This window comes from Phodopus roborovskii, unplaced genomic scaffold, assembly GCF_943737965.1.
Source record: "Phodopus roborovskii unplaced genomic scaffold, PHOROB, whole genome shotgun sequence".
Taxonomy (NCBI): domain Eukaryota; kingdom Metazoa; phylum Chordata; class Mammalia; order Rodentia; family Cricetidae; genus Phodopus; species Phodopus roborovskii.
In genome coordinates, this window is record NW_026126588.1 from 819,529 (window position 1) to 882,631 (window position 63,103).

The window sequence follows — 63,103 nt, forward strand, 5'->3', positions numbered from 1 at the left end:
CTAACATTTGCTGAGCAATCACCCCCATGTTCATCCTTGTGAGTAAACTTGTCTAATCTGGACACACAGGGAGGCTGCCACAACCACAGACTCCAGCAGTAACCCAGCAGCTTGCAGAGACTAGAAATGTGTTCCTTTCTCGCAAGCTCTGGGGAAGACCTCTTGGTGGGCAGGCAGCTCTGCTCAGGCAGACTTGGGGATTCTGGCTCTTTCCATATGACATCTCTCCCATTCCCTAATATGGAGTTATCTTTGGCACTGTAGAAACTGAGTACATTTGCTTTTTGTCCCTATGACAAATCATATAACATAAATGACTTAAAGGGAGGGAGGTTGGCTCACAATTTCAGTTCATCGTCCTTGGCTCTGCTGACTATGAGCCAATGGAGATGCAGAATACTGAGGCAGTGGGAGCTAGTAGGAGCCTGTGGGCACCTGTGGAAGCCTGTGGGAGCCTGTGGGAGCCTGTGGGAGCCCATGGAAGCCTGTGGGAGCCCGTGGGAGCCTGTGGGAGCCCATGGAAGCCTGTGGGAGCCCGTGGGAGCCCATGGAAGCCTGTGGGAGCCCGTGGGAGCCCATGGAAGCCTGTGGGAGCCCGTGGGAGCCCATGGAAGCCTGTGGGAGCCCGTGGGAGCCCATGGAAGCCTGTGGGAGCCCGTGGGAGCCTGTGGGAGCCCATGGAAGCCTGTGGGAGCCCGTGGGAGCCCATGGAAGCCTGTGGGAGCCCATGGAAGCCTGTGGGAGCCCATGGGAGCCCATGGAAGCCTGTGGGAGCCCGTGGGAGCCCATGGAAGCCTGTGGGAGCCTTGGGCACCTATGGGAGTCTGTGGGGGCCCATGGCAGCCTGTGGCATAAACCAGTTGTGTGATGGTAAACAAGCAAAGAAAGACTAAGAGTTGATGTTGGGGTGTCTTCTCTACTGGGTGACTCATCTTGGTTTCAACTTGACACTCTTAGAAAGAGGGACCATCAATAGAAGAATTGCCTCCATCAAATTGGTCTGTGGGCATGTCTGTGGGGCAGTTTCTTGGATTAATGGGATGTCCAAGTTGAAGGTGAGCCTAGGAGCCAGCCAGATAGCAGAGTCCATACACGGTTTCTGCTTCAGTTTCTGATTGAGTCCCTGCCCTGACGTACCTTAACAATGGACTGTGACCTGAAGTGTAAGCTGATAAACCCTTTCTTCCTCTAAGTTGTTCTTGGACACAGTGCTTTTCATAGCAAGAGAAAACAAGCCTCATTGCTGTGAGAAAATAATTGACAAAAGCAACACAAAGAAAGGCTTTCCATGGCTTATAGTATGAGGGTATAGTCCAACATGGCCGGGACATGTGGCAGCAATACTGTGAGGTAGCAGTTCTCATTGCATCTACACAGGGAAGGAGTGGAGGTGGCTTGTTACATTGTATCCATACAGAGACGGTGGAAGCATCTGTTACATTGTATCCATGCAGAGACTTTTGTAGAGGCATCTGGTTACATTGTATCCATACAGAGACTTTGTGGGGCATCTGGTTACATTGTATCCACACAGGGAAGGTATGGGGTCATCTGGTTACATTGTATCCATACACAGCCATTGTGGGGGCATCTGGTTGCATTGTATCCTTGTGGAGGCATCTGGTTACATTGTATCCACACAGGGAAATGTTGGAAGTAGCTGACCACATTCTATCACAGTCGAAGAACAGAGCATTCAGCTCCCTCTCTTCTTTTTGTCTGGTCTGGCGCATGGACTGTGGATGTCACCCACACTGAAAGGGGTCTCCCCTGTTCAATGGACCCAATCTAGAAACTCCCTCCCAGATACTTCCAGAGGTTTGTCTCCAAGATGATTCAAGATTCTGTCAAGTTGACAATTAACCAACACAAGTACCCAGGACAATAAACAGCCCAATAGGACTTCGTAGCTTAACCTTCTTCCAACTAGATTCCGTACCCCAAAGTTTCTAGAACCTTCCAAAATTTTATCAACTGGGAACCAACTTTTCAACAGTGAACGGTTTGTGTTGGAACCATGACACTGAGCCATCACTGTGCCTCTCTGCAGCCAGTGAGAAGAAAGGCAGTCAGGGCAGGGGAGGGAGCCATTGTGAGCACTGTGAGCAGTGGGCATGGAAGCCTCCTGTATCCCTCCATCCCACCTCCATCCTCCACTCTCATTCTCACCTAACTGCGGTGAAATGGGGGGGGGTAAAGTGGGCCATTGTGTTGTTGTTGTTTTTTTTTTTCCAGGGAGGTTCTCATGTAGCCCAGGCTGGCCTCAAATTCTCAGTGTAGCAGCAGATGATCTTGAATTTCTAATCTTTGAGTCTCTACCTCCTAAGTGCTAAGATTGCAAGCAAGCAAGCACCAACACTGTTTTATGTGGTGCTGAGGATAGAATGAAGGGCCTCCTACATGTTGGACAAGCACTCTACCAACAGAGATATATCTCCCTACTTCTGGGGCAGGTCTCTTTACTGGTCCAGCTGTCCTCCAATGCCAAGTCCTGCTGCTGGGCTTGAATCATAGGTGAGTACCACCATGCCCTACCCAGTGCGATGATTTTACACTGAAAGAAGAAACACATTCTGGTACATCTTAAGATGCTCTTCAGGTTAAGTCTTTTTCCCTGGGTAGTAACTATCTGATCTAATCAATGAACTTCAGCCAAGGCAGTAGAGCCAAACCTCTTTCAGATAAAATATGAGTGGTGTGCGTTTAACAGAAAGCTAATAGAGATGTGAGATTTAGCACAGATATTTGACTCTTACAAGGAAGGGTAGGGGCTGGAGCAGACCTATTCTAGTGGGATCCTAGTCCAGGTTATAGAAGAGATGAGACTGGATTTGAACCAGTTCCTTCACTTATGAAAATCACTGACCCATTGAGTCTCAGAGCTGGGGAGGTGGCTCCATGGGTAAAATGTTTACAGTACAAGCTTATAAATCTCAGTCAGCATCCCCAGCTGACTTATGTAAAAGCCATGTGCCCCAAGCCCTGGGGTTGGGAGTGGGGAACAGCCTGCAGGTAGATCCCCAGGGCTTGCTGGATAACCAGCCTAGACTGAACAATGAACTTCTTCCAGTGAATGTCTATCTCTAAAACTACAGTGAGTAAAAGAGCAGACATTCAGCACCAACCTTTCACCTTCATATGTGTGGATACATACACACACAATATACAACACAGACACACACACACACACCACATACAAGATTGAAAATAATTCTGACCCTCAACCTTTGGCTTTCTCAAGGAAGGAGCCTCAAGAGACAATGTATCTGGCTGTGAGGGGCTGTCACATGTTTGGGCTGGTTTTGGTCATAGAGTTCTGCCACACATCCACCATTGAAGTAGCCCATTTGGGAGGTAGCAGCTTGCCTTTGTACAAGATCTGGGCTTTGGATAAGCAGGTTTCTAAAGTGGGCTACAAGGAATTTGCAAAGTGTGTGTGTGTGTGTGTGTGTGTGTGTGTGTGTGTACCAGAACCCAAGATACATCCACTCATTGATTCCCCATTGATTTCTTTCTGATCAAGCTAACAAGCGCTCACTAAAAGCTTTCCTGGAGATTTATAGCCATTCGGATCATTCTGGGAGCCTCTGAGCAGCCACATGCCTGCATTCTTCAAGTGTTGCTAACACACAACACCTAGGGAGTAAGGGGAGGCGGGAGCAGCCGAGCAGGAGGGGCTGTGGGGAGTGGGTTAGAGAGGGAGGACTGCCCCTGGTTCCAGGTCCCGGAAAGGGTGTCCGCTGCTAAATCCAACCAACGCACTGCGTAAACTGCTGAAATATATAATCTGTCATCGGAGCGGATACTTGTCACAGTTGCCCGCTTCTGTGTGCTTATGAAGTGCCAGGTGCCACGTTCAGTATGTCACTAACACACACTCGTTTAACCCATACCTCCCCGAGGACAGTGCTGCTATGGTTGGCAGAGAAGCAGAGTCAGATCCTACAGACAGATATGCAGCTGGGTGAGAGCGCTCGAGGCCACACCGCTGGGAAGAGGAAGAATCAGAATGAAAGCCCAAGCTTGTCTGCTTCCTGACGCCATCTCCAGCTGCCACGTGAACTGCCACAGACCTCAGTCCCCTCACTTACAAAGTGGGGCATTGCATCGTGTGTTGCTTGCCTTGTAGGGTTGTTCTATTGAGAGATGGTGACCAGGATACACCATGAGGGCTGGGGAGACAGCTGGGCTTGTCAAACCTCACCTTGCAAGAGTGAGGAGTGGAGGTTAACCCCCTGAATCCATGCTTTTAAAAGCCACATATGATAGATTCTACGTGCTCGTTATCCCAGCCCTGGGGAGGGGGAGGAGGGTGGGTCCCCAGAGCTCTCTGGTCAGCAGAATTGTCTTCTTGGTAAGTTCTAGGCCAGCAAGAGACCCTGTCTCTACAAGCAATAGATAGATAGATACATACATACATACATACATACATGGATAGATGGCACCTGAGAAATGACCCTTGAAGTGCCCTACACATGTGTATGAACCCATACATGCAGGCATGTGCAAGCATACACATACACATTTACACAGACAAAAAGTAACATGAATATTTTTATTCATTCATCCTATTTTATGTGTATGCTTGTCTTTCCTACACGTATATCTGTGTCATGTGTGTGTTTGCTGCCTGTGTAGGTCAGAAAAGAGCATCAGGTCCCCTGGAGCTGTGGGATTACAGGCGGCTGTGAGGCACAGCATAGCTTCCAGGGATTGAGCCAGGGTCCTCTGGAAGAACCACCAGGGTTCTTGACCGCTGAGCCATCTTCCTAGCCCTGGACTGTGGAAGCTTCAGCATTGCTCACAGGTGCCTCGGGGTGAAGAGTAACAAAACCTTCCTTCAATACACTTAACAACGGCATGTTGTATTTGAAAACCTCTGAAGATAATGGGTTCTGTGTCCTCATCACAAGAAATCTGCACACAACTTAAGGTGTGTTAATTACCTCTATTTAGCCACTTCACAATGTATACATATCTTCAACACAGCAGGCTGAAAAAGGAAACAAATAAATAGTTAGCCTCCTCCATGTGCACGCAACTTGAGAGGAAGGATATTCTTGACTCGCCTGGCAGAGAGCAGTTCCCTGATAGAGTTCACAGCTGTTTTCACCCCAGTAGAACATCTGGGAATGAACGATGTCATCATCACACTGCCAGAATCCTCAAAGCATCCATGGAAAGAAGGTCAAGAGACAAGCCACACAGAGAGGGTCACCATGGAAGTGGATGCTCCTGTCACCATCAGATCCTCAGACAACAGCAACCTCCAGTTGCAAAGTGACTCTGAATCCTGACCTTAAAGATGGTGAGGGGGGTAATGTCAGTCACTAACTTGGAGGCCAACTGTGATGGTCACTGTGAGGAAGAGGAAAGATGCATCCAATGTGGCTGGATCCTGAACCGTGAGGTGGAGAGAGGAAGCTAGGCGGCGGCAGCCATCCATGTCTGCTTCCTGACTGTGGATGCCACATGACCAGCTGCCTCAAGCTCCTGGGCTGTGTCTTGCCCACCCTGTACTGAGGGCTAAAAACAACCCTTTCTACCTTCAGTTGCTTTTGTTGAGCACTGGATCACAGCAGCAAGAAAAGACAGGAAGACAATAGCTAGGACAGAGCCTAGGCTATTCCGTGGCTTAAGTGTAAAATTACAGGGCATGAATGCACAGCTCTTGGTTCCATGCCAGAGAAGCTAATTCTAGAGAATGGAAGCAAAGAGAGAGTGTTCTGGAAGTATATCAGGGTTCATTAAGCATGTGGGGTCCAGGCTTAGGATCCCCACCAGCCTGACATTACTGCCACCACCATCACCACCATCACCACCAACAACAACATCATTGCCTTCACCACCACCATCACCACCATCACCACCACCATCACCACCATCACCACCACGATCACCACCATCATTACCACTACCACCTCCTCCATCACCCTGCAGGCTCAGAAACAGCCAGCTAAGCATACCTGCATGGTTATATTTTTAGTTTTGTCTTTAATTGTGTCTCTATGTGGATCTGTGTGTGAGTGTGTGCACATGTGAGCACAATGCCTGTGGCATCAGAGTCCCCTGGAGCTGGGGTCACAGCTGATTGTGAGCCACCTAGTATGGGAACCAAACTCGGGTCCTATGCAAGAGCAGTATGCTCTCTTAACCACCGAGTCACCTCTGCAGCCCCGTCCCCACTGTTCTTAAGAGCTACCAACCACACCCCCAGTCAGCCTAGCTCAGGCCTTCCGGACAGCTGTAACATAATGTCACCAATTAAGTAGCTTCAACAGCAATCACAGACACCCGGGGTCCTGTCAAGTTGAAAATCTCTTTCAGCATCGCATAATTTAAGGGAAATAGGACTTATTTTGACTTCTGGTTTCAGAGGCCTTGGTTCCATTTCTTCTGGGTCTGTGCATGGTGAGGCACAGCATCACAGCAGGGTTGAGTGGTAGAGAAATATGGCTCGCCTCATGGAGGACAGAAGGCAGAGAGAGACACATTTGTACAGGGCATGTCCCAGTGACCTACTCCCTCCAACTAGCCCCAAACTCCTCATGTTCACCATTTCCTGATTATGTCATCAAATTACAAGTCCATGAGTAGAGTCATGCATCAATGCGGTCAGAGCCCTCATGATACAATCAATTCCCAGGAGCCCCAGCTCCAAGCACTACTTTGTAGAGGAAACAATGCTTCCACACGGCACATTTTTGTAGAACACTTCATATCCAAACTACACCAGATAGATGGTCTCTTCAGCCAGAGTGACCACAGCCTGGCTTTGGGACCCAAACACAGCAGGCAACAAGACAGATCTCTCTTGCACACTTCCATTTTTATGTTTTAAGACCAGGTCTCACTATGTAGGCTAAGCTGGTCTTGAACTCACAGAAGTCTGAATGCCTCTGCCTCCTGAGGGATAGGATTAAAGGTGTGCATCTCCACACCTGGATGTATGCTTTTGCGTACCCAAGATTCCCAGCAACGGAGGTGACACCTTGGATCTTTGTCTGCTCCACGCCACTGAGGAACTCTTTTACAACCCCATCTTCACCTTCTTGAGCATTTCTCAAACATCACCCTCCGCTCTCTGATGCTGACTTTCCTTAGTCGGCTTAGATGCTTAGAAACCGAGCCCTCTCTCAACTGCAGCCTGATGACTACTATCAAGCATATTCCTGTCCTTGGGCTAATTAATATCTCTATAACACAATGGCATTAACCGTCTAAGATTGATATTAGCTTTTTCCCCCCAGAAACTATAGCATCTCTACTGACGAGAAACTAGTGTAGACAATATTAAAACCAGTATGAGAAAAGTCATCACCTACAGATAAGAAAATAAATGAAAGCCCACCATGATCCTAATCACAAAGTAAGCACTCGGATAGACACTGAGCAAATGGATAAGCATGTGTGTAAGGTTTGCTAAGAGATAAAGAAATGCGCTGGAGAGAGGGCTCAGTGGTTACAAGCACTGGGCGCTCTTCTAGAGGACCTGCCTAGATTCTGCTCCTAGGACCCATTTGGTGCCTACAACCTTCTGTAAGTCCAAGTCTGTGGAATCTGATACCATCTTCTGGCCTCCTCAGACATAGACGCACATGGTGCAAATATACACAATGCAGACAACACAGCTGTATGCATCAATTGATTTAAAATGTAAAAGGCCACATAACTTAGTAAAAAGCATCTTAGATCTCACCCTGTGGTTCCAGTACCAAGGAGACTGAGACAAGATAATTGCTTCAAGTTTAAGACCAGCCTGGGCTACAGTGTGAAATCCCCTAAAAAATGTTGATTCTGGTTTTTTTTTTTTTTTTTTTTTTTTTTTTTTTTGTATTTTCTGCTTTGTTTTTTGGTCTAGGAAACAGAGAATCAACACAGGATTATCATATGTTTTAAAGATTTATTTTGGCATCCATTTGTATATGGCTGTGTCTGTGTTGAGTTTGTCACATGAGTTCAGTGCCCATAGAGGATAAAAGAGACCCTCAGGTTCCCCTGGAGCTGGAGTTACAGGCAGTTGTGAACCGTCTGATGTGAGTGCTGGGAATCAAACTTGGATCCTCTGAAAGAGCAGCAAGAGCTCTTAACTGCTGAGCCATCTCCCAGCCAGGATGACCGTATTCTTTCTTGGTCAGTAGAAACAGTTTAATTCCATTTTTTCTGTTCACTCTTCCATGGTATCACAGACACTTTAAGACCCTACCTGCCAGAAGGAGAGAGGATGATGCAGGACAAAGGGTGACCTGAGCATGGAAAGACTCCATGCACATTGGACAGGGGCTTTCACTGCACACTATGTAATCCATCTCTGCTTAGTTAAAGTAGAAACCATAGGCTGTGGATCTTCCACAGCTCAAAACCACAGGAAGATCTGAAAGTAAGTCAAACTATGAGCTCTTCCAAGTAAGTGTTTCATGTCCTATCCCCCAACACACACACACACACACACAGAGAGAGAGAGAGAGAGAGAGAGAGAGAGAGAGAGAGAAATAGAGAGACAGAGAGAGACAGAGATAGAGAGAGAAAGAGAGAGAATTTATCTGTGAATCAGTTGTCAGAATGTCTAAGATGTATAGTCTATGTTCTCAGCCTCTGAAACACAAGAAGTTACAAGGTATGTGGTGTTGGAAGAGGGAATAAGTTCAATTCAGCAACATTGGTGAACTCTGTATGTGTGTCTGTATGAAAGCTAGAGGAAAACTTTGGCTGTCATTCCTACGATGTTGTCTACCTTTGTTTGTATAGACAAAGTTCTCTCGATGGCTTAGAGCTTGTCAAACAGCCAGGCTGGTGGGCCAGCAAAGCCCAGGTTCCTTCTTTATCCCCTTCCCTGATGCATGAACCCCCCAAGCATTCACCACTATATCCAGCTTTTTAAAATATGGGTTCTGAGGATCAAACGCATGTCATCAGATTTGCAAGGCAAGCACTTCACCAACTATTCTATTTATCTAGTTTCCCAGTACATTTATTAGGTATGTACTAGACTCCTCCATTTTATTCTTGAGTTAATGCAAGAAGCATGCAAGGAAAGAGCATTTCCCTCTGACTCCCACCATCCCTTAGACTCCAAGAAAACAAGACACCTCTTCATCACTGAGCTTTTATCACCACAACTTGTGCAGGGCTTAGCATATGATAGATACTCAGCAAATGTAAGATGTATAGATGGATGGATGAATGGGGGTGATGGACAAATAAGTGGATGGATGGATGGATGGATATGGGTAGGTAGGTGGATGGGTATATATGGGTGGGTGAGTAGGTAGACAGATATAAATGAATAGGTTATGGGAGATGGGTGGCTGATAGATACAGATGAGTGGATAGAGATGGGTAGATGGATGATGTGGGTTGATGGATGGATATGGTTGGATGGACAGATGGATGGATGTTCAAACATACATCTTTGCTGGATTTATAATCCAGTCTATCCTATTAGTAATAGTACCCACTCTCTATGCATAGCTACTGAGCCCTTGAGATGTAGCTAGAAAACCTGAGGAGCTAAATTTTCATCTTATCTTGTTACCATGAATTTAAATTTAAGATAAATCCCTAATTCTATTTTTATGAATTTTTAAAGAAAAAAAATTTTAAAGCTTGCAGTCTATTTGTCTTATGTATGTGAGTATGTTTTGTTCAGCTATAAATTTTATGAAAGCTAAATACATATCAATTATTTCGAATGACTAGTTAACAAATACTGGCTGCTTTCTGTCACTATGACAAAACACTTGAGAAGGAAGGAAGGTTTGAGCTCACAGTATCAAAGTTTCCATCCACGGTCAATGAGGCCGGTGGCTTTGGCCTTGGGATAGCATGGAACGTCGTGATGGGAGCATGTGGCGGAGAGCCTTACTGAGGCTGGAAAGCAAAGAGAAGTTGGGGTCCTGATGAAACTCATCATGAGTTCTCCCTAAAGTAGGTTCTATGTTCCAAAGTTTCCATTACGTCCCTCTTTGCTACACGAGACACACCGGCATGAGATACAGGGCAGAGAAAAACTACAGTGTCATGCAGGTTGGAATGTGCTGTGACTGGGAAAGGCATCCCACATGCCAGATATGTAACGCTGAAAATAATTTAAAAGGTGCCAGTGGGCCAGTGGTGACTCGGCTTAGTGAGCAGAGATTCTTGTCTCAAAGGCTGAGAGACCTGTTGCAGTACCTGGAACTCACATCAAAGTGTGACGAGAACCCCAGAGTCGCCTTCTGGGTTCCACACATGTGTGCATCCATCACACACAGAAACCACACGGCAATGATGATAATAAACGAGGGGTAGTGGGGAAGCTCAGCAGATAAAATGCTTGCTGTATGCGGCTGATGTCCTGAGCTCAATCCCCAGGACAGGACTCTCAGGGATCGGGAGAACCATTTCCAAAAGTTGTCCTGTGATCCCATACACAGAGGGTTACTCTCTCCCCCTTGCTCTTCCCCTACTTACTCTCTCTCTCTCTCTCTCTCTCTCTCTCTCTCTCTCTCTCTCTCTCACACACACACACACACACACACATATACACACTCACACTCACACACACTCACACATACACACTCACACTCACACACACACACAAATTAATTGACTGAAAATAGTAAACTTTTAAAGAACTTAAGTATGGTACTAATTTTTGAATGGTTGTATGTGGAAATGATAGCATCCTGGATATATTAGATTTAACAAAATATATTATCCAAGCTGATGTCACATGTCTCTTTTTACATTAAACTTTGTATTACATTTATTTTTAGAGGAGAGGAAGTCACGTTTGTGCCACAGTGCGTATGTGGAGGTCAGGGGACAACCTGCGGGAATCTGTCCCCCCCTTCCACCAGCTGGGACCTAGGTACTGAACCCAGGCTGTCCTGCTTGTCAGCACATGCCTCTGAGCCATCCCAGCGTCTCTCTATATTCTTGGATGTGACTCTTACAAGTTGTGAATGTGGGTGTGTGTGCCCGTTGCATTTCAATTGGATGACACAGATCTGGACCTCAGTGCGTCACCCGTGCTCTGAGTGGGTACTGAGACGGTCTTCCCTGTGAGCCCTGGTGGCACTAACTTCACCTCACCCTGTGACAGCCCCTGCTGCCCACAGACTCTTGCCTGTAGGAGCAAGATTAGACAAGGCCTCTACGACATTCGTGAGAGCAAAGCCAGGACCAGAGAGGTAACCTAACAGGGAAAGGGCTAGAAGAAAAGCCACAAGCGGCCATCAAGGTTTCAGTAAAGGCAAAGCACAAGAGGAAAGAATCTCCATACGACTGGGTCACTGTCTGTGGGCTCAAAGGACCTGACGGACCTCTCCACTCCTGCTTTGCTCTGTGGGTGAAAGGGCCCCATTCACACCCACCCAAACGCTAGGACAAAGCATTAAGTCTGTCACCTACTAGTCAGGCAGGAACCACACAGCCTGCCCATATACCAGGACATGCAAGCATCCTTTCGCCAGCCCTGAGAACTCGTTCTGAGAAGCTGGCCCGGGCAGCTTGCGATTGATCAGTCCTACTTGTCAGCCTGCCTGGATCTGGAATCAACTCAAAAGCGAGCTGTTGGGCACACCTGTGAGGGGCTGGCTTTGATTTTCTTATTTGAAGTGAGAAAGACCCACCCTACATGGGGGACACCTTGCAGTGACAGCCCAGATTAAAAAGAAAAAGACCAAGAGAAAAAGTGTGGCCTTTTGCCTGCGCGCCTTCACTCTGGCTGGCAAGTTTATCCACCCTGTTGCTGTGGCAGCCGCAACTCTTTACTGGTATCAAAACTCCAACTCCCTGTCCCCCTCTTCAGGTTTCCAACGTGGACAGAAGACTAATGGCTCTCCAGGAATCCTCTAGACCTTTAGTACAAATTGGGACTGCTAACGAACCCAGCCATATATAGCAAACAACTACCTGTCCCTCAGTCTCTTTGGTGTGAAGACAGCATGTTGGAATTTTCAGGTCATATCCCGTAAGCCAATCTAATAAACACCATTTTAAGTATACACATCCCATCACTTCCATTCCTCTATCGAACCTTAACACACGCCAGAAAGCATTCTCTCCCGTGATGGGAAGCAGAGCTCCCACAATCCCCCTCTCCTGTAACCCCTGTGGCTTCTGTTTGCTACATAAAATCAATTGTTCCAGAAAGGACTCCAAGGATGCCTTTGATTGGCTTGCTGGGCAGAGAAGACTGTGGAACACTGAGGGGAGGAAAGTGCCTTTTGCTGGCCAGTTCTGAACCAAGGCACCAATTTGAACAGATCAGCGGTGGAATGGAGAGAAGGTAGAATGGGACAGATACGGCTTAAAGAACAAGGAGGAATGTAAGTGCCCAAATCTTAAGATTTGCTTCAAGAAAGGGGAAAATAAGCTGCCTGAGTTACAATCTGTGTTCATCCCAGAAGTACAAACTACCAATTGCTCAGCAGTATAACTTTACCATCTGAAGTCACTGAAGGCTGGAGAGATGGCTCAGTGTAGTTGTTAGGACTGCCCTTGTAGGGGACCAGAGTTCAGTTCCTTGTACCCTGGACAAGTGGCCCACAACCTCCAGCTGCAGGGGACCCAATGGTCTCTTCTGCCTTCCACTGCACACACATGTCTACACATAATATAACTGAAAATTTTAAATTGTATTAAAAATCATACCTATATCCAAATTTATCCATCTTAGCAAAACATAGTTATGAAGAGAGGCATTTTCCTATTTTACTAATTAATATGGCCTGTCATTTGAAAGTACCAAAAATGCACTAAAATATGGAAGTGAATTCTTAGTGCTTTCAGAGAGATTATCTGCCTTTGGACAAATTAGCAAAACTATTGGTAAGCAAGATAAGCTATTGATATAGCCAGAACTGTTGACTGGATGGAATGTCCTGTGGTGACATAGTGTTTATGATATAAACTGGGGATCAGAATACAAAGCTAGTCACAGCCATAGACACCAGGCAATGTTGGCATACTCCTTTAATCCCAAGACTCAGGAGACAGAGGCAAATGGATCTCTATGAGTTCAAGACAACCCTGGGCTACACAAGAATGAATCAGTCTAAAAGAGTAACGGAGCTCATGCCTTTAATCCCAGCACTAGAAAGGTATGTAAGGAAGAAGCAAGGGGTCGCATGAGGAATTAGTCTCCAGCCATGTTGAGGAGAGCATTGCAGTCTGAGAGGCAGTCTGGAGATGGAGTCTGAAGTTTGGTCTGAGCATCAGTAGGGGTAAGAACTCTCAAGTGGCTGGCTGCTTTGCTTCTCTGATCTTCAGTTTGAACCTCTGCATCTGTCTCTGGGATTTTATTATTCGTGCTTGAATCTCTAGTCTTTACTTTCTGACCCTAAAGGAGATCTTGATCTGTGGGGAAGATCTCTCTTCACTCACTCCCTGAATAGCTGAGGCTCCCTCTGCAGCCTTGATATGCAGCATTAGTTCAGACCCTGGCCTGAGGGTGGGGGTGGGGGGACAATAACTAAATAGAGACAAAGCAAGACCTGATCCCCTGATCCACACAATGACCAGCTGACACTGAAAGCAGGTAACTGCAGGAAAAGGAGCCTGAGACTTAACACTCTCAGCTCAAGGTGAAAAGACATAGAGCTGGGGAAGATAATGGGTCTGAGGCTTGGCAGCTTCCGGTGTGGTGAGAGAGACAACATCAGACAGGTATGAGCTGCGTGGGAGGAGATGAAAGGGCAGGAGCCAGAGGGCAGAAGATATGATCTGGTCTTCAACCCACTGCCATCCTCCCTCACACTCATCGGGTGAGCTCTTAGTGCAGCCCCAACACTGGCTCTTGGTTCTGTTCTGTGCACCCACCCTATTCCCCAAGCCCCACCCAAAGATCTCTCCCAAAATCCTCTCTGGAGACTTGTCTCTGTTCCAATCTACCCCAGCGTCCTCCCTTCTCAACTCAAAGCTAAGCAGCTCCACCCCCAGGCATCCCTAACCATAGGAAGGTACTTTCTCTCAGCTGGTGGCGATTGCATCTCCATCTGGCTGAACAGACTCCAGGGCAAGTTCAAAGAAGCGGATATGCCCCCCAAGACTCCGGCCTGGTGCTGAGACTCAGTGCTCCGTGAATACTTGTGGACTGAGCATCTCTACCTCAGTGTGCCTGCAGGGCCACCTGGCCGTCCAGAAGAAAATTAAACAGCATTTTGGAAGCCGGCTGGGCTGTGGTCATCTCCCAGACTCTCGCGCCCCCTACCGACAAGGAGGGAACCTGCACTCAGGACAAAGTTGGCCGACAGGTTGTAGAGTGGTCCTGATTCAGGACCCAGGGCAAGGCTGTCTGGCTTCGCTGAAGGGTCCCAGCTCAGTCCACCCGAGTCCGCGGCATTGAGCCTGAGCTCATAGGCATGGCACGGCCTACTGCAGCACCCCGAGAGAACCCGCGGGGCGTGCTTAGAGTTTCTCATCGAACTCGCAGGTGTCTCCGTGCATCATGGCAGGGCTGCCCCCGGGGGTTCTGTTTAGGTAGTTCTGGATGGCAGAGGCGCAGTCTAGCCGCTCCATGGATATCATGAGGTAGTGAAGCTCTTGCAGACTGCCATTCTGTTCCTCGAACAGCTGCAGGATGGCTGCGGCTGGGCTGCGCTGGCAGGATAAGAACCTGTCTCCAAGGGACAGGGAGCAGTATGAGACCACCGTGCACCACACCCCTGGGCTCCGCCCCTCTTACGACTCCGGTTGCTCTTACTAAGGTGAAGTCTCCCACCTTTTAGCATTGTGACAATGCTGTCCTAGTTAACTTGTTGTCAACTGGACACATGCTACAGTCGCCTGGAAGAGGAAACTTCAGCTGAGAAAATGCTCCCATCAGATTGCTTGTAGCTAAGTCTCTGGGGGCATTTTCTTGATTAATGATTGGTACGAGAGTGTCCAGCTCACTGTGGGCTACACCATCCCTGGGCTTGGCGAGCCATGGGGAGCAAGGCAGTGAGCAGCATCCCTCCATGGTCCCCTCATCAGTTCCTGCCCCCAGGTCCTCTCGAGTTCCTGCCCTAACTTCCCTTCATGATGAACTGTCATGGATAAGCAAATAAACCCTTTCCTCCCCAGACTGTTTTTGGCCATGCTATTTTATTACAGCAATAGAAAAGCAAACCGAAACAGGTGTTATCCACAAATTTCACACAAGTAAAAAAAAAAAAAAAAAAAAAAAAAAAAAGACAGAAAATTTCATGATTTAAGTACGCTTATGATTTTGTGTTGTATCACATTTGTAGTGTCTATGATGACCATCCATGGTTGGGAACCTTCTAGAGTCTCTTTTACCATCTACAGCTCCTGACTGCGTCACTGCTCCACCGTCTGGTGATAGATACCCTTTTTCTCTGTCCTGCCCTTGCTTTCCTAATCCTCCTATCTCCAGGCACGTGCCTTCCTAGTCACTTTGCATATCCTGCTCCCCTCCCTGTACATCAGCTGCTCCTACAACCAGGGCGACTTCTTCATGGCCTTCTCTCTGTCATCCTTTCTGACTGTGAATTCTGCAGCCCTCTCTCTGGTCAGACTCAGCTATCCTTGCTTTAACTGTGTTTCTCTTCGGTATTGATATACTGAATACACACAAGAGGGCACGCGGAAAGCTTGCTGTTATTCTCCAGTTCTCAGAGGTCCTGCTACAGATAATCTGTGCTCCTAGGAGGTGGAAACCTATTTCACTACTGTGTCCCAGCACTTAGGGTCCACAGACAGGCACTTGGCACTTGTCTAAATCTGTTCTGCTTCCAAGGCCTGGCTCTAGCTCATCCCTGACAACTGCCTTCAAGCCTGGACTCTAGGACCTGCACAGAATTGTTCTTCTACTGATCGGTTTGTGAGCTCCTTGGCAGGAGACCCAGCTGCACCGGCACTATGATTGCTAACACTTGCTGTGCTAACAAGCAGCAGGCTTCCAGCTACATGTTGTACACACATCATCCTATAATCTGTTTTTTCATGCCTTGGGCCACAGTGTGGCGAGCACTCACTAGTACCAGTGACTTGTGAAATATTTATTGCACACCTACTATGAGATAGACATCATATGTGTGATCTCGGGCTTAGAGAGTGGGCTTGGAGTCCTGGGGAGAGAGCGAGATATTCTAAATTCCACTGAGACACTGGTGCCCTTCTCTCCAACGGCAACACCATCACTCCTTTCTTTATTCACTTACAGAATTCATGTAACGGACACGCAGGAGTGTGCCCTTGAGGCTGACTTCCACAGAGAACATACAAAAGGCTTCCTCTCTATGCCTACTCAAGGAATAAACTGGGGACAAGGAGCTTGGCCAGGCTCAGACAAACAAATGGGGAGGGAGGTTCTTACCCCACCACCCCAAACAACCCCTGAGAGACTCTTACAAAAAGGGGAACCTTAATGCCTCCTTCCCATTTTTTTTTTCAAGTCCTGGACTTGAACAATAATTAAAACTGACTCTGGTATAGAGAACTGAGGCCCTGGGGACAAGTCACCTTCCCCAGGCCCTGGGAAATAGACTGCCCTATAGCCAGGTCTGTTTGTCTTCTGGCCCGACTCATGACTAAATTATAAGGCGCTTGTGAGGAATTGAAATCTTTCTCTCCCCAGTTTGGCTAAACTGGAAATAAAACTATTTTTATCAATTTCTGTTTCCCAATTTCTTTGGACACACAGGGAAAGCAAGTGGCTGCTTTATGGTAACAGTTTCTCTGGAGATTAAGGATGTAGAATCAACAGAAAACTCTGTCCTTCCACAGGGACTCAGGTGGGAAGCAGCCATTCACTAACTTGTCCAGCCCCCAGCATGTCCTGAAGCCCCGCCCCAGCCCAGCCCACTTTTGACTTCCACTACAGCCCTGCCCTTCCTTACCGGATTTTCATGCCACAGAGCCCCAGGTGGGAGGCCAGTCTTCTCCAGTCATTCCCAGTGACACTGCTGGGCTCCAACAACATCTGCAGCTGCTCGAAGAGCTCTGGCGGCAGCCTGAGGCGGGGAAGAAGGGTGTTTAGGAGAGGAAGGCTCGGAGACAAAAGGCTGGGCAGACAGCTCAGTGTGCTGCCCACACAACCATGAGGGCCAATAGCCAGCGCCCACATAAAAAGTCAGTGTGGTAGCATGCGCTGGTGACCCTAGCATGGGACAGAGGGACACAGGCAGAGTCTGGGGCTTGCTGCCACCCAAGCTCCAAGTTCCGATGAGAGACTTTACCTCAAAATTAAGATGATGGCTCCTGAAAAGAATGCCCAAGGTTCACCTCCAGCCTCCATGTACGCGCACACATGTCACCTCCGGCCATCATATATGCGCACACATGTCACCTCCAGCATCCATGTACACAGCACACATGTCACCTCCGGCCTCCATGTACACACACATGTCACCTCCGGCCTCCATGTACACGCACACGTGTCACCTCCGGCCTCCATGTACACGCACACGTGTCACCTCCGGCTTCCATGTACACGCACACGTGTCACCTCCGGCCTCCATGTACACACACATGTCACCTCCGGCCTCCATGTACACGCACACGTGTCACCTCCGGCCTCCATATACACACACACATGTCACCTCCGGCCTCCATGTACACGCACACGTGTCACCTCCGGCCTCCATATACACAGCACACGTGTCACCTCCGGCCTCCATATACACAGCACACGTGTCACCTCCGGCCTCCATGTACACGCACACGTGTCACCTCCGGCCTCCATGTACACGCACACGTGTCACCTCCGGCCTCCATGTACACACACATGTCACCTCCGGCCTCCATATACACACACACATGTGCTTTCACACACCCACATACTTGAACACACACACATTCACACACAAAGGGACTCAGTCATTCTCCAGTCTCTTTACCTGCCAAACACCCCCAGACAGCAGCCATACCACTCACCGATTACACGGGGGTGGCTGAGAGACAGGAGGAGGTGCTGCCCAGGACTCTTCCTCTGCTGCCTGGAATCTGAGGATTTCCATGTACTTGTTTTCCCAGCCCTGAATCACCAACAGGGACAGGAAATACATTCAGGAGTCATGAGAAACTCCTAATATATTCCTCACGACTGTCCTTCAACCTGTCACAGCCCTGTCTCTACAAGTGACAGCTCCCACCCTACCCAGCAGCCTGGACTCTCTGCCTCCAGACTAAGAACCCCACAGTCAGCCTTAGATTTGCCCCAGAGAACAACAAAAATCTCACAGGATACTCCGTAAGCTAGCAGAAGGTACCAGCAAAACACGGGCCACCACCCACTAACAGAGAAACTGACCTCCAACTGTCCTCCCCAAATGACAATGTGTGGTGTCTGCCCCCAGCCTGATCTCAAACCTGACATGTTTGTCTCTTCCCTGTGTCTATGGGAGGAGGGAAAGAGGAAGGGACAGGGGGAGGGAGAGAGGGAAGGAGGGAGGAAGGGAGGGAGGGAGGAAGGGAAGAAGAAGGAGAAGAAAAAGAAGGAGGAGGAGGAGAAGAAGAGAGATTTCTAACCCCCTTTCCACCTACTCAAGTCCCCCTTCCTAGTCATCCCCACTGAAGTCAGATGGGGACAGTCACCATGGAGGAGGCCTGGTCTTCCAGATGCCAGAGCTGTCCTGAGCTTGAAGAAAGATTTACTGTAGGGTTTTGATCTTTTAACCTCATCCTTCCATAAAAAGGGCTCAGAAACAGAGAATGACTAGGGGCCAGCTGGTCTACGTCCCTTAAAATCTGGCATGGTAACTCTATGGCAAATGCCCTCTTTAGCTACTTTGTTTTGTAATTAGGTCCCTAACCACTGTGTCCTGGACCCGTTTCCCTTACCCAGACCTTCCACGGGCCCTGCCCTCCCTTTATGCTTCTGTGCAACTCACATCCTGGAAGGTGTGCATGGTGACAATGATCTCATTGGTTAATGCCGAGCAGTCTTCTTTCTCATTGGCTACAAAGAGAAGCAAGATGGGCAGGCGGGCAAGAAAAAGACTACAGTTGGAGCTGAGGGTAGGGCTGTAGAGTGGGGGGGGGCTGGGAGAGAGGATCGGGAAGTAAACAGGCCTCCTGGCGTACCTGCCTTTCTCCGGAAGCAGAAAGAGCGGAAGGGGCACTTCCCATGCCAGATATGGAGATGGGGAACCAGCTGGCTACTACTGTCGTCCACGTTTTCCCAACCTGGGGAGAGGGCAGAAGCAGACCTTAGCGCACAAGGCCTTCCACAGTATTCAAGGGGAATGCGGAGAGGCATCAGGATGATAACAGCCAGAAGGGTCTCAAACCAATGCACCTCAAACTGGCCTTACTTCTATACCCCCCACACACACAGCCCCTCAGCCTCCCTCCCTCTATCCCACCTCTTAAAGCAGCTGTATACCCCAGAAATGTTCCTGTCCACAACCACACAGAGGATTCCAGAAACACCGCCGGCAGTCCTAGCCTTAAGAAGGGCCCAAATTCAGAACACAATTCCCAATCGAGGTTCCTCTCGCTTCTAGCCTCCCACCTCGCATCCTCCTGTTCCAGGTAAGGACTGAGTGGGAGACAGAGGACCGCGAACAAAGCCAGGAGGCTGCTGGGAACCCGAGTGCAGGAAATACGCTTGCGGTTTCTGGATTTCCTGCATGGCTAGAGGGGAGACCTGAACCCTCCCTCTCACGGAGCTTTCCATCCCCGGCCCCAGCCCACCTCCTCACCCTCAGAGATATACTTGAGCTTCAGGCACTGGTCTGCTCTGGCCCCAGTGAAGTCGAAGAGCTGGCAGGGCCCATGCATGCGTCCACCATGGGGCTCTTCATTGGTGATAGCCCACTGCAGGGCACAGGGGGTATTGTTCAGGAAGTAGACACGCAACTGCAGGTGGGTCTGCCCGGGGGCCAGAGGGGAGCAGAACACTGCCAGCTGCAGCCACTTGCGGGCCGTCTGGCCCAGGGGTGCCTCCAGAACACAGGTGTAGAGGCTGTGGGGGGACAGGGTGGCAGACACCCACGCGTGAGCACTAGGAAGGCCAGGGTCCCAAGGTGCCTGCCATCACGCTCCTTCACCTACGGGGTTCTAAGGGGGTGAGGAGGGCACTCCAAATACGCATAGAAGGAGGGCCACGTGAGAGGCGGGCGTGCCTTGAAGGGTCAGGAAGTAATGGGCCATGATGACTGGGAGGCTAATACTGTGGGCTTGACAGGATCTAGAATCCCCACGGAGATAAACCTCTGGGCATGTCACTGAGGGAGCTTCCCACTTGAGTTACTGAGGTAGCAGGACCAACCCTGACAGACACATAGGGTTCCTGGGCCGAATGAAAAAGAAACAGAAGCAGCAACAGCCATCTCTTTCTCGGATGCTTGACTGAAGGGGCAACAAGACCAGATGCCTCCATGACTGACTGCACCCATGAGATGTGAACCCAACAAGTCCTTCCTGCCTTAGGTCGCTTTTGTCACACAACGAGAAGGTGACTGACACAGCGACTACCTACTGGGGAGGCAAGCCAGTGCGTGTCATCTGGCAGTGGGGGTCCCCACGACTTGAAGCGGGCCTCCTAAGGGTTAATGGGTGACAAGGAAACTCGGAAGCAGAGGACTAAGACCCTAAGCGATGGAGAACAGACATGATAGGAGCCTGAAGGGGACAACCTGTCCTTGCTTAAGAGTTTGGGGACAGTCCTGAAGTGGGGCACAGGATAGAAAAGGGCAGCTATAAAAGACAGATGTGGAGATGGGACAAAGTCCAACCTTCGACACTGAGGCACAACGATGCCATTTATAGTCACACTCAAGAACCATGCAATGAAATTTCAAAACAAAACAAAATCTCAATGTTTTAAGCAAGTCTATGATTTTGGTCTGGGCTTTGTTCATGGCTCTTTGGGCTGTGTGGGGCCTGTGGACTGTGGGTCGGTCATGCCTGCTAGACAGAGGGATGAGGCAAAGGACACACACAGTCTCAGATGGATTTCAGTGACAGAAATGACCACCACGGACATTACAGCCGCCTCAGACAGGGACACAAAGGTCCTAACAGACTGTGAAGTATCCTAGGCAAATAAAGAGGCAAGCAGCCTTGAGACAAAGATAAGAAGGGAGCAGACAGAAAGAGAGGCCACTGCCAGAGAAAGGCACAGAGCAATGGGACAAGCCATGGAAGGGCCTACCTGAAGTGAGAGAGCAGGATGCGACACTCATCCCGGGAGATATAAGTCCCCTGCCGACCCAGGGGCTTCCAGTCCTTGGCATCCAGCAAGGAAGTATTGCTCTTGTAGGCGCAGGCCTGACCGGGCTGCTGGGCACAGTGCTTGAATGTGAGGGTACAAGGCTTCAGGAAAGAGGCCCCGTGAGGGTCACATGCCACCACAGGACTCACTAGTCCCTGTCTGTGAGACAATGACGGGGCGTCTGTCAGGTCCCACACCAGAACCAAGGACACCCTCTCCTGGCGACCCACCGCCACAGCACCTGGAAGGACAAAGGGCCGAGATAAGTCTAGCAAGTGATGCCCTGTCCCTTAAAGGAGATCAGGCAGAGTGGGCAGAGGATCTGAGCCCAAAGCCCAGCCCAGCAGTGCGGAACGAGGAAGTTCACCCGTGAGCTGACTGACTTGGGGTTCAATTCTAAAACAGCCCATTTCCTTGCAGGGCCACAGCCTCTTGTATGGGGGCTTATGTGACTTTGCACACCACAGTCTTCCTTCCTTTGTTTGAAGAATGGTCATAGCAGGCTGTCTTTAGAGCACGGAATTTTACTTCTGCCTGCAGGGAAGTTGTCCCAAAAGATGTGCTAAAGCGTGAATACAGTTTTCCAAACTCCAAAGTTTTCTGTGGGCGAAGCTCAGACAGGGTAACCTAACTTGGCTGCCTGAAGAAGTCTGTCAAGAAGGATGCTAGGAGTGGTTACCTGGTGGGATGAACAGGGAAATGCCTGTGTCATGCAGCATCAGGCATCCACCACGATGGTCCACCTCTCGAGCAGAATATACCAGTAGCTTATGCATCAGCTGGCGGGTGATGGTCTGGCCCCGGGTGGGCGCATGGAGTTCCTGGTAGAAGGCAGCCACTTCCATTAGTGTCTGGGTTGGGCAATGCCTTGGGAGCTCATGCTCTGGCAATGGAGTGGATGGTGACGCTGCTTCCTCTTGGTCACCTGGCCTCCAGCAGGCCCCTGGCAGCCACCGAGAACAGTGCCATAGCAGACATTGCACCAGAAGGAAAGCGCTGGCCACAGGGATCCCCAGCAACAGGAGAAGTTGGAAAGGGTGGATAGAACTCTCCTGCGGGCTCATCCGCCTGGCCACTCCTGCACCCCTGCACCAGCCAAGGCCACGGGCCTGAGGGGAAAGTGGGTGGAAGTCAGGAGGGCTGGCTGCCTTTAATTTGTGGAAGCCAAGGCTTCGCTCCCCTACAGGGATGCACACTCCCCTCCTACTTTCCCCTTCCCCCATGAAAGTACACACACACACACACACACACACACACACACACACACACACAGGAACCTTCCTGCACACCTATAATTCCAGCCCTTGTGAGGCAGGAAGATCTGAAGTTCAATGCCAACTTGGGCTACAAACTGAGACCCTGTCTTGAAACTAAAGAGCTTCTTCAAAACCTAGTTACAGCAAAGTCCTGGGCAAAAGAACTTATATTCCAAGTTAGAGGACATGAGTTTAAAGCTATGTTGGTCACTGTACCTGTTCTGATTGTCACGTTGCTTAAAATACCTTAATGCCCTCATTCGTCCAGATATCTACTTTTGAGTAAGTAGAGGTACACGCCTATAATCCTAGCAATCAGGCAGCTGAGATACAGGGACCCTGAATTGGAGGCTTGGGTAACATAGCATCTCACAAACAAAATCTATCTTTATCTAAGAGCACTCCTTTTTTAAAAAAATCCGTAAAGGAAAAAGCAGCCTCCAATCTCATGGGTATAAAATACAAGCATAGACTGGGTATTTTGTGTACAGGAGACCCTGAGTTTGAGCCAGAGTAACATGTGAAGAAAGCACACTGTATGGAAGAGAGTGAGCAGAGGAAAGAGAGAGTGTGTAAATTATAGAGGAGTGTCTTCAATAGTGAAATGCCATAAAACACAAGCCAATTATGTAATCTGACATATTTTATTGATCACATTACAAAGCAGTAGCAAGGGCTGGAGACAGATGGCTCAGTGGTTAAAAGCAGCTACTTCTCTTACAGAGATCTGAGATTCAGACCCCAGCATCCATGTTGGGTGGCTCACAATGCCTGTAGCTCCTGCTCCGTGGGATTCTATACCATCTTCTGGCCTCTGTGGGAACATACATACAGGCACACACTCATACAGACATGCACATACATACACATAAGGAATACCAAAATAAGTATTTAAAGTAATAATAATATTTGTATTTAATCCAACACATTCAAAATATTATTTTGGCAGGCAGTGGGTATGAACTCATTAGAGAGCTATTTACCACTGGACTCCATGAGTACTTTATACTTAGCGCACAGGTCAGCTGGGAGTGGCCATAGTTCACACTCATGGTTCCGTGACGACTTGTTTCTTACTGAAAGGCTGGAAGGATATATTCCCAACCTGTTCTATTGATCACCACTGAAAATCATGACAACTGGAGAATACAGGACTGAATTCTGGCAGTCTCTGCATTACTTGGATTTTTCACAGCAAGCACGAACTTTGTAATTGTGTGTGTGTGCATGCCTGTGTATGTGGGTGTGTATACATGTGGAAATCAAATGTCAGCCTTGGATATCATGCTTCAGGAGCCATCTTATTGGTTTGGTTTGTTTTTTTTTTTCTTTATTTTTATCATTTTAAATTACATATAGGTGTGTGTGTGTGTGCACGTTTGTGTGTGTGTGTGTATAGATGTGTGTGCATTGAGTACAGTGCCCACAGCAGCTAGAGGCATCAGATTCCCCTGGTGCTACAGTTAAAGGCAGTTGTGAGCTGCCTGACATGGGTGCTGAGAACCAGACTGCATCTTCTGGAAGAGCAGCAAGCACTCATAACCACTGAGCCTTCTTTTATTTGTTTGCTTGATTGGTTGGTTGGCTGGTTGGGGCTGTTTTGTTTAGCTTTGCTTTATTTCTCTCTTTGCTTTTTTGGGACTAGGACTCACGCAACAGGCTTGAATGGATGGCCAATAAGGCCCAGGGTCCACTGCATCCTCAGTGCCAAGATTATTAATGCAAGTCACCATGCTCCCATTTTTACATGGGTACCATGGGTCCAACTCAGTTCTGTGCTTGCACAGGAAGCATGCTCTCAACCAAGCCATCTCCCTGGTCCTTGGGAGGTGGGGGTTGTTGAGTGCCATAGCTTTGCACTTAGGGAGGCTAGCATGAGGTCATGTGAAAAGCAACTGTAGATGATAAAGCTCTATCCACATGTGTGTTTATTTATGCCCCTCCTTCTGCCATAAAGGTCCGAAGGTAGCTGCCAGGTGTATGTACAGTACAACGTGAACAGGAAAAGTTAAAAATGGAAGCAAAAAGAAAAGGGGGAGAGAAGAAGGTGGAATCTCCAGAGTGGCTGAAATGGGACAGGCAAAAGCACATGCTCTCTGAGGGCTTGCCCGGCTATCTGACAATCTAGAACTTTCTAGCAACCTCCGGCATACCCGCCAGCTTTCCCTGAACCTGCTTCCACCCCCCCCTTCTACTTCCTCCATGAGCCCTGATAAGTTCTAGCACCCACACAGTCTGGGGGGACAGGGCTCACCATTCCCTGTGCACTCCGGCTCCTGACTTTGGCTCCTTGCAGTCTCCATGATGCTCCAGCCCTTGACTGGCTCACAACCTCTCCACTGTCAATCTGGCCTGCAAAGCTCTTCCTTATAGACTGTGCCACCAGCTTTCTCACTAAGATGAGTGACTTTTGAGCACCCGCTGCACATCAGGCACCATGGGAGGCTCCCAAAGTTCCAAAGATGCCTTGCTCAGCCCTGGAGGAGCTGCTGGGGGAATGCGATTCCTCCACTGGACAGCTGGACTCCCTGAGCAGTGCCACTTTCCTTCGAAGGAGACCTCTGTAACCCATCCAGTTGCGCACTAACTGGAAAGGCTCCCAGTACCCCCTCCCCAGTCACCTGCAGCTAAGCTCCAACACTTCTTGCCCTCCTGAATACCTAAGAAGATATCACTTCCTTTCCAGACAGGCAGAGGCTCCTCTGCATCGTCACCATTGAGGGTCTGGGAGGGAACAGTTTCCTTGCATCCTCACTGAAGATGTGAATGATGCGTCGTTCATTTTATCTTGAAACACAACCCTGAGGCCAGAGCCTCAACCTTCTTTAGCCAGGCCATCTGCAAGGCCACAGGTGAATCAGGCCAGGCTGGAAGCCGAGTTAGGTAAAGAAGCAAGCTCCCCCTTAAGCTCCTCATTCCTCTTACTGCCTACTTAATAACAGTGCAACTATTAAAACTGTACTAGAGATGGCTTGGCTTGTGTCTTTGTTTCACAGGTGGGGAGGCTGAGATGTCTGTCTGCAGCAGGGATGCAAGTTATTAAGTAGCAAGTGAAGATGAATGAGTGATAAGTTCAGAGTACCCCCATCCCCAGCTTGCCTCCCTCCTCCTCTGCTCCTAGGTCTCTTCGGTCCCACGTCTAGAGAGAATGGTGTTGGATGGAGAAGAAGCAAACACAAAGAAAGATGGCTCTGCTCTGTGATAGCAGCACTTGGGAGGCTGGGGCAGGACGGTTGGGAGTTTGAGGACATATAATGAGACTCTGTCTGAAAGAAAGGGAGGGAGGGAGGGGAAAAGAAAGAAAGAGACTAGAGATGGCTCAGTGGTTGAGAGCACTGGCTTTCAGAAGACCTGAGTTTGATTCCCAGCATCCACACGGGGGTTCACAACCATCTGTCACTCCAGGGCCAAATGACCTGACCCCGCTTCTGGCCTCTGTGGGCGCTACATGGTCATGGTGTGCATCCAAACATGCGGGCAAAACACTGTACACAGAAAATAAAAGTGAATAAGTAAGTCAACACAAGAAAAGGAAAATGGGAGGAGGGGGAGAAAAGGTGGGTGGGAGGAGGAAAAGGAGGAGAAGGAACCAGAGGAAGCTAAAAACACGTAAAGGCGTCGCGTCTCTGGGTTCCCTGCCCACCAAGGTTCTGGTGACAGGAACGGCTGATAAAAGGGAACAAAACCAGAGGAATGACTCTGTTTCTATAACAACCACCTTCTTGGGGCCGCTAAAGACCAGAGTCCAAATCCCCTCCTGCTCATTGGGCCAGGTCCCTTGCCTAGCCACCCCACCTGGAAAGTTAGTATATAGCATTCCCACAGTGCCCTGGGCCTCAAGGTTGATCTCTCTGACCTGCAGCAGCTTGACTCTCCCCAGCTCAAGCCTGGGGCTAGCTGACCACCCTTCCATACTCCTTTAACCTTCACCCCAGACCCCCTCTGCTCCCAAGAAGGGGAAGGAGCCAACGTTTAGGGGAATCACCTACAACACTACAAATTCACCCTGTTCTCCAACTCCTGACTCCTCAGAAGCAAATTCTTCCAACTTGTCTGTCTCGAGTCCAGAGCATTCTGGGTAGCATTTCCCCAAAACCAGGATCATGAGAATACTGTCATCACCTGTCCCAAGGATAAAGATCCAGAATCCTACTGCAAAATTCTGTTCTTGTCCCGTAGATGTGAACCCTCCCCACCTCACTCACGGCTTCCTTCTGTAATCACCCGATAGAGTTCAGAGTAAGCCTGGCCTGGGCTGGGCTTGGCGTTGCAGCTGCTGAAGGAGGAAGATCACAAAGTCAAGTTGGCCTGAGCATACAGAGAGTTCAAGGCCATCCTGGGCATACAACAAGAGTCTGATTTAAAGTAAGGACTCAGCATGGGGGCTCACACCTTTAATCTCAGCACTTAGGAGACAGAGGCAGATGGATCTCTATCTCTGTGAGATTGAGGCCAGCCTGGTAGTGAGCTCCAGGACAGCCCAGGCTATGTAGTGAGACTCTACCTCAAACAAACACAAATAGAAAGTAAAACAGGACTGGGGATGTACCTCAATGATGGAATGCTTGTCTGCATGCCCCAGTCTCTGGATACAAGCCATAGTACCATAGTTCCAGGGAAACAACAAAATCCACAAGACAGAGTGAGTGAGGCCATGCTCTGTTCATGCCAGCACTTGTGAGCATAATATACATTTCCACCAAACACAGACTCACACACACACACACACACACACACACACACACACACACACACACACACACGCTCCTGTCCCCAGCCAGCACTGGCCCCTTCTTCCCTCCCTCCTGCAGAGGATCCTCACAAGGTGGCAGACTAGCTAAGGTGACCTGGCTCTTTCCTGGGCCCCTTAGCCATGCCCAACCCCTTGAGCTGCCCTGGGGTGCTCACCTTAATGTCGGCTTGTTCCCAGTGGCCGCTAGTGCGTCCAGAAGCGATGGTTCCTTCTCTAAGCAACAGAGAGGCCAGCCAGACCTGTCTCCAGGCCAGCAGACAAGTGGACTTGGGCGGGGAATCCAGGCAGGTGTGGCCTGCCACTTCCCGGCAGCGTCCTGCCTCCGGTCACGATAAGGAGGGGTGGCGGCATGTGTCTTCATCTGTCGGTAAAGTCCAGGTGAGGTCTGGGAGTCCGTACACTTCCCAGGGCAAGTCTGGAAAGGAGGGGTGAGGGGCAGCTTTGGTGCAGGTCTCACATCTAGAAGCCCCCTCCTCATAGTGCCCTCTGCTGGGGAACAGCAGCCCCTACCAAAGGCAGGAGAGGAGGGAACCTTGGCCAGGGAATCACATGACTGAGGCACTCAGGACTCACCTGGGAATCTTGTTGAAACACACCCGCTGTTTGCACTGGGTCTGTGCTGGAGACCGCAGCTCAAAGATCCTTCTGGGTGAGCCAGCGTAGCGGGTCCACGCACTGAGGGTTCTTTTCAGACCTTCCTACATGGGGAGATCTCACAGGCACCGTGTGATGGACTCACAGATCTGCTCCCAGCCCCCTCGGAGATGGTTGGGGGGCGAGCTGGAGTTAGTGCTGTCACTCTCCAGGCTCTGAGCCCCTAGAATTGAAAACCCTCCAGGGTGGAGAGGTGGCCACCCGATTGCGGCTCTCTGCCCCTTCAGCACCAGCCGTCTGTCCATGGGCTCTTACATCCGCGGCACATCTTGGCTTTTGTGCACCGTGCTGCAGTAACCATGGGAAAGCCTGGGAAAAGAAGTCTGGAGCAGGGGGCGGGAAATGCTGGCCAGTGGGTCGCTGTTTGGTAGAATAAGTTCTGGTGCTCTGTGAGACTGCTGTGCAGCAGTGTGTCCACAGGTAACAGTGGGCCAAGCATTTTGAAATAGTTAGAAAGCAGGATTTTCACTGTCCTCACAGCTTCAGTGATAAATGTTTAAGGAAATTAATATGCTAATTACTTTGATTTGACCGTTACAAAATGGATCCATGTATCAAGATATCTTGCATTAGACCCAATAAATATGTAGTTCCTATGAGTCAATCAAAAGTAAAATACAATTTTTAAATTTTTTATTTATGTGTGCTTTATGTTCATTTTTGTTTCGCGTGTGTGAGTGTGTGTGTGTGTGTGTGTGTGTGTGTGTGTCAGATTGAAGCCAGCACAGCCTGTATATGGGAGCCTTCAGAGACCAGAAGAGGGCAAGCTGGAGTTGTAGGTAGCTGTGAGCCACTTGAGTGGATCTGAGTTCCAGTCCTCTGAAAGAGCCACACATTTTATTAACCACTGAATGGTCTCTCCAACCCCTAAATACAACTTAAAAAGAAAAAAGAATAAGAAAATTTGGGCTGGGAAAATGGCTCATCAATATAATGTTTGTGTTGCGTGCTCAAGGACCTGAGTTCAATGGCCAAATCCACACAAAAGAAACTCATAACTCTAGAGCTGGGGAGATGGAGACAGATGGAGCCCAGGGCCCGATAGCCAAGGCAGCCAGCTGACTTGACAGCTCCAGGCCAGGGAGAGAACCTGCCTCAAAAAAATAAAAATAAAATCGTGGACTCCGACTGAGAGATCTGGCACTCAAGGCTGTCCTCTGGCCTCCATGTGCAGATAACATACCCCACATCCACATACACACACACATGCACTGCACACCCGTGTACACACATGTGCATATACGCACACACAAAAGAACATATAGAAATGGCTTCCTCGTCTTTCTTCTTTTAGTTAATTATTCTCTAGTCTCTCATCCCCCTCCCCCTCTGCTTCCATCCCTGGATAGGGATGGTGAGGCAAACACACCCCAGGGAGCCCCAGTGGGTGCCACCAGGGACCTGGGAAAAGCAGCCAGCCCTGCAAAGGAGGCCCAGTGCCTAAGGGTAGGCAAGAAGGCTGCTCAGAACTCTGATGGGGGTCAAACAGGGAGGCGGCTGTCTTTGTTACACAAAGCTATCTGAGTCACACAGAAGATTGGGCCAGCCTACAGGGACAGTCTCCCCTGTCCCTTTCCAGGGTGGCTGGGAGGGAGCACCAGGCCACTCCTACCCAGATGCCCCACCCACCTCCTCTGCCCCTGAAGTGCTTGGGGATTGGGAAAGACAAGCCAAACTCCAGCCAGGCAGAAACAGGCGGGCCTCGAGGATGAAGTCGGAGAGGCGACTGTGTTCATGGATGGTGAACACAAAGCTGGTGGTTACTGCACATGGAGACAGTCTGGCTCTAGAAGAGCTCTAAGGAAACCTGGGGGCCCTTGTCATCCTCAGGGACACAGAGCTGGGTCACAGGTACAGAGACCAGTAGGATTGTAGCTCCAGACTGGGCTATAACAGAAGGTCCACATTTCAATGTCTAACTCTGAACTGGTCCATCAAGAGGACCTCCTCCAAAGACTCATGCATGTATCAAGAAAGAGCCGAGGCGAGGCTCCGAAGGAGGGGAAGAGGGGCAGTAGAGTGCTTGATATAGCAGATATGGAGCCTTGGGCTCATTTAATCCCCAATAACACACACACACACACACACACACATGCGCTAGCGCGCGCATGCTCACACACACAAAGCCCTAACAAACCAGGATGTGGGTATGTGGATAGGAGCCCTCACACAAACAGCAACATACACTCCCAGCAAAGTCACCACCCTCTCATCTGGGACCAGCGGGAGCCCAGCTCCACCCCTCTCCAGTCCCTCACCCTCTTCTGCCTTGTCATCAGGCATCCCGCCTGGGAGATGTGTGTCTGAGGTAAGTGAGGCAGGCCTGGGAACAGAAGAGGGGATGAGCATGGTCAATGAGGGAGACCTCCAGCACTGGATTAAAGAGACAGGAAAAACTGAGCCGGGGAAGTAACAGTGAGAAGCAGGGAGAACCAGACAGGAAAATGCAGAGAGGCAGGAAGCTCAGCCCCATCCCAGGAGTCTCCAGAGCTCGTCTTTGACCCTTGATAGGAAAGGGCACTGAAAGCAATCAGACTTTTATTTCTGTCACATTCCACTGATCTTAAGACGGATGCTGAAACAGCACAAACAAGTCAGAAGATTGATGCTGGCCGGGGCCTAAACGTTGGCCCTTATGAAAACCGCATACAAGGAAAGCAACATGCAAATGAGTGACAGTATTCTTTTAAATATAAGAACAGGCTGTTGTGTCCCTGAGAGTCAAACCACAAGGAATCCGGACACCTGTGTTTGCAGACCAGACCTGTGGGAATGGGGAGACGCAGACCACAGCTCTGAAGTGCCAAGAGCAGGTGAGAACTAATGCTTCCTAGGAGGGGACCCACGGCGCTGCGCCGGTTGGCCGTGCCTGAGGTTGCAGACCAGCCTGGGTGGATCTCTTGTGTGTGCCGGTCTGGTCTAATGAGATAAGACTGGAGCAGATGGGCGGGGCAACTGGGGTTATAACTGGTGTAGCAATCCCTGGCTCCTACTCTCAGAACAGAACACGGTTGCCATGCAGACAAGCGTCTATTCACCTCAGGAAACGCACTGACAGGAAATCAAAGGAATGGCCCCAGCTAAGTCCAGCCTGTGAACCAACCAACAAGCCTCATAAACTTCCCCGCTCCCTCCAGGATGCCACCATCAGCCTTTGTGACACATGGTCTTTGAGACACTACAGGCTTGCTATCTGCCTGGCCAGGTGCTGCCTGTGGCGGGAGACAAAGATCAAGCCTGGTCCTGACTTCCGGACCATGGAGAGAAGGAAGCCTTTGACTCAGAAGCCATTGCCCATGTGATGCGGAGCCGTGCTCCCCAGCGGCTGCATGCCTGGTGAATGTGGACAACATAGGGCCATGGATGCCAGAAAATGGCAGGGTAGCCGTGGCTGGCGATGGTTCAGAGGTCACAACTAAAAATGGCAGGGTAGCAGTGGCTGAACATGATTCAGAGGTCACAACTGGAGCTGGGCTCGAGGCAGGGGGACCCCAAGGTTTGAAGGCCCAGGAGAAGGACTAAGGAAGACTCATCCCAGCTTGCTCTCTGCCTCCCCAGATTGTGCCTCTCTGCGGTGAATGCAGCCTCAAGGGTCTGTCTTTGTGGGTGTGCCCCTCCTGGGACCCATCCTGATTTGCATGTTCACTCATAATCAGACATCCGGTTGGTGTGAGGAAGAGGGGAAGCTGTGGTGCCCACCCCGAAAGGTCATTTTGATTGTATGGGCGACCATCTACTCTGTCATTGGGTGAGTGTGTGGCCTTCGTATCTGCCAGGTGAAAAAGAATCCCCCCGTGTATGAGCTTGGGCTGTACACTGGGCTCCAAATGGATTATACCCCATTGTTTCCCTTCCAGTAGGTGTCCCCACAAGCAGAAATGCCCAACGCACCTAAGATCCTCTGCCCCACTCTCTCTAACCCTCCCAGCCTTCTCCCCAAGACACCCAACTCCTCCCACCCAACCTCTCCCTCCAGCTCTCCCTTGACTCTCAAGGTTTATTTTATTTTACATGGGTGATTGTGTCTGTGTCTGTCTGTCTGTCTGCCTGTCTGTTTGTGTGAATGTATGCTGCACGGGAATATCTATGGAGCCCAGAAGAAGGCACTGGGTCTTCTGGAGCTGCAGATACAGGAAATTATGAACCACCCGGCAAGGGTGCTGGGAACCAAACTTGCGTCCTCTGGAAGGGCAGGAAGTGCTCTTAACGGCTGATCCATCTCTCTAGCCCCTCCCTTGGCCCTCAAAGGATGCTTGCACCCACCTGACCACATGCCAGGCTCAGGGTACTCCTTGACAGCCAAGCGGCCTTATGCCAGAGGGCCTGGACCCTACAGAACACCCTCCTTCTGCAGCTACTCCTCCTACCTGGTGTGGAAGGACCTGGGAGGGGGCTTCCGGTGGCCCCTAGTACTGCCCCTTGGCCTCTACACTTTCCAGCTCACCCTCAGTTGGACCTTCTTGATGCTCTTCCTGACAGCCAACAACCCTGGGCTGGTAAGTCACATGGTACTCCATGATGGGAGAAGGGGAACATGAGACTACGGGACCCCACGTCAGACAGTGGGTGTCAGGGACCAGCAAGGGACATGCGCACAAGTCCTACAGTGTGCACAGGGCCCCCGGGGGGGAATTTCTTGGGTGAGGGTCTTATAGAAAGGCAGAGGGTTCTGACTCTAGACTCCCAACACTTCTGCCCAGGCCCTCCTGGACCTGTTGCTGCTCTATGGGCTGGTGGCAAGCATGGTGCTTATCTGGCAGCCGATCAACAAGCTGGCTGCTCTGCTCCTGCTGCCTTACCTGGCCTGGCTCACCGTGACTGGTGCCATCACCTACCGCCTGTGGAGGGACAGCCTATGTCCCGCATACCAGCCTTTGCCATCCGAGAAGAGCAACTGAGGGGCCAGGGTGTAGGAAAGGAGGGAGGACGGCAAGTGGGAGGATTCGGTGTGGAGTGGGGCGGGGGACATTTGATGTGGTCACTCTCCTGGATCTGACTTCGGAGAAATAGAAAAGAGGGCTTGCTTTCTGACACATAATAAAATCCTGCTGTTGACTCTGAGGGTGTGACGTACAGCATTTGGGGTTGCAGGGTGGGAGCCCCTCCTGTAGGGGTGATGGGTGGATGTGGGAACACATCCTGGGAAGGGCAGCCACCATCTTCCCTCTCACATGCCGCCTCAAGCCCAGCACAGGGTTTAGCATTTAGCACTTACTTCAAAAGCAGAATCTTGGGCTAGCAAGACTGCTTAGCAGGTAAAACCCTTGCCACAAAACAGACAGAAACCTGATTTCTGTCACCAGGAACCAGACAGTGAAGGGAAAACAATAACTCTCAAAAGTTGTCTTTTGACCGGCACTTGAGCACTGTAACACACCCACACATACACACGTGGGAATGCACGCACACGCACACACACCATACACACCACATACACACACACATATCACACACTCATTACACACAACACATACCCCAGACCACACACACATTGCACACACACCACACACACACATACACACACACACACCACATACATACCACACCACATACATCACACACTACCCACACATTACACACACACCACACACACACACTACCCACGCATTACACACACACCAAATAGATGAACAAATAAATAAAAACAAAGTCTTGCCCAGAGTGCTGGTGTACTTCTGTAACCCCAGGAGCATTCAGGAAATGAATTCAAAGTCATCCTTGGCTACACAGAAAATTGAAAAAATGAAGTCTTGAAACAGTACCTAAGAGGAAAACGAGTGACAAGCACCACTGAGGGGCAGCATGGTGACATGGAAGGTGAGTGCTCCAGACCACCTGACACTGAGTTGGGTCCTGAGCCCCACACGGCAGAAGGAGAGAACCAAACGCCACAGGTTGTCCCCTGACTTCCACACAGGTGCGCTCTCTCCCTCTGTCTCCCTCTCCCTCTCCCTCTCTCCTTCCCCCTCTCTTCTCCCTCCTCTCTCTCTCTCTACACACACACACACACACACACACACACACACACACACACACACGCATGCATGTAAAAAGGATACATACAGTACAGTACATAATATACTTTTACAGAACGTGTAGATAGTTAATCAACTGTACCACTTATTATATATGTCATGCTAAGACCTATGAGATGATCTCTAATAAGCTAACAGCCATTTTTTTTGTTTTGTTTTGTTTTCATAGACTCTCGTTTTTAATCAGTAATGTCTGTTCACTGCTATTATAGGGAGGAATTTGAAGCAGCGTGAGCCCCAGGGTGCTGAGAGGTGAAGCCAGCAGGAACTTCTTGATCAACCTTTGCCCCTCCTTTCTAGACCACCTCAGTGGCTTTTCCATTTTTAATCCTCCCTCCTTTTATTTTTTTTTTTTTTTTCTGCCTCTGTTCGGAAGCCCTCATGGTAGGCGGCAGTAGCGGGGGCGATGTCTTTGACCCCTGTACAGGACGAGCTAGAGGGTCCCGAAATCTTGCAACAAGGGGTCTCCATGAGGTATGAATGGAAGTGGGATGGGGTCCCTGGGGAGTTGTTTATGCATGTGTGTTTTTTGCATGTGCGTGGGAGTACATGTAGAGGATGCCTGTGGAGGCCTGAGCCCATGTGTTCTCACATTATTCACTGAGGCAGTGTCTCTCAGTCACATCCCAGCTTGCCCCAAGAATCGCGTCTCTGCCTTGTAAGACTGGCATTACAGTGGGCTCCTAAGTTCACCTGTGTTTGCCTTTCTGGAAGTCCTCCCAGTTGAGCAGAAAGCATTTAATACTGAGCTACCTTCTTCGCCCCTGTTTGTGGCTTTTTGAGACACGGTCTTACCATGTAGCCTTGGCTAGCCTGGAATTCATGTTCCTGCTGCTTCCTCCTCCAGAATGCTAGGATTATTGCATCAAACACCGTGCCAGCTCAAGAGCTTCTAATGCTAACCAGACACTCCAGAGATGAGGTCTGGGTATCGGTGTCTGTGGGTTACCCACTCCAGGACTTCCCTAGGCCAGTGCTGAAGACCCTAGGTGTGAGCAGCAGGCCACTTTGGAGCACTCAGGAGCCCCAGTTACAAGCCTGACTTTGTAACTTTGAGGGTGGGCTCCTGCCATCCTCACCCTGATCTGGTCTTCAGCATTTCCGCCACTGAAGGTCAAGGGCTCTGGACTTGGATCAGCTCTCAGAGCCTAACTCCTGCACTCAGGGGTTCTGTGAGCTTGAGACCTGTGAGGAAGGAGGCAAACATCTGCCATGCAGGTGGCAGCTGGCATTAGAGAAGAGAGCTGGCTCACTCTCCCCTCCTCTGCCCAGCACAGCCGGGTCACCTGTACAGCTGCAGAGCAAACGTGAGGTCCACCCACCTTTGTCTCTGGAGAGCAGGGAACCGCAGGGGACAGAGTAGATACTCAAATCCCTTTGATGGGTTGAATGAACCAGTAAATGGACACATTGTCACACTTTGAAAGAGGAAATCAAAATGTCACTGTCCCTCCCCAACCCCACCTTTGCCTTTGGATGGAATGAAAAAGAGAAAGGTTTACATAGTTCCAGAAACTTTTCTGATGCTAATCTGCAGCCAGATGATGAACCACTGTTGTAAGTAGGGCCTTGCCTCCCACAGTGTGGCTGGTGACCTAATGCCCAGGTTCTGGCCCCAAGAGCCAGACCACCCCATGGAGTGCCGGCAGGCAGACTCTCATGGTTCAGCTGTGAAATGTGCCCCTGGCTCACATATGGAAGTTGCTGATGCAAAAGCACAGCCCCCAGAGCTGAGGAGAGGGCTCGTTTGGTAAAGTGCTTGCTGTGAAACATGAGAACCTGAGTTCTAATCCCTGGCGCCCACAGAAAAGCCAGCCGTGTAACCTCTGTAACCACGATGCTGGGATGCAGAGGCAGGAGCATGGCTGAGCCTTGCTCAGCCACCCGAGCTATGATTCAGTGAAAGATCCTAGATAATGATAATAATAATAATAATAATAATAATAACAACAACAATAACAATGCAGAAGCTGGATGTGGTGGTGCACGCCTCTGATGCCAGCACTCAGAGGCAAAAGCAGGCAGATCTCTGTGAGTTCAAGGCCAGCCTGTTCTACATAGTGAAAGCCCATCTCGAAACAATAAAAAAAATAACTAATTAAAATAATCAGGTTTGACTGGAGAGTTGGCTCAGCAATTAAGAGCACTGGCTGCTCTTACAGACGATGTGGGTTCAGTTCCCAGCACCCATGTGACAGCTCACATCTGTAACTCCAATTCCAAAAGATCTGTCACCCTCTTCTGACCACCCAAGGGACCAGGCACAAAAGCATTGCCCAAAACACTCACACACATAAAGCAAAATAAATAAACCTTTTTTTTTTTTTTTTTTTTTTTTTTTTTAAGTAAGGTAGGAAAGTAGTTGAGGAAAACACAAAGATCACCTCCTGGCCTCCACACACATATGAACACATGGCCCTCATACATGTATGATGGGAGATGTCATTCTATAAATATGTTTCTCGTATTGGTTAATGAATAAAGCACTGTTGGCAAATAGAAAGGCAAGATAGGCAGGACTAGGAGACAAGGAGGATTCTGGGAGATGTAGTAGGAGAGTCAACATGTCCAGACCCTCTCTCTGGTAAGACTTAAATTGATAGAAATGGGTTAATATTTAAAACAAAGCTAGCCAATAAGAAACACTAGTAACAGGCCAACAGCTTTATATCTAATATGCATCTCTGTGTGTTATTTGGGGCTGGTGTGGCTGTGGGACCAGGCTGGCAGGAAAATTGCCCTAACACATGTACAAACAACAAACCCCACAGGTCTTAACTCAAGTGGAATAAGAGTGTATCCTGGAATCAAATATGATGATCTTGACCCAGGAACACAGATTCTGGGTCCACAGATTCCACAATCCACAGTGGGGAACGGCTTCCTGAACTTTTTTACAGCAACAGAACAAGAAAGTTACAGTTGCTTGCAAACACATTGGTGAGCCCAGCTGGCAGGTGGCCAATGCATGGGCATCTCTGCTGTAGGTCCCAGATGCTGTCTGATGACATCCTCAGCTTCGGGCTTGGGGACAGCTATTAGTCCTTGAAGATATTGCAAAAGGATTTACCTCTGAACCACAGGAGGCCAGGTCAGATGCAGGGGTGCACGGTGAAGGGCAGTTACAATGGCTAGCTGGGGATAGCTCGGCTTCACGTGCACCATCCCAGCTTAACCCAGGCAGGAAGCCCTAATCAGCCAGTCTTCAGCACAGGGGTGGCTTTTTTCAGGAAAGGTGGGTTCACGGAATCTTGGTCCCCATTGAGTCAGAGGTCAGAGGTGATGAGAGCATGGAGTTCAACTTCAGCAGTGGATTAATCTGTCGATGGAGTTGCATCTGTGTGGACGGTGGGAGTGGGGGACAGTTAGTCAGAAGGAGTGGGTCACTGCAAGCCTCTCTCTCTCTCTCTCTCCCCATCACTTTCTGTAATGGGGTGAGCAGCCTTTACCACCATGCACCGCTGCCATGATGCTCAGCCTCACCATGGCCTGTAGTAACGGAGCCAGCCACACGCTGAAGCCTCAAAAGCAGTGAACCAAAAGAAGCCTGCTCCCCTTTGAAGTTGACTTCCCAGGTGTTTCCTCAGGTGATGGAAGCTAATTAATACACAGAATCCATCTCTATCATTCATTAACTTGGCCAGCATGACTTCCCAGCAGCCGGCCTTCACACTTCCCATCTGCAAAACTGGGACCTCCCAGCTTTGTGGAGACCAGTGAATGGAATGATGGGAGAAAGGGTGATTGGCACAGAGGGAAGACTCAATCGACATCAGCAGTTCTAGTACTGAACTCAGGAAGCCGTCGTTGTTTAATAATCAGCCAGAGTCCTGAGGTCCAGAGCCAGGTTCCTCCGAGGCAACAGCTGTACTTTCTAAATGTCCTAACAGCCAGGAGTCATCTCAGATCGGTAAGCTAGCCTGACTGTTGCCACAGGGCCAAAATGACTGGTTTTTGGCATCCTAATTTGTGTGGATTTGTCTGTATGTCAAGACAGCTATTAAAACCTGGGCTGGGGCTAGCTCAGTAAGACCTGCCTAGCATGAGTGAGGCCTGGAAAATCCCATCCACAGCCCTGAAAAGCTAACAACTTTGTTTTGCTTATTGCTCTACTTATACACGTAACTTATTAAAGAGTTATTTATTTGAATTTAGGCATATGTGTATGTTCATGTGTACCACTTGCATGCAGAGCACTGGATTCCCTGGAAGTGAGGTTACCAGTGGTTGTGAGACACCTAATGTGGGTGCAGGAACAGAACTTGGGTCCTCTGCAAGAGAAGTATGCATTTGCAACGGCTGAGGCATGTGTCCAGTCCCACATCTAACTTTTCAAGCCATTTTAAATCAGGCTCAGGTAAAGAGGGTGGCTGCCAAGCTGGATGATCTGGCTTGATCCCCAGGTCCACATAGGAGGAGAGAACTGACTCCCACAGCTTGTCCTCTGACCCCCAATGTACACTGTAACAATGTCCCCCGACACACACACACACACACACACACACACACACACACACACACACACACAATTAAAATGTAAAAGAAAAAAACGATTGTTTTTCGGTTTGGGTTTTGGCTTCTTTTTATTTATTCTTCTCTCATCTAAAACATCAGGACCACAGCCTCCCATCCCAGGCCTTCCCTCCCTCCCCCCGCCCCAGATCCACTGCTCGTTATTTCCCTAGGAAAGAGCAGGCTTCCCAGTAATGGAAACCAGACCTAAATCTTAGCTAGAAACACTGATTGACAGAGGATAGCTCTGGGAAAAACAGTACATTTTTCATTGTTAACAAATATTTTTGTTCCATTGCTTTATGGATATGGGATACTTGCAGAGATCAGAGAGTAACCTGATAGAGCTGCTACCCTTCATGTGGGTTTTGGATGCAGAAGTCCGGTCATCAGATTTGGCGGTAAGCAACTTTACCCACCAAGCCATCTCACCAGACCAGGACAACGGCTCTGATTAGCCTGGCTCCGTTGTCTCAGAGTAACCCTGGGCACACAAATACCTGGGTAGCATTTGCCCTTGCTGCTGCCATCATCGTCTCACACAGACATTACAGTATTTGCTGGTTTAGATATCACAGACATTACAGTATTTGCTGGTTTAGATATCGTGCTGACCCGCCCCCCAAGATGCACCACACTATGATCTAACTCGGGACAAGAAGACGTAAGCCTGGGGCCTTGATGCTCTAGCTTTAGACACCTAGCCTGCCATGGAAGCTCAATTTGGGTTAGCATCCTTGGAGGACCCTTTCTTACTGGTTTCCATGGACACCTGCATGCAAGTGGTACACATGAACACACACACATATGTGTAAATTCAAATAAACACCTCTTTAACCCACCAGAACACCTGGTCCTGGGCCCTGGGTCCTGGTGCCCTTCCTAATCTATAGAAAAACAACATAAAATATAAAAACCGGGCTGGAGAGATGGTTCAGCAGATAAAAGCACTTGATGTTCTTACAGAGAGGACTGGAGTCCAGTTTCCAGTACCGACATGGAGTGGCTCACAACCACCCGTAACTCCAGCTCCGGGCTATCTGATACACTCTGCTGGCTCCCACATGCATATGGCACACATATTCACAGACAGACAGACACATAAATACAAACCTTCAAGAATACATGGATAGGAAAATGGATGGTATACAGTTTGAGCCAGTCTCGGTCTGTACCTACCTTCTCTACAGCTGCGTGACAACTGACAGAAAATGTTTTCAGTTAGCTTCCTCATTGCTGTGGCCAAAACCCCTGAGAGAACAACTTGAAGAGGGAGGTGCACTTTCACTAAGCACTTCCGGTCCACTCCATTAGTGTTTGTCCCATATGCTTGGGCAGACTATCATAGAGGTGGGAGCATGGGACAGAAGAATCTCTTCCCTTCATGGTGGACCAGAGGCAGAGGAGGATCTAGAACCAGGTATAACCTCAAAGGCACACCTTCAGTCACCTCCAATTAGGACCTGCTTCCTGTAGTTTCCAGACTCTCCCAAAACAGCACCACCTGCTGGAGATCAAGAGTTCAACAGGGAGACTATAGGTAGTATTCTATATTCAAACTATTCTATATTCAAACCATAACAGAAAGGTAAGAAAAACAGTGTGTGTAGTGTGTGTGTGTGTGTGTGTGTGTGTGTGTGTGTGTGTGTCTATGTGTCTGTCTATCTGTCTGTGTGTCTGTCTGTCTGTGTGTGTGTCTGTGTGTGTATGTCTCTCTGTATCTGTGTGTCTGTGTGTGTATGTCTGTGTGTGTCTGTGTGTGTGTCTGTCTGTCTGTCTGTGTGTGTGTCTGTGTGTGTATGTCTGTGTGTCTGTGTGTGTGTGTGTGTGTGTGTGTGTGTGTGTGTGTGTGTGTGTGTGTTGAGACAAGATCTCATGTATCCTAGGGTAGCCCTGCTCTCTCTATGTAGTCCAGGATAAGGATGAGCTTGAACTCCTGACTCTCTGGCCTCCACTTCCCCAGTGCTGGGGTTGCAGCTCATGGACACCAGGCCAGGATTAAGCAGAGTGGGGATGGAGCCCGGGCTTCATGCGTGTTAGGCGAGGACCCCACCAGCTAAGCTGTGTCTCCAGACCCTGTCTTCACCATTAAAAAGACCGTTCATACAATCTATCACTTAGTCATCAACATTTCCTCTCTCTCTTTCTTGTTGCTGGCACTGGCCAATTCTCACCCTTGACTCACATGCAGAGCTGAGCCTAGGGAGTCTGTTGGTGACTTCTGTGGGGCCAGCACTATGGTTTGGGAGGCCTCAGACCAGCAGTGATCGGCGGTGTTGCCTGAATGGAGCTTTTGTTCAAGGTCACAACATGTGTGTAGAGTGTTCTCTTCTTCCACTATAGAGTTAAGGGATCATGGCAATCAAACTCATGACACCAAGCTTGGTGGCAATAGCCTTTACCCACTGAGCTGTCCTGGCAGCCCCTGTTTTTTTGTTTGTTTGTTTGTTGTTACTGATTTGTTCTATTTTGTTTTTCTTTGAAGCCCAGGCCTTCCTGTGAGCTAGGCAAGTGCTCTGCAAAGTGAGCTATATCTTTGGCAGTAGAGGCCAGGTCCTCGGGTCCCCACCAAGGGGCAAAGGTCTCTTCTCTCACATACGTCCTACAGGGGTCAACAATTGAAAAATAATAATAACTTTCTTAAATTTTGTTTTTAAATTACGTGTGTGAGGGATATGTGCGTGTTCCCTTGGAGGTCAGAGCATCTGCTTCCCTTGGAACTGGAGTTACAGACCCTGGTGGGGACGCTAGCAACTGAACAGGGTTCCTCTGCAATAGTATGTGTTCTTAACAGAGACACCTCTCCAGCCAGGATAACTTGCATGGTTTTTTTAAGAACCCTAAATTTAAAAGCATTCTGTTATACCCCCACACACTCAAGTCACCTCTTGTAGCACAAAATCAGGAAGGTACCATCTGGTTAGGCTGCCTCAGAGGTGTCTGGTCAGGGCTCCAGTCACTGTCTAGGCTTAGACTGCTGGGTCCTCTACCCCATGTAGGAATCATGGCTCAGAGGAGGTACCAGAAAAGTCCTCAGCCCTTTCTACCTGCATCCACTCTAAAACCTTTCTCCTGGTAAGGGCCAAATTATCTTCCAAACTGCTGGTGGTTGAGCTCATAGCTTATTCCAGGGAGTCACTGGTTGGCCTTACAAGCACCCTTCAGAGAAGGACACTATTAGTCACTCTAATGGACACTTCTTATCAGATCACTCTCGTCAAAGACTCCAGCTGGACTCCAGGTAGCTTGGATGGTGCCAGGAGTGGCCACCGGAATGGAAGGCCATGGTGACCAGGATCAGTCCTACGCCGTTCCTGTCTGCCCAGGGCAGTGTGCCCCTCAAGGTAAGGCAACTGTTGTGTTTTGTGCAACAGAACACACCCAGCCTACCCCAGTGACTTTGGTCTCTTCTCCAAGCCCAGCTCAGACTCTGGGAGACCCTTGGCCTCCTACCCCTGTCCCCAGCCTTGGCCTTGGACACCATGTTTATATCAACAGAACGGTTACCAGAGAAGGCAGGCTCCTGCCCGCCAGGGGGTGTCTGGTGCCCAGCCCAGCAAGTTGTTTGTTTGCTTGTCTCAGTAGTGACCAGAGGGTCAGCACGCCTGCACTGGGTGTCTGGGCAACGCACTGTTAGGGTCCCAGCTGTCCCTACACATAAAACACCCACTCATCAACACACTCCTAAAGTATCTTCTTTCACAGAGTAAGAATTTGAAGGTTCCCCTGATGGAGCTTCTATTTTCTGCCTGTCCCTCTCCTGGCCTCTCCTCTTCTCAGGGAGAGCAGCTCTATGAACTCCCAAGACCCAGTGACCTGACCATCTTCACCTGGCCCTGGCCCCTCCTCACCCACCAGGAGAACTCTAAATGTTTTCTGAAATGATGGTAGGGAATGGGCCTTGGCGGGGAAAGGCTGCACCTTTGCCTTAATGTAACCAAGGTCCTCCAAGCCACTGCCACCAGCAGAAGTGGCCAAGGAGACAGGCCAGCAGTGTCCCCCTTTTGATTTCCATCCGAATTGTGGGGTGTCTTCATGCCAAGTAATCCCTGTTCTACCCCCCCTTACCCCCCTCCCCCGCTCTTCCCCGCTGGCCAGGAGCCTGGCAGTGGCGGTAACTGACTGATAAAGGCGAGAACCAGGCTCTGGGAGCCAAGAGTCCTGCAGTTCTGCTCCCCTAAAGGGACAGTTTTTAAGCCACTCACTGGACCTCCAGGACTCTGGTCCCTTGTCAGTAAAATGGGCACCCGAAACAAGACCAGCCAGAAATATCCTGGTGAGGAATAAGTTAGTTCGGTAGAGTGTCAGGCTAGCAGCCGGGCGGGCGTATAAAGCCATTACTTCGAGCTGCTGAATTCCAGGCATCATGACATAATGGCAAAGCCCTGGCTGGCGCCGAATCTCAGCGCCCCACTAAACTTGTGTGATGACCTTGAATCAAATACCCTGCTATGCAGAAAGAGAACCCACAGACCCGAGCCCCCACAGCCTTCAAGGGGGACAGAGTGTGCCAGTCCCCCCCCCCCCCACACACACACAAAAAGAGTAGAGGAGCAACTGCATGGGGAAGAGCCAAGTTCCTGGCCCCTGACCCCGCCCCCTTCAGATTAGTTGCGGGCACTCTGGGCTGCCAGCAAAACTGGCCTGATTTGGAAAGGAGAGCCAGGGGACTGGCCAGGAATTCAGGTCCCTAAGAGGAGCTATAAATAGCCAGCACTGGCCAGAGGGCCTGGGGGGCAGGAGGGAGGCTGGAAAGGAGCAGTGGAAAAGGAAGCTGTCAATCCTCAGCCTGGGGAAAGACCCAGCACACTACCCGAAGAGATCTACGGGAAAATTATCTACAGAAGCAAGGGCCAGCCTAGGCCACCTCTTCACTCTCCCCCAGAGTCACTCAGAGGGCTGTGGCAGGGAATGCTTGCCAGAACTCATCACCAGCACCCCCTGGGCTTTGTCCACCCACCCTACACCATCATGTCCATTCCTTAGAGCAACAGCCCAGTAGCTAGAGAGGGAAACTGAGGCCCAGAGATGTGAAGTAGTTGTCTAAGATCCCACCCTGAATCAGGCTAGGCTGGGGTTTGTTCCCTTCCTAATCCAAGGTCATACATGAGAACCAAGATGTAAGAACACGTCCTTAGGGACAAAGCCCTTCCCTGAGAACCAGTGCACAGAGTTATCCTCCAGAGACCCAGGGCTCTCCCACATCACCGTAGCTGGAAAGAGGGTGAGGTACCCATCTTTACAAGCTTTATTTTCCCGTGTCCTAAGTGTGTTTATAGTACGCATGTGCGTGCTTATGGATTTTCTGCAATATGTGTGGGCACGCACGCTCATGTGTCCAAGCTGGTATCAAGAATCAGCCTCGCTCACTCTTCCACTGAGGCAGGCCTCTCAGTCAAATGCAGAGCGCTCAAGATGGCTGTCCTTGGTGGTCAGATGGCTCTGGGGATCCCATCTCTGCCTTCGGAGGCTAGAACTACAGGTGACAGAAGACAGGGACACGAACTCTGGTCCTCAGGCGTGCGTGGCAATCCCTCTACCACTGAGCCATCTTCCCCAGCCCCTAACTTGCCAAGTGAGCCCAGTAATTCACGTGCGAGACTAAATGAGACGAGGCACACTTGAGAGCCTGATTAATGCCCTAGATGTTATACACCCAAGCCCTGCACATCCATCTCTACGTTCTTGATATTCACCATGGCACCCGGCGCATAGAAGCCCTCACTAAAGGCTGATTAAATCGAAGAAGGGAGGAAATGCTTTGCATCTAAATGCTGTATGCTTATGTCATAACAAATGCTCTTGGCTATTTATCAGCTGCTACTGACATTGCATTGAAGACTGGGTTTTTTTCCTCTGTCCTCTGTTTGAGCTTCCTGACAAATGTTATATTTTAATCTCCGGACACAAATATTATCAGTAATCAACTTAATATGTAGGACAAACATGTAATTTGCTGTCAGACTAGAAAACCTCAGGTGACATTCGTAGTCATTCTGATGGGACAGCAGGGAGACAATGCAAGCATCTTGGGAACTAGAAATGCTCAGAGCCCACACTAATGGTACACGGTGCAGCTCAGAACTCTCTGGAAAAGGGAGGAAGGGAGGCCCATCTTCCACCCATCCTGATTTCTCTTCTGTAGCTAACCCTAGACCACTTCTCTAGAACACCTTTATACCTTTTTTTTTTTTTTTTTTTTAAGATAGTCCCAGGTAGGAAAGGCTGGCTTTGATCTTGCTACATAGCCAAAGATGATCTTGGACTTCCAGTCCGCCTCAGTGCTGGACTTATGCCTGCTTTATTTCATATGGGGATCTAACTCAGGGTTTTAGCATGCTAAGTAAGCATTCTACCAAGTTCTGTACCAGGCTCCCTACCTTCAACCCATTTTTAGGGTACTCATTCCAACCAGAAGGTGGTCTTGGCCACTTCTTCATTTCTAGAGCATTTGTACCACCCCAAATGTAGAAACTCGGGGGCCTGATAAACACTCAACCCACGAGCTACACACTACCCAGCTGTCTGTCCTCCAATGCCATTCCCGCTCAATTCTTTCTTTGTCTGGTTTGGTTGACCTTCTAATGGGTCCCTCAGTACAGTACAGTACAGCATAGTACAGTACAGTACAGTATAGATGATATATTATAGCTTATAGAGGATCTCTTATAGCCCATGCTGGCCTCATAATCAGCACACAGTCAATGCTGGCCTTGAACTCCTGGCTTTTCTGCACCACTACACTGATCCTGCGAAAAACAGAAGTGGGATGCGTATCTCATTAGCTCAGTGACAATGGTTCCTGTTCTCCCGCTGGTTTCCATCCTAAGACTCTCCAACCTCTCAGGAACCCTTACTACTTCCTCAAACAGCAGGAAATCTCAGAGCCTCTGTAGCCACCCCCTGGAAATCCCCTGCACACACCTCCCCCTACCTCCTGGTCCACCCTCTCTACCTCTTCAGGGAACACTTTCCATTTAGATAGGCGTATGAATGCTTCTTTTATCTCCTTCACAGTGCACCCTGTTTCTTTCCAAAGTCCTTCCCTATTAAAATCGAATCTGTGCTGGAGAAGTAGCTCGGTGTTAAGAGCACATATTGCTCGTGCAGAAGACCTGAGTTCAGTTCCCAGTACTCACATGGGTAACTCATAACTTCCTGTAACTTCACCTCCAATGTATCTGACGCCCTCTTCTGGCCTCTGCAGGCACCTGCACTCACGTGCATGTATACACACAGTGCAACATACACACAAGCACACAATTAAAAATAAGGGCCCAGCCAGGCATGGTGGTGCACACCTTGAATCCCAGCACTTAGAAGGCAGAGGTGAGAGGGTCTCTGTGAGTTGGAAGCCAGTCTGGTCTACAGAGCAAATTCCAGGACAGCTAGAGCTGTTACATAGAGAAACCTTGTCTTAAAGCAAACAAACAAATTAATTAATTAATAAAAAAAGGCCGGGCACGGTGGCGCATACCTTTAATCCAAGCACTCAGGAGGCAGAGGTAGATCTCTGTGAGATTTGAGGCCAGTCTGGTCTACAAGGAGAGTTCCAGGACAGTCCAGGCTATGTAGGAGACCCTCTCTCAAAAATAAAATAAAATAAAATAAACAAATAAACAACTAAATAAAAAGTAAATACCTTTTAAAAATGTAATCTCACCCTTTGTCATTTTCGGAACACTCCTCGCCTGTTTTCCCCAGCACTTACCAAAATATATCACGTATTTTACTTAGCTTATTTGGCAGCTGATGCCTGCAAGTTCCATGAGAGCAGGCTCTCCTTTGTTTCCTTGTTTGGACTGTTCCGCACCTCCATGCCTAGAGTAGTTCCCGGCAGAGAGCATCCGCTCCGTATACGCTTGTCAAATGAGCACAGGACTGATGAAGCAAATGAAAGCTGAACATTCGCCCTTGGCACTGAGTGGGATTTTAATCCCACCAACTCCAAAGCAAGCACACTAACCCTTTTGTGAGTCTCAGTGTCCCCATGGTTAGTGTGGCAAGAGCACATGTTGCCTTCCAGGGCTATGGAGAATCTTACATACTCTTTTACAGGTAAACCACTACTAGGCTCATTTAGAAACTTTGGAACTCAGTAAACTGAGCACCCCTAAGGGTATAGGATTAGTGGTCAGCAGCTGGAAAGATGGCTGAACTTGATCCTCAATCGTGAAAACCAATTTGGATCCCAGCACCCACAGAAAAAAACAGGGTGGCCTTGAAACACCTGTAACCCAGCTCAGAGCAGGGCGGAGACCTGAGGATGACTGGGGCTGCCTGGCTTCTAGTACAGCTCTGACCATGTGAGGCATAGGTTTAAGGAGGCATCCTGCTTCAAAGAAACAGGTGAAGAGCAATGAAGGAAGATTGGACTCCTGGTGTCCTCTTCTGGCCACCGTACACACAGGTGAGCATATGCTCCCACAGACCACACACACACACACACACACACACAGCTTTAAAAGAAAAGAAGAGCAGTAGTCAACTGTTCCTACAGCCTGCACTCACAAGAAGCATGGGCAGCATGAAGTAGCAACAGACATTCTCATTTCAAACCGCTGGTTTCTACCTCATGCCCTCCTTTCCTGAACCCAGGTTACCGCAACAGGAATGGCTGGGGTCTCTCCAATTCCCTGCTTCCTCACAGGCCTCACCCTGTGTGAAACATTGCGAGGGAAGGAGCCACGTGAGAACACAGGGTGAGAGGGGAGAGGTTGGCCCAGCCCTCCCCACCTGCCAGCTTCCTGTCTGCCCGCTGATAAATAGGGGAAGAAACATGGCCAGAGTTTCCATTCCCCCACCATTGACCCCCCCCCCGCCAGTCATTCAGCTCCAGGGGAGGGGTGGGGGCCCTAGTTATAAAGCGCGCAGCTGAGGGCCAGAACAGCGAGCCTGGTCCTCTCGCTGTCATCCCCAGCCAGGCTTAGCTGCTGACAGCTGCTTGGGACTCTGCCTCGAAGGCCCGGCTGTCATCGCAACCCCGATACTTGTCAGCCACAGTTCTTCCATGGCTCAGAAGGAAGAGGCCCCCGAGGCTGCAGGGCCGGCCTCCCAGAATGGAGAGGATCTGGAGAACCTGGAAGACCCCGAGAAGCTAAAGGAGCTCATCGACCTGCCGCCCTTTGAGATCGTCACTGGGTGAGCCTGTTCAGGGGCTGGGGTCTCCGGCCTGGGAGAAGGGGTCTGAGGAGGCTGTGGAAGGTTAAGACCAGAATAGTAGGACCAAGGTCAGACACGAGCTCTGTGCCCAGCATCCTAGCAGGGGGTTTCAGGGCAGCAAATGCCTCTTCTTTTTTTGTTTGTTTGTTTTGTTTTTCCCCCACGAGGCAGGGTTTCACCATGTAATTTTGGGTGACCTGGATCTCACTGTGTTGACCAGGCTGGCCTTGAATTCACAGAGATCCTCCTACCTCTTCCTCTTGGGTGTTGGGATTAAAGGTGTGTGTGCCCAGGCCCAGCTACTTACTCTTGGTTTCTTGAGGTGACGCTTTGGATTCTATAATCAGTAGGAAGTGGGAGTGGGGAGAGCCTCTGAGGAAGGTACCCGCAGAATGAAACCACGTGAAGTTTTCTTCGTGGCAGTTTCTGATGTGCAAAGACAGAATGGTACCTCACTGACAGCAAGAGGGATGGTGGTGTGGATGCAGGAGAGGGAGAGAGAGTCCTGGGCACCTGGACTGGCTGCAGGTATTGGGTACCACCCACATCCGTGCATCTAATCCACTCCCAAGGAGTTAGGTGAGAAGGGCACATTAAAGACAGTCCCAGACATCGGGAGCTTGTTCACAGAGAAGCTGTCCCACGAGCTCAGCACAGCCCGGAGCAATTACACCCAGATCAAACAGTCTGCAGGTCCCTGGGGGAGAGTCATGTTCAGGGTCCCCTCTTGTCCAGATTGTACCGTCTCCAGAAATGAGCAGTAGTAGCCTTCCTCCTCATCTCTATTCTGAAAGAGGAAGATGCTGCTAAATTCAAAGCAGAGAGAAAGAAAGGACCAGGGGCAGGTTCCCCCGCCCCCCGGAACCACACGTGGTTCCCTCCGTAGCCATCTCCAGCAATGTGCAGAGACTAGGAGGAGGTGCGCTGAGTCCCTGGAGGACAAAGCCATGGGTAGTAGTTGCTGTCTTATGCTTCATGTGCAATGCCTAGGCCTGGTCTCCATTTTCTATTTCTAACACGAGGAAGCTCTCCCAAGTTGATTCTTAATGTCCCTTCCTGCTCAGATATTTTCTGACTTCTGAGAGAGCCCAGGGGGAAATGTAGTTTGGTTCCTGAGACGTGAGTAGCCACTGAACTTCCCTTCACTCACCCAGATAATCCTGCTCTCCTCCTAGGATTAAGGGAACAGCCGGACACAGACTAATATAGACACAGGGAAAGCCTAGGGCAAACCGGCCAGCAGGGTCCTCAACTCCAGTGGCTTGCCTATGGCAGAGGATCCTTTTACTGACACCTGAGCATGCTGGACCATGCTGTCCTGGGTTACACACATACCTTCCACTCACTGCAGTTTTGATCTCCCAGGTACAGGGGCAAGGTGAGTCAACAACAAAATTAGACTGTTGGCTTGAACATGCACTGGGGTCCCAGGCAGTGGAGCCTGAAGGTTCTTAGAAGTAACTGACACATTCGCGAGAATGTGTTTATTCGCCCTCAGCATAATACAGAGACAGACAGACAGACAGAGAGGAAGAGAGGCAGAGAGACAGAAAAACAGAGAAACAGAAACAGGGAGGAAGGAGAAAAAGACTCAGGCAGACTGAACAAGATACCTAAGACCAGAGAACCAGGAAGTGTGAGGTCCCTGGACTCTTGGCCAAGTTTCTTGCCCACAGGTCTCCCATGGCAATGAGTTGCAGGTTTTCCAAGGCTCAGAGAAAGGGGCACAGAGGATCACGGTTCTGGGTCTCTGGGAGCACTCCTGGATGGAGGTGGAGCTCTGAGTGTTTCCTGGACACAGGCAACAGCTGTGGTGATCTGTCCCTTTGGTCTCTCTGGATAAACAGATACTTAAAATAGCCCAGAGGTGTGGCCTTATCTTCCCAGGACCAGGAAAGATGGCTGCCCTTTCCTTCCCTTTCCAGAGGACCAGCGAAGCCACTCCTTCCCTAGTCTAGACTCCACAGGGAAGCGAACTGAAAAGCTCCTCAGATTTGGGCTGAAGCTAGCAGAAGAGCGGGGGTGGGGGGGTGGGGGGGGAGGGTGGGGGAGTGGGGGGGTCAGGGAACCGCCAAGAGCAAGGAGGGTTTGCAGAGGAATGAGAAGGGTATTTTGAATAGACAGAAAGCAGACCTGAGCTCAAGACCAAGAAACATGGCAGAAGTCTAGAAAAGGATCTAAAAGCACAGGGTGTGCTGAAGCCAGGCTCTCCCATCTGGAGAGCAGATTTGCCCATCTCTTCCAAGTCCTGTATCCAGTGGTTTCCCACCCATACTTTTTTAGATCTGCATAGCACAGGGATTACACAAGAGAAATCAGCATATGTTGGGCTTGCAAAATGGCTCAGAAGGTAAAGGGGCTTGCCATGAAAGCCTGGCAACCTGAGTTCCATTCCCAGAACTCACATAAAGGTGGAAGGAGAAAACTAATTCCACAAGATTGTCCTCTGGACTACAAACAGGTGGTGTGACACGCACAGACTGGTGTCTACACCATACAGCATGTTCAACACACACACACACACACACACACACACACACACACACACACACACACGATGATTATGTAAAAAGAAAAATCAGCACACATTACAACTTGAGGGTTTTTCCCCCCTTTGTCTCAGAGAACTGGGTATATTTATCTAGTTTCAGAAGTTTCTCTTTCTGTGCTTTGGCTAAGCTTAGGATGGCTCTTTGAAAGGGATAACTTGAGGCTTTAGAGACAGCATCATCCACCAAAACCAGCTATAAATTCAAGTGTCTACTATTGTTCAAAATCTGAGAGGATGGATTACTTAGTCAGTTGCATATAGAAAATAAACCTCAGAGGGTCAGGGACTTTGCTCAAGGCTGGTCAGGGTCATAGGACATGAACCTCAGGACCTTATGACTCCAAAGCATAGCACTACCCCAAGCAAACCATAAAGAGGACTATCATATTCACAAATATTTACCACCTGTGAATTGTGCACTGACTGCATGTTTCCACTAGCTCTCCTGCATGACAGCAAGGACTCTATTTCACTACTTTATCTCTAGCTCTCAATTGGTACTCAATAAATATTTGTAGGCTAAATGAATGGACTAATAAATGAGCACTTCCCTGTGTTAGGCTCTCTGCCAACCATTGTAACAGGAAGTGAGCTGGAGGGAAGGATTCTACTGCAGAGATCAGGATAGAAAGAGACTTGCAGTTCTCAGCATGGACAGAATTTTCCAGACATGCCCTTGCAGCAAGCACAGGGGTTCTCTAGGACAACACAATCCCCATCTTTCCCTCTCTGCCATAAGTGAACCTAGTAGCACCACCCTTCTGAGTGTGGGATCATGCTTCTGAGGAAGGCATGGCCTGCCGTCACAGGGGTTCCAGTGACTGAGGGTAAATGGCAGAATGAGTTTTCTCTTAACCATGTCTTCCCGTTCTTATAGATTTACTTTTATTACTGTATGTGAATGTATGAATGTTTTGCTCACATACATATGTCTGTGGAGTGAGCCTTCAACACCATTCCTCTGTGTGTGTGTGAGTGTGTGTGTGTGTGTGTGTGTGTGCAAACGCTTGCTTGTGTGCACCCATTTGTGGGAGTGTGGGAACACGCATACCATGGTATATATGTGGAAGTCAGGTCTCTTGTTTTGTACTGTCTGCCCTGCTAGCTACCCATGGGCTGTCAGGGCGTCTTCTGCCCCTGCCTCCTATGCCCACATAGGAATACCCAGGCTATAGACAGGGGGACAACCATGCCTGGCTCTTCACTTAGGTTCTGGTTCAAAGTCAAGACCTGACACTTGCAGAGCAAGCACTTTGGCCACTGAACTTTAGTTTTTATGAGACAGGGACTCATGATGCAGCTCTGGCCGTCCTGGAACTATGTGACCGGGCTGGTTTTGAACTCACAGAGATCTACCCATCTCTGCCTCCCAAGTGCTGGGGTTCAAGGCATGTGCCACCATGCCCAGCCTCCAGTTGATACAAATCCCCAAACCTGGCCTCTGGAGCATGCTGAGCTGTGGACTACTAGAAACAGAAAATGGCCCACCAGCTGCCACCCTGGCCTTCAGGGAGGTCAAAGCTGTGTGGGAAATGTGTGTCCCATGGCGAAGGCACTGGCTTCCTGCTTGCCTTAGGCAGAACTTCATCAGTCCTGCAAACCTAGCATTTTCTCCTTAGTTCAAGAACCTTCTGTTTTGATCTCCACTTCTCTTCCTGACTGGACCACTATTGGGATTTATGAGGCAGGAGTACCTTGGTGGACATCCAGGCCAAGGGATGCCACGAAGATCACACCACACAACAGATCTCATGCAGATGTATGGGTTGGGGGGGGGCAAAACATTGCAGAGCAGGGACATGAGAGACAAAGACACAGACAGAGAGGACAAGAGAGTGATCTGTGATGATGATGACGATGATGATGAAGCTGCTGGCGCTGAGTCACTTAAGGCAGGCTGGGGGAGCCCCTGATTTCTAACACTCTTGGCATCGACATTGAAAGCGGATCTGAGAAAGGTGGGTATCAAAGCCACAACTCTACCTTTAACACAGAGTCACAGACGGGGGCCAGAGGAACAGGGGGCACAGGGGACAGACACAAGTCAGTATTCCATCTGTCCTGAGTGGACTTTCCACTCCACTGGTTACTTTGTAGCGAATATTTCATCTCTGACCAGCTTCTAGGGACTGCAAAGTTGCCCCCTTTCCTTGTATATTTGTGCTTAGGAAACACAAATGTTTAAAACATAGACCTTAGGAAAAAATATATACTATGTATACCCACATTAGTTCTCCCTCATTCAGCAGACTTCTATATTATTATTATTATTATTATTATTGCTAGATGTGAGGATTCAGTGTTCCTCTTTTTGGTCCTTTCTATGCCCAGTGTGAATGGTGCCTTAAACAGGGAACTGGAATCACACTCCAGGGCCTGCACCGGAGTGAGTGACGAAATGCCAAGAAACAAAGCCTAGCACCGTCGCCACCCTCCAGGCTGCCCTTCCAACACATCTGCACACGTGTACACAATTACACATACACAGAATGCCCGTTCCTTCTTTACCCTGAATCGACTGAGGTTGAGAGCAGTACTTAGCCATATTGTGTTATTAGGGAAAAGGTTTACAACTGAGAAATTAGATGTCCCTGCTTCCTTCCTTCCTTCCCCTATGGAGCCAAGTGGTGTTGGCTTGCCCTGTGTTCCCATAGTTGCCTGAGACAGCCATGTTATCCAGCTCTGCAATGGTTTCAGCTCTCTGCCAGCTCTTTCCTGGTGCAGGTAGTCCACAGGATACCCAAGAACCTTATTTGACCTTTATGCTCCTTCTGGCCAAGAAACCCACTGAGAAGTCAGAGGAGCCAAGCAAGACAGCAGCTCCTCCCCTAAGCTGCTAGACCAGAGGCCCTGTGAGGAAGAGGGACTGCTGGCAGGGACAGGGGACAGGGGACAGGGTGGGCTCTGGGACTGCCGGCAGGATTAGGCCAGAAAGGATATTTATAGTGAGGTGACCTTTCTTCCTCTCCCATGGGTTTAGGGTTTCTGGGTCCTTTCTTCATGCGTGGGGAAGAAGAGAAGGAGGGTTCCATTCTCTTCCATTCAGCTTGCTACTGTGGGCTACTGCGTCAAATTCTTGCTTTTAGTGAGGTTACACCAGACAAAGTTGGAACAGTGCTTTGGGCACAGGGTGGGGGTGGGGAGGCTCAAGGAAAAAAAGAAAAACAAAGGATCACCTGGGACAGCCACTGCTAACCCATAAATACTTCTAACACACCCCCTCCCCCAGGGTCCAGCGTAGAAGGCGGTTTTGGCTTAGACGCGCCCCTTAGGGAGGCAAGGAGTTTAACAAAAGTCCTAAAGTACCACAAGCATCAGCTCTGTGTTCTCAGGCACAGGAATCTCTTTCAGGGAGTGAGGGGACCCTGGAGGAACAGGTGGAGCTGGAGGGTGGTTTGGTGGGTGAGCAACTATGCAACCAGGAATATTCCATCAAGATTCGAAAGAGGAAAGGTAAAGCAGCGGGCGATCGTTCCTGCGGAAATGTTAAGTAAATAATAAACACTTCCAGGTGGACACAGAGGTGCTTAGAGAGCTAAGAGGAATCCTGGGGCTGGGTCCTCAGACAGGCCCTTCTCCATATTGGAAACTTGACTTGCCAGCAGGGGACAGGGGAATATGGGTGGGGACATTCTGTGATGAGGCAAGGAAAAGATGGATCATGGGGAGGGGGGGGACTTCCTCACTGGAAGCAGCCAAGGTCTGGGCCATGAGGGATTCCCTGAAGCCTGGCATCTGCTGACCTTTCTGGGGAAAGAGGAGGAGGAGCCAGGCACCTTGTGAGTTAGTGGTGCCACGGGGGCATGTCCTGGAGCAGGTGCAGAGATTGTACATTTATTCTGTGGTGCTGGAGGTCTCACACGCTAGGCAATCGCTCTCACACAGCCACACCCAGACACAGAGACCGACTATAACAAGCTAAGTGGCGGCTCTGGCTGGCACTTTCCACTCCTGGCCTTGCAAACTCTCATTTTCATTGGCCTCCAAACCTATGTGGGTCTACATTTTAGGAAAATATTCACAACTAAGAAAACTCAAAAACAATCTTTGAGATCCGCAAGATGGCTCAGCAGGTAAAGGCGCTTGCTGTCAGTCCTGACCGTCTAACCTTGATCCTCTGAGCCCATGGGATGGAAGGAGAGAAACTTCTCTTACAAATTTTCCTTTGACCTCCACACACATGAGGTAGCAAGGTGCCTCTTCCCCATAAACAAACAAACAATAAATGTATGCAATTTTAAAAGAATACATGTATGCACGTATGTAATTTTAACACATCACTGTCAACTTTGACGCCTTCTCTCCTCTTTATTAATGCTGTTCTTTAAAACGCCCAGCCACTCCTTTTACTGCCTGATGTCAGTCAACCTTTAAATCTTCTAAGTCCACTGTTGTAAGATACCCAGTGAGCTGTTTAAATCTCAGGCATCAGCCTGATGTCACCAGTGTGGTCTTCCCTGGGTATCATCCTTTCCTTCAAGAGCTAAAAACATCTGTATTGCCTCCAGAACCAAGACCCTGCATGCATTGTCCAAAGACATTGCTGTTAGCAGATGACTGACAAGAAACAACTGAAGAGGAGTTTCTTTGGGCTCACAGTCTGAGGAGATGCCCTTCCAAGCACGAGAGGCAGGAGCAAGGCAGCTGTTCACATGGCATCCAGTTAGGGAGTGAAAGCATGGAATCCCTTTCTGTGCAACCTGAACCCTGAGCCCATGGTTAGCGCTTCCCGTTGAGGGTAAATCTCCCTGGAAACGCCCTCACAGATATGCCCAGAGATGTGTCTCCTGGGTGGTTTGAAATCTAGTCAAGATGACAAACTAACCATCACACTCCATGTCCTCTCCTGTCCACTTTTGCAATGTTCTAGCATTTTTGACCATTTATTTACATCTTACCTGTCTAACTAGATGCTCGATGTTAGTTGACAGCCATGTGGAGGCCAAGGGCCAAATGATCCAACACTACAGCCAAGCTTACCTACCCATTGATACCCTTGGGTAGACTTGTCTCACAGATAACTCTTAGTCCCTAATGATGTGACACCCCTTTCAATTGAGGACAGCCAGTAGGAGAACACCGTATTACAAAATACAAGCCATTCCATGACCAAAACACAATCTACACAAGCTACAAAGAGAAATGAAGGCATGAACACTGGAAAATCTGTCTTGTTTCCTTGTTAGAAATTCCACAATCTGCTACCTCTTAAAATTGCTATTTTTAAAGGCAGAAGCAGCACACGCCTTTAATCCCAGCACTCAGAGGCAGAGGCAGGTAGATCTCCGTGAGTTTGAGACCAGGCTGCTCTACAGAGTGAGTTCTAGGACAGCCAAGGCTACACAGTGACACTCTGTCTCAAAGCAAAACAAAACACTGCTATCCTCTGTGTGACTGGAGAGCTCACCATGATGTAGGGTGTGATGATGGAGTAAGGGTGGTACACTCCTGCCCTCCAGAACTTGGGAGACTAAGACAAGACATCCTGGAGTTCCGGGCCAGTTGGGATAACTAGATCCCACTGAGGGAGGGAAGCTGGGGCTACTTCCTGGTAGTGTAACCAGAATACAAACTCAAATCCGGATCAACTCTGTCCCCCCACCAGTAAACTCTTTCTAAAAGATATTTACATTTGAGCCAAGCATGGTGGCACAGACCTTTACTCCCAGAACTCAGGAGGCAAAGGCAAAGGCAGGAGGATCTCTGTGAGTTCGAGGCCAGCCTGGTCTATATAGTTCCAGGACAGCCAGGGTTACATCAAAAGACCTTTGTTGTCTCTAAAGGGTGGGTATTTTTATATTGATGTGTATATGTCATTTGAATGTGTGCAGGTGACTTTGGAAGCCACAAGAAGCTGTCAGAGCTCTTGAACTAGAGTTACATGTGCTTGTGGGTCTCTGAACAAGGATACTGGGAACAAGTCTCCTAGAAGAGCAGCAAGTACTCCTAACCAATGTGCAATATACACGCACACACACACACATATATGTATAGATACACACACATATATACATATATGTACATGTATGTACATATATACATATACATATACATATATATACATACATACAGTCAGGGTTACTAGAAAAGCAGCAAGTACTCCAAACCAATGTGCGCTATATTATCGTCAGTGTTAGCATAGGCAAAGCACGGTTTCGGGAAGAATGACTGGGTCTTGGAGTTCTGCCCCATCTAGGTCCTAGAAACAAGGACTCATCATTCCCTTCCCCCCTGCCTTGTTGTCTCCTTAATTTGCAGGGAGCGGCTGCCTGTCAACTTCTTTAAATTTCAGTTCCGGAATGTGGAATACAGTTCCGGGCGGAACAAGACCTTCCTCTGCTATGTGGTTGAAGCACAGAGCAAGGGAGGCCAAGTGCAGGCGTCCCGGGGCTACCTGGAGGATGAGCACGCAGGTGCCCACGCCGAGGAGGCTTTTTTTAACACCATCCTGCCAGCCTTCGATCCGGCCATCAAGTACAGTGTCACCTGGTATGTGTCCTCCAGCCCCTGTGCAGCCTGCGCCGACAGAATCCTCAAAACCCTGAGCAAGGCCAAGAACCTGCGCCTGCTCATCCTGGTGGGCCGGCTCTTCATGTGGGAGGAGCCAGAGGTCCAGGCCGCTCTGAAAAAGCTCAAGGAGGCTGGCTGCAAGCTGCGCATCATGAAACCGCAGGACTTCGAGTACGTCTGGCAAAATTTTGTGGAGCAAGAAGAGGGCGAATCCAAGGCCTTTGAGCCCTGGGAGGACATTCAGGAGAATTTCCTGTATTATGAGGAGAAGTTGGCAGACATCCTGAAGTAGGCCGCAGAGCTCAACCCTGTGAGTTTTTCTGGCACCCTGGCGCCATCTGTGTTTACTTGGGTAGAAGACTTGAAATACAGTTCCAGGAGGGTGCACTGCTCTGCATTAATTAGTTGTAGAAACATTCTAGAACATTATTTCCTTTTCCCTTTCCTCTGAAGCCCTCTACCTAAAACCACGTTGAGGTTGAAGAGAGGGCTCGGCCATTAAAAACACTGGTGTTCCTGTAAAGTCCGTCCCCAGTACCCACACTGGGTGGCTCACAACTGCCTGTGACTCCAGCTTCAAGGGTCCTAACACCTTCTTCTGGGCTTTAGACACTAGAATGCACTTGCCCATACTCACACAGGACACACACACACACACACACACACACACAAGGCGAGAGAGACGGCGCAGTGGTTACAAGCACAGGTTATTCTTGCAGCGGACCCAGGTTTGACTCAGCATCCACATCATGGCTTACAACCACCTAGAATTCAGTTTCTGGGACTCCAAGACCTTGACTGTGGCTATTCTCTAGATCTCTATTCCCAAATTCACAACCCCCATTTTTCTGTAATGAATGCAGTTTCCATTCTTGGGGACAATTTCTTTTTTCTTTCTTTTTTTTTTTTTTTTTTTTTTTTTGCTATCCCTCCCCCTTTGACATTTTATTGTTTTTATGGGTATGGGTATTTTGCTTGCATGCATGTCTGTGTACCATGTGCACGCTTGGTACCCAAGGAGGCCAGAAGGGGGCATTAGAGCCCCTAGAAGTGTAGTTACAAGCAGTTGTGGGAATGAAACCCTGGTCCTCTTGAAGAGCAGCCAAAGCTCTGAGCCATCTCTCCAGGTCCTCTTTTGACTTTAGCCAGCTCTGCTCTCCTGCTTCCGAAGGGTTCTTTGAGTTGCTCAGTGGTTGCTGGGTGGATGTGTAAGGCCAGGGCAGTCTTCATCTTGAGAATCAGTCTCCCAGGGAACTCATGGAGAGTCAAATGCAATGAGGTGAGCAGTGAGCTGTTTGTACCAGAATGTCTAAAGGGTTAAAAGATGTTTGTAACTGCAACAGCAGCTCAGAAGCAGCCTCCTACAGATGTCAAGAGGTGATATGAGAACTGGAAAGAAAGATGAGCTGTTTGGGCAAATAATTAGGACACAATTAAGGCCAATTTGGCCTCTTGCTGAGGGTAAATTAGACTCTCACAGAAACAGGCCAATTATCCTCAGGAAAGAGGGTAAAAGAGCCTTCACTCTCTTTTGAATTTGGTCAGATCTAGTTTGCTCCTATGGAACGTCTGTGGCTGAACCCCCTTCCAAGGCCAGATGAAAAGCTTGTGACAGTGAAGGCTCTTCACTGTACTCCTACCCGAGTTTAATTCTGGAACGACTCCTGTATTCGTAAAACATGGGCGCAGCATGTGTCCATGAAGATCGTTCAATTTATGTTTGATGTTTCTTGTTCCTAATACCCTTAAGAGAAGATGCTGCTTCACAGCCACGTTCTGGAAATCTCGATGTTCCGGAGCTGTATGTTGGCAGGTGTTGGCTATTAGGCATGCACACAGGGTGCCCAGACGTCCTTGGGCTAAGCATCTTCCTGTCCAAGAAGACACATTTTCAGTTCATTCTTTCTAGCAAAAGCGCAGAGACTTTGTGGGCAATCATAAGGTAGGTTCACATCCTAAAATTATACAGGACACTGGGTTATAACAGCAGTAAAGACAGTGATGGGAGACTCCTGACAATACAGAACTTGCTTTTACAGTTCCCCAAAGATTTTTGTTAGTGTAGTTTTCACTACAATGATTGTATGGGCAGCATAAGACTCGACAGAATGGTGACCACTGGTGTTATTTTAACCCTGAGGTGCCGTCTTTTGCAGTCTTCATGGGAGAGAGGGATATGGTGGTGTGTGCCTATAATCCTAGCACACCAGAGGCAGAGGGTCATGAGTTAGGAGCTATCTTGGGTTATAACAATTCTCAGGCTAACCTAAGCTACCTAAGGAGACCTTGTCTCAAAGCAAGAATCAAAAACAAAGAAAACAAGAGTTTGGGGTGGAGGTGTAGTTCAGTGGTAGAATGCTTACAAAGCCCAAAGATTTGTGCTCGGGGTATGTTTGGTTGTGAAATGCTTGCCTAGCATGCGTACATACTGGATTCAGTTCCCAGAACCACTGACAATAACAGCAACAATAATATCATGATATGCCTGTGTTCCCAGAACCAAGGGGTGGACTGAAGAGAATGCAGAGTTCATAGGCCAGCCTGGGCTACCTACTCTATCCCCAAAACTGCATCAGCAGCAACAACATAAACCTCCCCCACAAAAAATACCATTTTTTAAAAAATAAATTTTTATTTAAATTAAAAACCTTATTTTACATATCAATCCCAGTTCCCTCTCTCTGCCATCCTCCCATGCCCCCCACCAACCCCACATCTACTCCCCAGGGAGGGTGAGTCTGACACATCATTTGGGGCAGGACCTAGTCCCTCCCCTGTGTATCCAGGCTGGGAGAGCATCCTTCCATAGGGAATGGGCTCCCAAAACCCATTCCTGCACTAGGGCCACTGCCAGAGGCCCCATAGACTGCCCAGGGCCCCCAACTGACACTCATGTTTACGGGGCTTGGTTCCGTCCTATGCTGGTGCCCCAGCTCTCAGACTGGGCTCTGTGAACTTCCACTTGCTCAGGTCAGCTGTTTCTGTAGGTCTTGACCCCTTTGCTCATCATTCCTCAGTACAACTGGATTCCCGGAGTTTGGCTCAGAGCTTGGCTGAATACCACACTTTTTATAAAATGGTATTTAACTTTTGCTTATTTGTGTGTGGGAGAGGACACATGTCATGACACACCTTGCCAGAGTTGGGTCTCTGCTGCCACCATATGGGTTCTGGGGATGGGAATTCAGGTGTCGGGCGTGGCAGCAGGAGCCTAACCCTGACTGGGCTATCTGCCAGCCCCTCTGAAAACTTTTGTGTTTTGTTTTTCGAGACAGGGTTTCTCTGTGGTTTTAGAGGCTGTCCTGGAACTAGCTCTTGTAGACCAGGCTGGTCTCCTCACAGAGATCCGCCTGACACTGTCTCCCGAGTGCTGGGATTAAAGGCTTGTGCCACCACCACCCGGCTTCCCTCTGAAAACTTTTACAGGCCACTTTCACCAGCTACCACACTAGCAAGTCTTCAGGGATTTTTCTTTTCTTTAAAATTATGAATTTCACAAAGTGTTTTAATCTGGGATCACTAAGCATTTTAACTGATACTTTGCAAGTATGAAGGCAAAGTACATGTCTAAGTCAGCGTATTTTAAAATACTCTGGGCGAGATGGCTCACCGAGTAAAGGTGCTTGGCGCCAATCCTGAAGACATGCGTTTGATCCATGGGACCCACATAGTGGAGAGAACTGACTCCCAAATGTTATTCTTCACCCTGCAAACATGTACACACCCCCCTCATACACATAAATTAATGTAAATATTACTCCTGCTTGTGTATACAGATAGCCCATTCACACACTTCCCTGGACTTATCTGTGAGTCTTCCAAGTTCCCAAGGGAAGGTCAAATGTAACAAAAAAAGCTATTGTAGAGTCCAAATGACCCAAAAGAAGAGCCCTTCTTAAAGTTCACTAAAAAGCATCCATTTAATAAATGTCTCTTATTCGTCTTCTGCTTTTAAGACTGGCAAACCAGCCGGGCGTTGGTGGTGTACACCTTTAATCCCAGCACTCGGGAGGTAGAGGCAGGTGGATCTCTGTGAGTAGATCTCTGTAGGCCAGCCTGGTCTACAGAGCTAATTCCAGGATAGGCTCCAAAGAAACCCTGTCTTTAAAAAAAAAAAAAAAACAAAAACACAACAACAACAAAAGACAGACCAGCGCATGGGAGGCAGAGGTAACAACGTTCTGAGTTTGAGACTAGCCTGATCCTAGTGTAGGTTCCAGACCAGACAAAGCTATGCAGCCAAGCACATCTCCTCCAGGACTGTGGTACCCACACCAAAGCAATGAAGGAAACAATCCTAACTCTAGCTCAGCCAGGAACCACGGGAGGCCTGGAGGAAACAGCCAGGGTCTCTTTAGAGAAAGTACAAAGTCTTAGTTAGCTTAGAGGGCTGGGTGCTGGGGGTCAGCAAGGCTCTCGGTAACATGCTTTGTTTTCTATGAAGGTCCTGCCCGCTGCCAGCAGAGAAGCAGTGACATGATGGCATCCAGGACATGCCTGTCTTCCCAATTATACCTGGAGCTGAACATTTGACACCAACCAATTGTACTGGACAAAGCCCTCCCTCAGACAACTCGAAGCACACCTCAGGCTGCCATTCATTCAACCATGCCTTCTGTAATGTGGCTATTGGGGGAAAAGAAAATGAAGGCAAGGAAAGAATGGTATGTGGGTACCAGGCACCTGGGGTAGAGTATTACTACCTCCCTAGGGTTGCTGCCTGAGACAAAGACCCGAAGATTCAAGGCACAGACCTTTGAAATCCATCCAGAAAAGTGTTTTGAGTTGGGCTAGGTTGTTGTTTTTCTAAGGCAAAATAGCATCATAAATAAAGGAAATCGTGTGGCTTTTGTGGCCTGTTCTTTTAAGAAAGTTGGGCGATGGAAAGTTCCCACGGACAGTAAGTGGATACTGGGCACAGGGATATTTTAGGCTAAGAACCAAGCCATGGCGCTAGCAAGAGAAAGCCAGGTCTTGACAAGGAAGAACCAACTCTCCAAGGCTGACTTCTCACCATTGGCCCTGACTTTATTTTCTCCCGAGGGCTGGGTAGATGGCAGTGACTGAATGTGTAAGGCTGTTACTGCAAGCGTAGCACACAATAAAAGGTGGAAGAGAATCCCTAGAAGTGTGCTAGCCAGGCTGTTATACTCAGTGGCAACCAGGAGACACGGATTCAAACAAGGTGGAAGATGAGAAATGAAGAAAGCCATGATTGGTCCGCTCACCTCCATGTGCATGCCATGAGCCACACATGTATTTCTTCCTGGAGGAGGAGGTTTGGTTTCCAGGAGAGTACTTGCCTGGCATGTGCAAGGCCCTCATTCCATCCCAAGCACTACTGAAAATTCTCCTGGGATTATTTGTAAACGGTAGCTTTTCCTTTGGTTTGAAGATAATATGGTGGGGTCACAAGGCTCATGGAGTTTTATGAAATATCCACACCTTGGTGGCCAAGCAAAAAGCAATTTCCTCCTCACTAGGGAGGGTCTAAGGTAGCCAGTCGATGTTCGGACACACTGTCAGATCCTAAAAAGTAGCACTTGGAAACCATGACAGGATGGTGGCCAAGAGTCCCAAAGGGTGTGTGGGATGCTCTGCAGGAACGAAGTTACACTCACATGCCTGGGTGACAGCCAGACTCCACCTGGGTTTCCAAGAAGGTTGTGTTCATTCTGTTATCGGGCCATGTCTCCTTCCCTTAGGCTTCATGTGTAATGAATCACCGGAATTTGACCCCAAGGCACTTAAACACATCCCCACCAAGGCCCAGGATGTCACCAACAGTCAATCAGGCTCCCTGACAAAAATTAACTATTAACTAAAATCCCCCTAAAAGCAAAGGAAGCCTAGAGAGCTAATGATTTGACCGAGCATTAAGATGTTTCCAGAGGGACTGGAGGTATACTTTGGTAGAGGATCGAACATGAAAGGCTACAGATCGAATCCCCAGTAGAGAAAGAAACAAGGTAAGCTTCTGCCCATCACCTGATCTCATCTACTTCATGAACTTTCTCCCTACAGTTTTAAAGACATGAGAGGTTTCCAATAAAAGCTTTGGTCTAGGTTTGTAATGATCTCCCCCCTCCCCCAGCACCATGTAGAACTTGTCTGTTCCCAGATACAAAAGTGAAACCTGTTCTGAAACTCCTGCCTGCTATCAGGCTGCAGTGTGATAAGAACACGCGGCTAAAGTACCAAGACTGTGTCACCAGTGTTCCCACGAGCCTTCTGTAAAACTTACTTCTTTTTTTTTTTTCACACTGGAAAAATCACCCATCCTTGAGCAAGCAACATTCACACTAGGGGAAAACTGCCTGTGTCTGGCTGGGCAACCTTTCGGTATGACCACAGTAGGTGGGAGGGTTCCTAGTTTCCCCAACAGTTCTAATAACAGAATACTGGCTACATGCATAGCTTTGTCCTCCCTACAGACAGACTGGTCCTTAGTTTCAGAAGAGGAACCAATAATCACTGAAGTGCTCTTGAGATCCAGTTAGTTGCACATTACCGTCTTCTATG

At 49.1% G+C, this 63,103-nt stretch overlaps 3 protein-coding genes across 3 annotated transcripts; 2 read left to right on the forward strand and 1 right to left on the reverse strand.

The window, feature by feature from the left end:
- Positions 1–13,843: 13,843 nt before the first annotated feature.
- Unc5cl (unc-5 family C-terminal like) lies at positions 13,844–22,253 on the reverse strand. The gene is made up of 8 exons (XM_051204540.1): positions 21,828–22,253; positions 21,089–21,389; positions 19,635–19,897; positions 19,015–19,116; positions 18,822–18,889; positions 17,866–17,966; positions 16,830–16,943; positions 13,844–14,602 (listed from the first exon to the last, which is right to left on the reverse strand). The coding sequence occupies exons 1-8, from the start codon at positions 22,210–22,212 to the stop codon at positions 14,395–14,397; spliced, it is 1,542 nt and encodes a 513-aa protein (XP_051060497.1). The 5' UTR covers positions 22,213–22,253; the 3' UTR covers positions 13,844–14,394.
- An 8,512-nt stretch (positions 22,254–30,765) lies between these two features.
- Positions 30,766–32,866, forward strand: Tspo2 (translocator protein 2). Its single transcript, XM_051204423.1, has 3 exons — positions 30,766–31,559; positions 32,166–32,307; positions 32,512–32,866. Exons 1-3 carry the CDS (start codon positions 31,390–31,392, stop codon positions 32,707–32,709), a joined length of 510 nt encoding a protein of 169 aa, XP_051060380.1. The 5' UTR covers positions 30,766–31,389; the 3' UTR covers positions 32,710–32,866.
- A 14,483-nt stretch (positions 32,867–47,349) lies between these two features.
- On the forward strand, positions 47,350–56,916 carry Apobec2 (apolipoprotein B mRNA editing enzyme catalytic subunit 2). Its single transcript, XM_051204513.1, has 2 exons — positions 47,350–47,499; positions 56,330–56,916. Exons 1-2 carry the CDS (start codon positions 47,369–47,371, stop codon positions 56,871–56,873), a joined length of 675 nt encoding a protein of 224 aa, XP_051060470.1. The 5' UTR covers positions 47,350–47,368; the 3' UTR covers positions 56,874–56,916.
- Positions 56,917–63,103: the final 6,187 nt, after the last annotated feature.

Coding starts and splice junctions, on each gene's coding strand:
- Unc5cl (XM_051204540.1), bottom strand. CDS start 22,212: ATGAGCCCGCAGGAGAGTTCTATCCACCCTTTCCAACTTCTCCTGTTG. Junction 19,898..21,088: donor ATCCTGCTCTCTCACTTCAG/GTAGGCCCTTCC, acceptor GTCCCCCCACAG/CCTCTACACCTGTGTTCTGG. Junction 14,603..16,829: donor CTCTGTGGCATGAAAATCCG/GTAAGGAAGGGC, acceptor CCTTGGAGACAG/GTTCTTATCCTGCCAGCGCA.
- Tspo2 (XM_051204423.1), top strand. CDS start 31,390: ATGCAGCCTCAAGGGTCTGTCTTTGTGGGTGTGCCCCTCCTGGGACCC. Junction 31,560..32,165: donor ACCATCTACTCTGTCATTGG/GTGAGTGTGTGG, acceptor CTCCTTCTGCAG/CTACTCCTCCTACCTGGTGT. Junction 32,308..32,511: donor CAGCCAACAACCCTGGGCTG/GTAAGTCACATG, acceptor ACTTCTGCCCAG/GCCCTCCTGGACCTGTTGCT.
- Apobec2 (XM_051204513.1), top strand. CDS start 47,369: ATGGCTCAGAAGGAAGAGGCCCCCGAGGCTGCAGGGCCGGCCTCCCAG. Junction 47,500..56,329: donor CCCTTTGAGATCGTCACTGG/GTGAGCCTGTTC, acceptor CTTAATTTGCAG/GGAGCGGCTGCCTGTCAACT.